The sequence below is a fragment of the Myodes glareolus genome, chromosome 10, assembly GCF_982192425.1.
Source record: "Myodes glareolus chromosome 10, mMyoGla1.1, whole genome shotgun sequence".
NCBI lineage: Eukaryota > Metazoa > Chordata > Mammalia > Rodentia > Cricetidae > Myodes > Myodes glareolus.
The window spans coordinates 47,020,389-47,091,425 of record NC_142035.1 but is presented as its reverse complement, the minus strand read 5'-3'; the positions used below and the strand labels follow the sequence as shown (position 1 = coordinate 47,091,425).

Sequence of the window (71,037 nt, the reverse complement as noted above, 5' to 3'; positions counted from 1 at the left end):
TTTCTGTGAAGCAGGAATTTTGAAGGACTTTCCTACCTCGTCTTGGCAAAGTTTGGCAGTTGCCTTTTTTGGTCCTGCTTGGACAGCATTCTGTCAGCAGGCAAGGCAAGAGCAGTTTCTTGCACAAATGGCTAACTTTGCCACAATAAAAGCAAACTTCATATGGAGGTTCTTCAAAGTCCATCATCCTTTTTTGAAGTAAATTAGTGTTGTCAGGAACAGACATGTCTGACTGTTGTGAAAAACTTTATATCATTAAAAAATTTTAAATGTCATATTTTGTAGGTCTTTGAAGTGTTTCAAGACCATCTATCTACTCAAAATATATCAGTTTAACCTTGAAAACATACCTGACATAATTATAAATTTGATTTTTATAGATAATTAACTACTAACCTGTGTTTCTTAACTATCCTAAATGGTTTATAGTAATAGCTTTTAAGGAGCGGAACTTTACCTTATATTTTTAAATGATCTGCATAGGCGTAATAACATATAGGCAGAAACTGTAGAAACATATAGACAATATAACAAATATAATCCTAAATTTGTGTTAACATATAAAAATCCATACCAATGTAAAATATTTGGAAATAGTGTTGTTTCAAAGTAGACTCAGCAATCCACCCTTTTATTTCATCATTTCTATTTCTCCCCTTTTCCCTTCAGAATGAGATCTCTCAACCTAATCTCATTTTTCAGCTTTTTTTCTGACCATGACCACCACCACCAACAACTTGTAAACAACCCCCATAAGTGATGATAAACATCCATAATCCATTTAATGGGAATGTGGGTGTTATATTCTCTACACTGCTTCCTGTTGTCTGGGCCAACAGCATCTTTAGAGGACCCTTGGACAATTGGAATAATGGTCAAATCCTGGTAGAGCTAGCCATATTATTTTCTGTTTAGTCTCTGTGTAATGGAAAAGATAGAGCTTATCTGACGTCTTGGCTGGGTAGTCTGTGAGGCTGGACCATCTCAGCTAGCAGCTTCAAAATTATTCTAGATGCAGAATTTTGTTGAAACTACAACAGAGAAGTTCTGAGAGGCTGGATCACCTGGGCTTTATTGGTGTCTGGTCCTTTTTTTCCTCCGAAAACACATAAACTTGTTTTTTATTTATTTTGAGACAGGGTTTCTCTGTAGCTTTAGAGCCTGTCCTGGCTCTATCTCCCGAGTGCTGGGATTAAAGGCATGCACCACCTCTGCCTGGCCTGAAAACACATAAACTTTTAAAGATAACTTATATATCTGTATTAACACAAGTATAGAAGAACATGCAGTGTGCACAAGTCAGCAAACTTTTTTTTGTTTTATGTTTGAGTAGGTAAAAGGAACCTGTCAACTTTATAAGTTTGTTTGTAGTGTATAACTAAGCTTCTGTCTATGCCACATGAAAAGGTGGCAGGTAATAACAAGTCATGAAGACTCTATAGCTAAAGGGATCAATCATGTCTCATCCAGTTTCAGAGCTATTCCCATGTAGAAGAATCTGCATACATGCCACCTGTCCTGTAGTCTTTCTTGATTTCTTCTTTTATGTCTATAGCCAAGATTTTCATGAAATCTCCCCCAATTAAATCTGATCTTCATTAATTTTGAAGAGAACAATAGCTTCCACAGGTTAAGCCTGTGGAAAAAAAGACATAACCTCTTCCTCAACTCAACATATTTTCTGACTTCCATTTTGAGTTAAAACATTCTTAAAATATGTAAATTGGTTTAAGTTAGTAGTTTCCATAATCCAATGTCTCTCAGCAGCTATTTATTTTTGCACATTAGCATTTAAAAATTCAAAGTCAACAAAGAACCATACAGGAACCAGAAACCCTGTGTATTTTCCATCTTTACATGGCTTATTCTTTTTTATATTACTTTAATTTTTTGAAGACTATTATTTTTTAAATGATTTTTCTATGACTGTCTATACCCATTTTCTTTAGTATCTAAGCACATTTTTAAACATAGTGTGCCTTTTTAGAGGCTTTGTGTGTCTGGACTGGGCTTTGCTAAGTGCCTACAGCATTTTCTGACTGCATGAGACAAATCTTAAACTGCCAGGTCAACTGTGGTGTGACTTAGCTTAGCACATGGTGCAGGTGCATGTCACTGGTGGCTGGCTCCAGACTGCAGGCAGCAGCCAGTAGCTGTGCCTCTGTATGCTGAGTACTGGCCTTCTTGGGAAACTGCAAAACTAGGAAGCCACATCTGGCTCCCTATCTAGAACTTCTCTTAGCTTTTTCAGGCCCTATGTTTGGATATTTGAGCCTCCACATTGGATGCTATATGTAGATGGATTTTACTTTGGGCCTCCAGCTTTCTCTCTCTCTCTCTCTCTCTCTCTCTCTCTCTCTCTCTCTCTCTCTCTCTCTCTCACACACACACACACACACACACACACACACACACACACACAAACCCAACAATAACTTTGAGACTTACTAATTATGAAATCTTGGCTTTTTTTTTAATATTTATTTATTTATTATGTATACAATATCCTGTCTACATGTATACCTGCAGGCCAGAAGAGGTCACCAGACCTCATTAGAGATGGTTGTGAGCCACCATGTGGTTGCTGGGAGTTGAACTCAGGACCTTTGGAAGAGCAGGTAATGCTCTTAACCTCTGAGCCATCTCTCCAGCCCCTCTTGGCTTGTTTTTAACTAGCTCTTATAACAAGTTAACCCATTTATACGAATCTACATCCTATCATGTGGTGTTACCTCTCTTCCATCTGTGCCTTCTCTTTCCTCTCTGTGTCTTCTGGCATCTCTACCCCACTTCTTCCCAGAGTCCTCTCTGTCTCCAGAAACCCTGCCTCAGTTCTTTGTACCTATTGACTATTCAGCTTTTTATTACACCAATCACAGCAATACATTTTCACACAGGGTACGAATATCCCACAACTCATCTTAGCTACAAAGGAGCCTGAAAAAGTGAGGTTCTGGCTTTGAAGTAGGGATGTGAAGAAGGATGTGTGGCTTGGGAAGTTCCTCAAACATAGACAAATATTCCTTATGCTTCAGTCCTCTGCTGGGGTTCTTATGTTTCACCCAGATAAAAATCATAGGCAAGCACTCCCACCTGTGATCTTTGGTAGCTTTGGATCCTCCAGTGTCTGACACTAATATTTGAAACCAGCAGCAGGTAGGAGCCACAGTAGGTGGCACTCTATAGTGTTAACAGTGTTCTTGTCAGCCTAGGACATTGGGGACCTTTCACCTTTTGAGTATTGTGATGTCTATTCTTGGTTGTCAACTTGACTGCATCTGAAATTAACTAAAACCCCAAAATGGAGGACAGAGCTGTGAGTATGAAATTTGAAGATCTTCTTCTAATCTGAATGTTTGAGGTGGGAAGGCACACCTTTAACCCATATCTAATCTGGGCCACACCTTCTGCTGGAAGTCTAAGTAAGGACAGGGAAGACGGAAGCTTTTGCTCTCTACCTGCTTGCTCTCCCTCTTGCTGGCAAGTCCATCCTTTCTCTGGCATTGGAGCCTGCTTCTTCTGGATTCCAGCATATACTGAAGACCAGCTGAGACGGTCAGCCTTGTGGACTGAGCAACTATTGATTTCTTGGGCTTTCTGTTCAAATCCAGCCATTGTTGGATTAGCTGGACTATAGCCTGTAAATCATTCCAGTAAATGCCATATGTATATTTGTGTTTGTGTGTGTGTGTGTGTGTGTGTGTGTGTGTGTGTGTGAGAGAGAGAGAGAGAGAGAGAGAGAGAGAAAGACAGAGACAGAGACAGAGAGAGTATTCATCCCCTAAGTTCTGTTACTCTACAGAAATATGACTAATACAAATCTCTCTCTCTCTCTCTCTCTCTCTCTCTCTCTCTCTCTCTCTCTCTTTATCTTGGGTAGGGCTAGGGAGTTAGGATTTCCTAGTCCTTGACAGCAGTCAGTGTTACAGCTTCTGAGCCTTGGGTATCTTAAACCCACTGGCTCTAAAGACCAGACAGCCCTCTAGAATTCTTTGGTGACCAGAGCTTGCAGTTTCTCTTCTGCTCCTACAGCCTTCTGGTTTCAGCTTCAGTTTTCCACTCTGTTTACTCCGATCATACCCCTTGTTCCTGTGCTGGCCATTTTTAAAAACTGTTAAGGTGCCTCTTCTTCAGCTGTCAAGCAACGAGCTGCTCGATCACTCTGCAGGTTGGCCCGATGATTGCTGAGTTGTTGCTGCCACCACCACTGCTATTCCAGGGTTTCTGCCATCATTGCCTCCTGCCATCTCTACTGCTTCTTTTGGCTCCATTAAAAGACAAAACCACTTGAGAGAAGCCTCTTATTGAGCTTAATGTTGCAGCGCCAGTGGAGGCAGCACAGGAGGGTGTCTCTTAGACGATGCATCAAGAACCAAATCTGTCTAGCTAGGAAACAAGCATTTGGACCAATCACAGCATATCTCATGTGCAAATGATGATTTGTGTTTGCACCAATGATAGCACACCTAGCATAACGAAACATGACTAATAAAATTCAGAGACAGAAATTGGGGCTCAACCTGAAGGTCAGAAAAGCAAAGCACTGGCTCTTACCTTGATCTCAGTCCAAAAATGGCAATCCAGCCTCCAGGAATCTTAGAATGAGACTGTGTCTGAGAACTGTCTCCTCCCATTTTATAGTCCTCTCCAGTCTCTAGTTCTTGGATTAAAGGCATTCAACGCCTAGTTCCTATGGTAACTAGTGTGACTACTGGTATTAAAGGTGTGTGTCACCACTGCCTGATCTGTAAGACTGATTAGGGTGACTGTTTTACTCTCTGATTAAAATACAAGTGAAATGCCACTACATTTCCTTTTTTGTCTAAAATAAAAAAGAAGACTATAACTAATATAAGAAAAACTATATATAATAAGTACAATAACTATATACAATATATACAGGCAATAAATATATCAACAATGTCTAGTCCATTTGCATTTGACAAATTCAGAGAAAATACTCTATTATCTCTTGGTGAGTCTACAGTTTTGTACCTAATTTACTTTTTATCATAACTTGCATTACCTCCCAAAAATATCTTTTGATATCACTCAACCTTATATACTTTACATTTTTTTAATGAATTTCTTTTCTGAGTCTCATAAACAAAGGAGACTATAACTATCTAGTCTTCAACTATCTCAGAGACCTAAGAAGGAAATGATATTAATTGAGTAAGCAGGAAGTGCAAGCAGGCGACTTCCAAAAGTTGTGAGCACTGGCAGAAACAGTTGGCTGCTAGGACAGTCACCCAAAGTTTCTCTGCAATGTTGGGGCATTCATCTTTGGCCTACAGGCCTAGCATATCCCACAGACTTTTCTGTAAAGCGGGATATTTTGTGTCCTGTTTATCTAATTAGGACAGCATACTGTCAGCAGTCAAGGCAGGGAGATTTTTTTTTGCCCAGTGGCTTACTTTTGCCACAAAGAAAGTAAACTCCATGTGGAGTTTCTTCGATGTTCATTATCTTCTCTGAAGTAGATTGGTGCTGCCAGGAGCAGACGTGTCTCATTGTCATAAAAAGGAACCTATGTTATTAAAGTATCTTAAATGCCATATAATTGTTTGATAATGACCTATCTATATAAAAATATATCTTTGTTTGACCTTGGAAACATACCTAATGTGACTACAAGTTCAACTATAACAGGTGACTAATTATTAACCTACACTTCCTTATTATCCTAAACAGCTGGTAATAATAATTTTCAAGGACTAGTAATTTGCATTACATTGTTAAATGAGTTGTATGAGTACACTACCTTGAACAAGAGTAGGAATGTATGTACAGTATGTTCTAACAAAATTAATCTTAATATACAAAATTTGTACACAATATACAAAAGTCCAATCCAATGTAAAAATTTTAAAACTCATAGTTGCCTTTTTAAAAGTAGACTCAAGAATCTACCTTTTTTATCTTATCATAGCTATATCCTCCCTCTTTTCTTTTCAGAGTAGATTGAATAATCTGAAATTTAATACCCTTTTATCCTATCATATCTATATTACCCATAATCCATTGAACGATCAAAACCCACCAATCCTACCTCTTGGAAATGTGGGTGTCATATTCTTAAATTTAGCTCCTTGTTTAGGGGATCCTGGAAGAAAAATTTGAGCTAATTGTTAAGTCCTGGGAGAAGTAGCTTTATCATTCAGTCTAAGTCTTAAGGGAAAGTACAGGGCTTGTCTCAAGTCCTGGCTAGAGTAGTCTGTGAGGCTGGATCCTCTCAGCTAGCCACCTTGAAATTGTTGTGAGCAGTTCATAGTCTAAATCCAATCTTTAAGTGGTGCTGTCAGCTAAATGGCATCATATGAACCAGGTGGAGCTGTTGTTATGGGGCCCCATCTTCTTCCTGGAGACTTCAGAGGTTACTGTAGAAAAACATATTGTTCACTGTGGAAAACTTAAACATTATTCATATTAAAATAGAAGGGTTAAATTTTGATAGGCATATATATTCAAAGAAATGTACCACGGAGACAAAAATAGGTATGGGGAGAAGTAGAATTTTTGAAAGCAGAGTTTGATAGCCTTAGTCCCTAGATTTTTATTTTCCTTCTGACCCACACCAGGTCCTGAATTCCTGAAATGAGACAGAAACTCTGAATTTTTCTTTTAACAACATGCTTGGATTTAGAGAAGGAGAGTCACTGTCCAACTTTGATTTTTAAGTGAGTTGCGACTACCATTATATTTGAACCCACAAACCTGAGATTAAAAGTCTCATACTCTGCCTGCTGAACTAGAAAAATGTGGCTTTTGCCAATATCTCTCCCATGAAGCTAGACTCTCAGGAAGCCGAGGAGTGGGGAGGATTCAGCCATCAAATATGCAGCCTTAATCCTAGCTTATTGCTTAGCAAGTTAAAGAGTCATGTGGCCAGAAAAAAAGAGATATATAATAAAGACATATTCAGACAAAAAAAAAACCCTCTAAATGGTTTTCAATGTGTTTAAAAATATACATAGGCTTGGGGGAGAAGAGAAAAAGGATAGAGAAAGTCCTTTTAAAAAAAGAAAAAAAAAAGAAATAAAGTAGTTAGGTGTGGTGGCACACACCTTTAATTCCAGCACTTGGGAGGCAGAGGCAGGGGCTTTGTGAGTTCAAGGCCAGTCTGGTCTACAGAGATCCAGGACAGTCAAAGAAAACAGAGAAACCTGTCTCAAAAAACCAAAAATTAAAAGTAAACATAAAAATAAAAAATAGAGTAAAAAAAAAGCCACATAGAAAATACACAGAGAATCTGGATACTGTATGTTATTGTGTTGTCTTCGAATTGCTTGACTGCTTAGGAGGGAGCAACAGCTGCTAAAAGACTTTTAACTATAAATGTCGCTGGATTAACCCAAACTATATATTTTGACAATGCCTTGATTTCAAAAATTTAAATCAAAAGATATGTTACTTTGGAGAGGTTTTGCTTTTGTTTCCACAGGAAATTCTCATTTCTGTGAGTTCATTCTGGGTTAAGAAAAATCTGGTTTGATCAAAGAAAACCCCCCCTGAAAAATCTCTGATAGGAGCAGATATACCAAATGATCCAATGTTTCAGAGCACCTCTGTTACAATTTCCTCTGAGTTCTATATCCAGAACAGCCTCAAGACTGCTGGCTGAGATGATCCAGCCTCAAAGAATATTCCAGTCACAACTTGACTGTAATCCTAAATTTTCTTTGGGCCCCCATGAGATTATCAGTGCTTCCACTTAGCAGGAAGTAGTCTAGAAAACTATTCCCACATTCTCCAAAAATGGATTATGGATGTTTGGCTTTGTTTAGAGTGTTGGTTACAAGTTGTTATGGTTGATAGTCAGGGGAAAAAAGAAAGGAGATTAGATTCATAGTTCTTGTTTTGAGAAGAAAAAAAGGGGAAGTGCTGTGGGATAATGCTCTTGTACCCTCTAAAGATCTGTCACTTGTATTGGTTTAATAAAATGCTGATTGGTCAGTAGCCAGGCAGTAAGTATAGGCAGGGTCACCAGACTAGGAGTATTCTGGGAAGAGAAAAGGCTCAGTCTGCAGCTACCAGCCAGATGCAAAGGAAGCAAGATGAGAATGCCTTACTGATTAAAGATACCAAGTCACATAGCTAAACATAGACAAGAATTATGGGTTAGTTTAAATTGTAAGAGCTAGTTAATAATAAGCCTGAGCTAATAGACTAACCAGTTTAAGTCTCTGTGTGTTTTGTTGGGACTAAACTACTGTGGGACCTGTGTGGGATAGAGAAACTTCCATCTACATACAAATGGATATTTGTGTTTACTAGTCTAGTATAGGTCATGACAGTCCCTTTGTTAGGCCACTAGGGGAAGTGTGTTTCCTCTGTCCTGGGTGGAGATGGTGGTGGGGATCATCTCAGTTCATTTGGGCTTCAGATAGCAAAGAGTCTGCTACAAACTGAAACAGTCTTGCCTGACTTTGTGCCTTCAGGAGCCAGAAAAACCAGGGCAATCTTTACGCCCATCACGTGCTCCAAACAGCTTCGACTGGTCCAAGGGTAGTTCAGTTGGATATTTGACTAGCAGTCTTTTACTCAAAGAAATCGAGGCAGACAGAATCCAATAGATATAGAATTCAATAGCTGCTAATTAGGGAGCAAAATCTTCCCATTCCCCAACATCTTTACTTATTGACAAGAATATAAAAATCAGCAGTACATTCAATAAGAACTTAAAAACCTACCATTAATAACATTTTGTTTTTTTTTTTTTAAGACAGGTTTTCTATGTGTATCCCTAGCTGTCTTGGAATTTGCTTTGTAAACCAGGCTAGTCTTGAACTCAGACATCTGTTTTCCTCTGCCTCCAGAGTGCTGGGATTAAAGGTATGTGCCACCATGCCCAGCTAGTAATAGCATTTTTTTTTTCCTCAAGGCTGGGTTTCTCTGTAGTTTTGGGGCCTATCCTGGAACTCACTCTGTAGACCAGGCTGGCCTCAAACTCACAGAGATCTGCCTGCCTTTGCCTCTCATGTGCTGGTAATAAAGGCATGCGCCACCACTACCTGGCTAGTAATAGCAATTTTTAAAGTTTTTAATAATTCTTAATACCTGTTCAATGCCTTAGGAATAGGGGGATCTTTCTTATCTGTCTCATTTGGAACATGCGTATCTTAAATAACTTTTGGAGGGGAATTTACTGCATCCTTGGCACACACAGCTCTGGGCCTGTTCCCTTTCTGGTAGTAAACAGGACCCTGTAATCCTTCTTCTTTACTCTGTCCGTGTCTTATGGACCGATTCCAGGCATCACCTCAGTGACCGTCTTGGGATGGATGACATATGAGCCAGTCAGAGCCAACTACTTTTACTGAAAAAAAAAAAAAAGAGGATGTGTTCTTTGAGTTGCTGACAACCTGTTCTCACTGTTCCTATCTCGGGTAGTGATAGGAAGATCAAGTCTGAATTTTTAATTAATTAATTAATTAATTTGTTTATTTTGAGCCTTTGCATACCTGACTCAGTTACACCACTGGTCTTTTCTGCTACACAAGAAACTAAACCCCCTGTTTATTTGCCCAAAAGCCATTTTACTAATTTCCAACCCGATGAGATCAGATTAATACTTTTACTTAATACAGCTCTTTGGAGCAAGCACTATTTATTACGTCCATTTTATCATTGAGGGAACTGAAACAAGACACTAAGTAACTTGCCTAAGACCAAGTAGCTACACAGGAGCAGAATTAGCCCAAGGGCTTGAGCCCTTAAAGTCTTCCTTAATTGGTCCGCTCTTTGGTGGAGGTGGAGGAGTCACAGAGGAGAGTAGGAAGTCTGAGGTCCACCCCAGGAGGACCTGGTGTTTAAAAGAGGAGTGGAAAGAGGCACTTCAAGCTTGGGCAATGACAAGATCTTTTTGAGTGAGAGGAAACTTCATGTGAATTGACTTGCCCCCGGTTGAGACTGATTCCTAGGTGGTTCCCTCTGGCAGGGAACATCAGAGCACATTTCTGCGGGGCCACATCTGCTCTCTGGGTCTCTTTTGAAAATTCAGTCCTGGGGACTGGACCCAGAGTCTTGGATATGTTAAAAAGTGCTGTTCTGATGAGCTATACCCCCACTCCTTGTTCCTTTGAGGCAGACTTTCATTGTGTAGCTTAGCCTGGCCTTGATGTTGGTAAGCAGCCAAGGTTAGCCTTGAACTCTGTAACCCTTCTGACTTGGCCTCCAGAAGCTGAGATCAGAAGTGTCATCACATCCAGTTTCTCTCCTGGCTGAACCTATAGTGACCTGTGCTCAGCATTGGCCTGTTCCAGGTTGAAGTCAGGGGAGGGTACCTGCCTGAGACACAGCCCAAAGTAGGGACTTGGATGCCACCAAAGGCTTGTATTCCCTTGGATCCAGTGCTGACCTGGTGTGTTACCAATAAAACATGGAAAACTGAATAGGGATGCAGAGATGGATAAACAAATCATTTTCTTTCTTTGGGGCTTGGGGGGAGGGAAGGTGGCTTCAAGACAGGGTTTCTCTGTGTAGCCCTGACTGGCTGTAGTCCTGGCTGGCCTTGAATTTAAAGATTCACCTGCTTCTACTTCCTGGGTACAGGGATTAAGTAGTGGTTCTCAACCTATGAGTTGTGACCCCAAAGGGGTCACATATCAGATAGCCTGCATATCAGATATTTACATTATGATTCATAATAGTAGCAAAATCACAGTTATTAAGTAAGTAGCAACGAAATAATCTTATGATTGGGGGTCACCACAACATGAGGAAATGTATTAAAGGGTCACAACATTAGGAAGTCTTGAGAACTGGATTAAAGGCATAAGACACCAATGCTCCGCTAACAAATAATTTCGAAGCAATTATTTTTTTTAAAGAAAAAAGTGTCACTTAATATCAACTTCAGCTTTTATTAAAAGTTTGGGGGTTTTATAAGGAAATACACTTTATAAAGAAGAGCCACTTCAGACCATGGGCTTGGCAGTGAGGGGACGGGTTGGTATGCCGGTGCTCTTTCCCTTTCACCTTAGGTTCCGGGTTGACGTGGACACCCAACCGAGACCTGGGTGAGGAGAGGCAGCCCAGGAGGAGAGGGGGCTCTCTTTCCTTTCGAAAGGGCGGCTCCTGAGTCTGGGTAAACTGAGGCGGGCGCGCTTTGACAGTGCCGGAAGACCTCGTTGGCTTTACAGGGCGGGGCAGCGCAGGGCTGGCTCTGTTCCTCGGCAGATGGATGGGTGAGGCGTCCCATTTGCGAAGATAGGGGATCGCAGGTGGCGGTGCCGCCGGCGGCTCCAGGCCGGGTGGCCTCGGACTCCCCGCCCCCGGTGGGCGGGCCCGGGGCGGAGCGCACAGGCGGGGTGGGCCGGGGACGCGAGGCGGAGCGGGGCCCCCGCACAGGCCGCGGCGGCTGGCTCGGCCCTACGGTCCCGGCGGCGGCTGCAGGAGGAAGCCCGGCGGCTGCGGAGGAGGGGAGGCGGAGAGGCCGAGGCCGCTCGCGAAGACGCTCCCCGGCTTCGCAGGGAAAGGTACGGCGCGGCCTCCCCGGCCCGGGCGCAGGCAGCCACGGCACCGCGCAGGCGAGGGGCTTCCCACGGAGGCCGGCGGCGGTCGGTGGGTTGTGGGCAGAGGCGGCTGTCCCGGGCGGTCGCGACTCCGGGGGCCGGGCCGCATCCCCGGGGCTCCCCGCGCGGCGGCGCAGACAAAGCCGGCTGGACACTCGAGCTGCCCGGAGGGTGCGCGCTGGGGAGCGGAGGGAGCGCAACTCGCGCCGGCGACCGGGGCCCGGCGTCCGCGGGTCTTTTTGGGACAGCGAGAGGAATGGGGAGCAGCTCTCCCGAGGGCCACCCGGAGACTCGCAGTCTACCCCAGGCTTGGCGGGAGCCAGGCTTCCGAAGGGTAGGGCGAGTTGGAGCAGTCGCTTCGCCGGGAAGGGGTGCGGAGGCCGGCTGTCGGCCTCGGGGTGGCGCGGCTGGGGAGCAGGTGAGTGGTCCACGGACCTCTCGGATCTTGCACAAGGAACAAGCACCGCACAGTGACTGGCCCTTCTTCCAGCCGTGCCCACAGGTTGTTGGAGGAACCTACTGGTAGTGGCACAGCGTGGTCCCACCTGGGGTCCACTTGGCGGAGCTTAGGGGAGAAACAGCGGGTGCTGAGTGGAGGTCCGCGGGGCTATGGGTAAATGGAGGGTCAAGAAGGTGTGTAAATGGCCCTCGTATTTGTATTCTGTTACCTCTTACAGAGGAAGGACTATTACAGGGCCCGAAGGATCGTTCTTCCTCGTAGGCTCCTGGGCCCTGTGACCATCTCCTTAAGTGTCCCCAGGGTTTCCTACCCAGCAGGTTGTGAGAACAGGCTTACGTCCTCTAATTCCACAGTCTCCCCTTTGGGCCTTGAACTTCACCCCCTTGAAGCCCAGGACCCAGTTCCAATTACAATGTATATTCCTCCAAAGTTCCGTCCTTAGCAGTGCTCCTAAGAGACACCCAGGGTCTCCAGTGACTCATCACTCTGGCAGGCATTGCCCACCTTGCAGGTCTCCTAAAAGCTCTGTCCCAGAGTTATAATCTTCCCGGGCTCTCTGGTTCCTCCCTCCTGCCTGTCTGTCTTAGCCTGCTTTCCTGCAAGGCTTCACTTAGCTGTTGGAGGGCTCCAGCGTTCTGTTCTCAGCACTGCCTTTCCTGACTCCCTTCTCAGCATCCCCTGTTCACTTTCTACCCCAGTTTTCATTCTTTCTTATGATTAAAAAAAAACTCTATTAATTTATGAACACAATAATCTCCTTTTTATTTATTTTATGTCTATTCGTATTTTGCCTGCATCTATGTCTGTGTGAGGGTGTTTGATCCCCTTGAACTGGAGTGACAGACAGTTGTGAGCTGCCATGTGGGTTCTGAGAACTGAACCCCAGGTCCTCTGGAAGAACAGCCAGTGCTCTTAACCGCTGAGCCGTCTCTCCAGTCCCGAACACAAAGATCTTAAGTGTTTCATGCTCATGACTTTGAATAGCAGATTTTGTCTCTGACTCCAGCTGGGTCCCACCACTCTTTCTGATTGTTTATCGTGTCCCGGTTGACAGGAAACTAATGTGGGTAAAGCAGGCTCCTGACAACACTGGGGACTGGAGCCTCTCAGGTCCTGCCATCTGAAAATGGCTGGTAATCTACCCATCTTTTAGGACAGGAAGCCTGGACTCCTTTCTGCATTCACAGCCAGTCCCAGAGCAAGGCCTTTTTGACTCTTTCCACAGGGTCTATCTAGGACCCATTCTTCCTGCTCTGATTCTGTTACTGTCACCTCAGGCCACTGCCCATTGCCAAGCCACCGTTTAACTCTTCCTCAATACCATAGTCTCCCTCTCCCAGTACCCTACTTATCTTCTTTGCATCTGTTTTTAGCAGAGCGGCAAGAATAGCATAGAACGTTTTGATCAGATCATTTGATTCCTTGAGGGCTTGTTAACAACTTGAACGCTGAACACTTGAGTAAAGTCACAAAACCTTCCCATGGCTTCTATCTGACCCTCTGTCATGTGGCCACTGATGACCTCTCAGCCTGATTTGAGTCTTGTCATCTTTACAGTCTCCCTGGCAGACAAATTGAGTCACTTCTGTCTCTTCAGCACCCTAAGCTTTTCCCTGACCCAGAGACTTTGCTTGTGATGTCTTCCTTGACTGAAAGGTTATTTTCCAGTGCTTTTTATTGGACATGCTTTGCTTATAGTTTTTAGCTCTAAATTTAAGTATACCTTCCCCAGATACCAGCCTAGCCTAGGTAGAAGACCCCTCCTCTACATGTGATTCATATTAAAACTTGCTTTAATGTCTTCATTTTCTATTTAAGGGTTGATAACCCCTTGTTACAGTTGTCTTGACTTTGTTTGGGCTTCTTAAGGGCTAGAACCTTGACTGGTTGGCTCACTGCAGGTCTTCTAAAAGCTCTGTCTGTTGACAAATTGTCCCATTGCTGTATCTGAAGCCTCTTGCTTAGTGTCCTGTAGGTACCCCTCAGGAAATCTTGACCCATTAAGGTGAGGTTGGGCTAGGCAGAAAGGCATGGGCCTTACAGTTAGCACAGGGAATTCCTGTAGTCTTAAGTGATCTGAAGAGTTTGTTTTGTTTCCACAAAAGCAGTTGTGCAAATTGCTGCAAGAATGTGAGCCAGCCAGTAGGATGTGAAAAGGGGAAGCTGGGAAGATATGGGTACCTTGAGGTCATTCCGGTCTATCATGGGGAGACCAAGCATGGGGAGATCACTGTCGTTTGCAGCCAAATGATTTCCTTTGCTTTCTTGGCTGGAAATCAAGGTGTACGTGTGTTTGAGAGAGTGGATATGTGGAATGTAGGAAGCAGGGTCTCTAATTCAGGACGTGGGGACAGCCTGGGATTTAGTTCAACCTACTCCCTTGGGCGGCTTCTGCATGTTCAAACCTAGGGGGCCAGGGAATTGAGAGGAAGAAGCAGCTGGGCTGGGAGTGTGTCTTTTCATGAACCCTCATCTTGCTGTCCATGGCTTTCCAGTTTGTAGAGAACAGTCAATCTAGTGTTGCATTGTGGAGTTAATACTCCAGAGTAGAGGGGTAGAGCCAGGGGACCCCTGATATGCAAGGAAGGGGAGCTGAGATCTTGACAGGGAACCCAGGACAGACCTAAAAGTCACCCTGTGAATCAAGTGCTGGAGTTAGGAGCTAACAGTTTTATATTTGGTGTGCAACAGGCATACCTAGGAAATGGCAGGAACTGGCATAGGTGGGAGCAAAGAGAGCATCCTGAGTAGAGGAAATCTGGTCAAGGGCAAGAACCTAGTGTGCTCAGTGGGTGCTAGGTATTGTTTAAGAACTCTTCAGATCGACACTGATGCTCTTAGCAACTTTTCTTCCATTTTGTTGAGGGCAGACTGGAGGTACAATACTACAGCTAATAGTGGCTCTGGAATCCTCTTAGATTTGGGCCAGTGGAGGGCTTCTTAACAAACAAGGGCATTTCCTGCCTTGCAGGGGTGCCTGATCCCCTTTAAAACTGGAGCCCTTGCTTGGGGTGGGCTGCCAAGATTTTTTGCTTCTGGCCCCACTTCCTTTCCTGGGATGAAATCCGACCCAGGTCAGGTAATTGGGGTTCATGCACACTGATATCAAGGTTCTGGGGTGGGGGCGACTTGTGCTTCTAGTCTAAACACTAGTTAGAATGTCACCTCTTGCTTCATGTCCCTGTCGCTGCTTCTTTGAATCCCCCTCTCTGGAGAGGCCAAAGCTCACTGGGGTCCACAGACAAGCTCGCCTCTTCATGATCCTGCCAAGAACAGCGGGGTGGTGCTTGCGGCCCAGCTCTTGGGAGCCCAGCTGGGGTCTGAGGTGGGCCAGGATAGGATGTGAGGGCAGAGCCGCAGGACTGAAAGTGGCTTGGCCTCTCTCTGCCTTTCTGTATAATGGGATGAGAGAGACTTTTTTCTTGGCCCCTGGAGGCGGTAGAGGTTGACAGTTCCGTGGGGGCTATGTTCTTATGAGGGGCTTTCTAAGGGGTGCCAGTTGTGGGACCCAGGCCAGGGCAGCTGTGCCAGTGAGCCTTTTCCAGTGACACCTCCGTGACCACCTTTAAGGCCCTGACTGGCTGAGGAGGGCTGCTGGCCACACGGGGGTGACGTTTATTACAAATTGTGAGTTCCAGAGTTTAGGGGATCTGTTCTTCCACTTCGGCAGACCCTCCATCTCCTCCCAAGAAGAGAAAGTAGAATCACTGGACCTTCTCTTCTGCATTTGGAGGAAACTGAGGCACACACCAAGCACATTGCTGTAGTTGTCAGGAGGTTCATGGAGGGAGGCCTGTCTTTGCCTGCTTCCTAGTTTGCTCAGTTGACTTGGAGACTCGTGCAGAGCCTGAGCTGGACACTGGGTCTCCTTAGATGTCATTGGCCCCTGGCATCTCTTGTGCCTAGCCTGGTGTCCCGAGGCAACAGGGACAAAGGGCTTGGTTCTCACTGTTCAGGAAATAAAAGGGGGCCAGCCTTGCCAGGTGTGCTTCGGAGAAGCTTCCTGGAAGAAGTGGTGCTCCAGTGTCCCCGAGCCTGTCAGAGGACTGGTGGCATTCCCGGGGTGGCAAAGGAGGTCAAGCTTGGGGAAGTGGGTGGAAGCCAGGCTGTGAAAAGCTTGATTACCCAGCTGCAGAATCTGGACCTTTACCAGGCCCAGGGAACCACTGGAGGTTAAGGGCACGGCTGTCACAGTATGGTTAGAGCTGTGGTTTTAAAGCTCGTTCCTCAGGCTTGAGCACAGATATGCACCTGTTCACTGTACCGAGACGCAGGCCAGCCCTGTCTGATTGCGTGGGTCCAGAGTGAGGCCTGGGAATCTGCATTTTCCCCCTTTCCCTTCTGTCTAGCCTTTCTTTCTTTCTTTCTTTCTTTCTTTCTTTCTTTCTTTCTTTCTTTCTTTCTTCCTTTCTTCCTTTCTTCCTTTCTTCCTTTCTTCCTTTCTTCCTTTCTTCCTTTCCCCCCTCCCTCTCTTTTCCTTCTTCCTCCCTCCCTCCCTCCCTCCCTCCCTCCTTCCTACTCTCCTTCCTTTCCTCCCTCCCCCTCCCTCTCTTTTCTTTCCCTTCCTCTTCCCCATCCTTACCTCCCTCCTTTCCTTCCTCTCCTCCCTCCCTCCTTCCCTCCTTCCCTTCTCTTTCTCTCTCTCCTTCCTTTCTCTCTCTCTCTTTTTCTTTTTTTTTGAGGTGATATCTCACTCTGTAGCAGTGCTAGAACTTGTCTATAGACCAAACTGACCTCCAGCTCACAGAGACCCTCCTGCCTCTGCCTCCAGAGTGCACCATGCCTAGTTGAGACTCTGCATTTTTAAGAGCATATAGGCTGTGCAGAATTGCTACTCCATTGGCCCCTGTCTGCGCAGTGAATTTAGACCTGTGTTCTATGTGACAGGCTCAGTTTATGGGACCTACAGGAGGTTCCCTCAGTCCCTTGTGGACTGTTTTGGCAGAGTTCAGGTAACAACCTCTGTGAGGACGGGAGCCAGGGGGTGGGGAGTACAGAAAGGAATGTAGAGATGCTTGTGGGGTGGCCTGCTTGGAAGTAGGGCTAGATGAGGGACCTGTGGGCACTTGGGTCTCAGATGCTGGAGTTCCAAGACCTCAGTGGGGTGTCTGGGGTGACTAGGTCTTAACACAGGGTGACTGTAGATGGCAGGCAGGGCACCTTATCTTTGCCTGCAGCCTAGTCTAGTGGAGAAGCCAATCTGGGGTGCGCACCCTTCCTCTAGCCAGGGCGGAGCGAGAGATTGGGGCTGCAGCTGGCTTCAGCTCCAGCACAGCTGTGACACTCCTGACAAGCTGTCTGTCTCCTTCCCCTTGGCCCTGTGGGAGTTCCTGTCGCTGCTGCTGCTGGTCACTTGAGCTGCGGCTGTGGTCTTACTCTGCCCTGGTCACCTCCCCAGTGTATTTGGGAGTCGGGGCCTGGGCCGAACCACTACAGGCAAGTGTCTGCTCCCTTTTGCCACCTCAGTTTCCTTGTCTGTAAACAGAGAGGTTCTGTTCCCCCATGGAGTGATGTCACAGGGTTTGTTGGGCGGGGCACTGTGTATTTCCAGAGCAGGAGTTTAATACACCTACGTTCTAGTTTCCCATTAAAAGCTGTGTGCTAATGCTGCAGCTGAGCGAGTGATTCGTGTGGAAAACTGTCTGGCTCGCCTTGGGCTCTCCCAAGGCTCCTTGCTCTCCTGGCTCAGCGCAGCTTAGAGTCAGTTGAGGTCCCATTGGATGCTGGCACCACTCTTCGGCCAAAGATGGTGCCTGAAGGTGAATGCCACCCCATGCCCAGAGGGGCTGGAAGGGCAGGGGTTGGCCTGCTTTTAGGCTGATCTCTACCAGCTCTTCAGAGGAGGGCACAGTCAAGCCTGTCTTGCCCCCCTTTCAGGCCTCCCTGAGGAGTGAGGGGTACCATTTCTAAAGGACTGCTGTAAGCCTTCTTAGGGATTAGGAGACAAATAAGAGAAGAAATTGGCAGGTCTACCCTGCCGTCCTGTTGGAGGAGGGTCATGCTGTGTTTATGAAACTTGGAGGTCCAGGCAAGTTATATAGGAAAGAAAGACGATCTCATGTTTCTAAAGCTGACTTGACTGAGGAAATATGTGTTTTTAAAGATTTCCTAAAACCTTACTGAGCAGGAAAATACCGTTTGAGAATGGCAGATGTGGAAGGATACTGCTCCCTGGAAGCCGCAAACATGGACGGTGGGTGGGCTCAGAAGTGGTTGGGAGGCACGGAGAGGTTGAAGACTCACTTCTTGAGAGAGGTAGGCTTGGTGGGACAGCCACACTTAGACAGTCGGTGGACACAGAGGGAGGGATAGGCTAGATGGATCCCAGGCCCAGAGTTGGTTTTGGGTTCTTGTGGTCACTGCTGTCTTCATTGGGTGAATGATTAAGGGACCCCGAAGGACTGATTGATGCCCAGTACCTGATGGTAGCAGGCGCGGACCTCCGGATTCTGGGAAGCCTGCTGCCGGTGTCACACTGTCCTGCCACTTCCCTCATGTACTCCTCTTCCATCCCCTCCTTCACAGGTTACCTGAGCAGGGTTATGATCTCCGGGCAAGAGGCTGAACCTTCTGTGACTCAGTTTCTTACTTATGTCATGGGGACAGTATTACCTTCTTTGAAGGACTGTGTGACATGGAGCACCAGCTTGACGTTTTCACCAGTGTGATTAACAAGTGGATGGAAGCCATGTCTCCAGGAAGGACCCAGAGAAGCGCCTGCCCTGGATAAGAGAGGCCGGGGTGGAGACCTGCTGGACCAGTGCAGTGCTTAGGAAAAGGAAGAGTGGGGGCTAGGGCAGCAGGGACTAGTGGCTTCTGGGGTAGGGGAACCCCCAGTATCTGTGCCCCTTCTTGGCTCAGAGTGTGGGGCGTGGTTGGGTTGCTAATGTGACCCCCTCAGAGTGGGTGTGGTCAGCACAGGACAGGGAGGAGGTATTGTTCTGGGGTGCGTGCCCCATACTTCCCTGTGACTGGTGGGGACAGTCCTCTGCACATCTGCAGTGTGAAGTCTCTTTGTTCAGCACTCAGGTGGGGAGACAGGGTGTGGCATCCCAGCAGCCCCAGAGGAGGGGCCAGGCTTTGCAGTCTCAGGTGCTGACAAGCTGGCGCTGCAGCCTTGGGCCCACTGTGGAATCTGGGAAGAGGATGCTTCGTGGGGCTTCCCATCAGCCTCAGCCCAGTCCTATGGCACTGTGTGTCACTGTGTCCTTCTCCCCTGCTCCTAGGCAGGCTGGAACCCTGGGCTCTCTGTCAGTCCAGGGTTTGAGGACCAAGGTTGGAGGTTGAAGAAAAGCATTTGCATTTGTGCATAGCTGGGTGGCCTGGTATGGGGTTTAATACCCTGCCATCCAGTCATCTGCCTTCTTAGGGAAGGGTGTTAAGGCCAGTGTGATTTAAGATCAAGAGAAGCCTCTCTTGGAAGCGAGTTGGGATTTATTAGAAAACAAATCAAAGAATCTAGCCACCCTGGCAGCTATGAGCTAGTTCTTGCCTCACCCTCCACCTCCGTGGGCTACTGTCTTGTTTCACAGAAAGGGGACACTGGTCAAACCCAGGTTCTGCTCCATTTGGCTTGATGCTCTTTCCACATCCAGTAACCCTCCTCAGAACCCTCACCCAAACCTTCAACTGTGCCCCATCCCTACTCTTCCTGTCTGCTTGCTGTCTTGATTCTGGGGCCAAGGATGTTGTCCCTGGAAGGCTGCCGAAACCCTAGGCTCCAGGTCAAACAGACTTTAGGATAATGCTGGCTGGAGACACCTAGGGTGGCCTGCAGGCAAATACTCTGAAGAAAGTGTAAAAAGAGCTTCCGTCACTCAGTACACAAGAGTCTCATTCTCCTTAACTTTAGCAAATGAACATAAAGCCATACATAATGCAAAACTTTGTGAGTTAGACCAGAAGGGTTTGGCGTTCGGAGAGTAACTTTGGGAAGGACCTTGAATATGACCCTGACCGAAAGGGAAGAGTGAGCACCAGGCGTTGTGCCTCATAGAATGACTTTACGACAAGGTCTCTGGACCTTGGCTCCCACCTCTGTAATAGGGAAGCGCTGCTGTGAGAACTGGACCTTCCGCAGGAAGGTGTCTAGCGCTACACTCTGTGCCTTCAGCTTTACTCAATAAAAAGTAGCGACAACAATGGCAGAATGCTTTGAGGGCCTTTAGACTTCAAAAGCAGGGAGTTCCTGTGTCTCTTTGAACTTAACAAAAAGACTTGAAGGGTATGTCTGTTGCATAAGCTCGGTGTCTTAGCTCCGCAGGTGTTTTATGGGATAAGTCACAGGCCCTGGACCCAGCTGTGGCCTTTGCTGGGAACACTGTTGGCTTTGCAGACTGCTGGCTTGTGTATGGGTTGTGCTTGTTGCATGGGTAGTATGAAGAGCCCTTCACTGGCTGATCTCCTGCACTGGTTAGCGCCCTAAAGTCACCAGGAGGGGGAAGTCTTGGGCTAGTGACTGACTAGTGAGAATCATGGATTGCCACTCTTGGAGTTCCCATTTGTCCCGGCAAAGCAACGCTGTCGTATCCCGGACCCTATTTATGCAGGGGAACCAAGGAGAAGGGTTGAGTCTGACAGTGTTTGCCTGGCCAGCCTAAGCTAGCCCTGGGACAGGGAGGCCAGAGTGCTCTATAGCCTACTTTGCCAAGTACCCAGGGCAAGAAGCAGGTAGCCTCCTAGTGATAGTCCAGGTTTTGGCTGTGTGACTGAGGTGAACTGCCAGGCTTTGAAGTGACTCTTCCCGGCCCCAAGTACCTGGCGTAATGTGTACAGTGTCAGTATATGGAGAGGGTAGGACAGGAGAAGTGCCAAGCCCCGGGCAACCCTTGAGATTGCTGCCCTGAGTAAAGATGGAGCACCCTGCTGTGGCCTCCACTGCTCTCTTCAGGCCTCTTAGCCTGTGTCTTCATCTGTACAATGGGCGGCAGGATGCTTGTGAGCACGAAGGATGCAGGGCATGGAAGCTTGGTATAGAATATGAAAATCAAGTAGCAGTCTGCCTGCCTGCTCAGGTGCTCATCTACTGTTGGATTGGGGGTTCTTTTGTTAGTGTGAATCTTTCTGTGGTCACATACCTCAGCTTTGTAATTTGTGCTATAAAGGGGGGTACCTTGGAGTGGTAGTTTTGCTGGAAAGGGGTTTATTGAAGACAAGGGCTCCCTCATCGCAACTGCTCCCCAGATCCAGCAGCCCTCAGACAGCCCTGCTGTTGTGAGGCTGAAGGGTTTCTTTGCATGCAAGGAACAGACTTTTCAAGCTGGGTGAAGTGGAGGCTCTGTGAGTCAGGAGAGAAGATAGGCTTGCTGGAGACCCCCCCCCCAATCTACTGTCAGGCACAGTCGGGCTTTGTGCAGAGTCACGAGGGCCCCTGACGGATGAGGGGGAGCTGAGTGGCTGAGGCTGTGTTCACAGCCTCAGTTCTTGCAAGTGGTTTTGAAAGAGTCAGCAGCTTCTGCTGACTGTGCTATTCTCCTTTGCCCCAGCGCTGCGGCCAGTGTGTGGGAAGGGAAAGGAAAGACGCCCATGAGAAAGCCACCCCTTCCTTCATCTGCCAGCTTACACCTCCCAGGTGCCCATCCTTCAATATCTACCAATGTAGATCTCTGTTGCATCTGACTCTGGGCATGATGACTCACATCCGGGGTGGATTGACCTGTGTCTGCAGGTGATGCTGGGCGCAATTGCCTCTGCTCTAGGTGGTGCCTAGTCAGTGCAGGTGATGCCCAGTGCAGTTCTGCTGTGTTTGGGGGTGTGTGTGCAAGGAGCTGTGAACTGCAGAAGCTTAGTCATCTCTGGTGATGACCCTGGCAGGAGAACAGAGCCCAGGCTTCACCCCTCAACCTGTTGGATCTGCATCATGGTATTTGGTCTTGGGTAGGTTTTGATCTTTCCCACACCCTAGACTTAACCACGAGGGGTAAAAGGGTCAGCTGGATGAGAAAGAAGTGGTCTGGGTTTATCCCAGCAGCATCATGACTAGTCACTGAGGTCACGCTGACCTGCCTTGCCTTGGCTCCACATCCTGCCTCTTTGTAAGTTCCGGAAGGTCCACACAGCATTCTCACTTCCTCTGAGCCAGTGCCTTCCCTGTCCCCTACCCCAACTTCTTTCTTTGTGGCTCTCGTAAGCTCTGACCTGTCGGGTTCTTAAGGGGCCAGTTTTAGCTTTTCTGTATTCCCACACAGTAGCGCTCTTTAAAACCTGCTCACTGAATAAAAGATTTGTCCCTACCACCTGGCTCGGGTTCAACATGGGTTTCTCCTCCACTTTGTGTGTGCTGTCTGGTCTCTTCAGATCTGCCCAGTCCAGGCCTAGAGTGCCCCTGTGATTTAATAAGAAACTCACCCCACCCCACCCACATGCCGTGCGCTCACCCGGACTCCACAGCCACTGGGACATGGCCTGTAGAGACCGTGTGCCTGCATGCTGTTGGTACGACTCTTTTCCTTTGGAGGGTAGGGGTGGAGAATGCTGTTCTTGGGGCATTCTGTCATCCAGTGGGTGGGCCTGGTCTCTCCCTAGGAATAGCACAGGGCTTGTCTGTGTGGCTGTCTCTGTGAGGCTTGTGGGTGTGGCTGAAGACCCTGAGGAGAAGGTGGGATACATCCTCCCCACTCCTGCTTGTAAGTTTGCTTCCCGGCCACCCAGACCCAAATAATCACACAGAAACTTTAATAATTACAATACTGTTTGACCAGTGATTTAGGCGTATTCCTGGCTAGCTCTTACATCTTAAATTAGCCCATTTCTATTAATCAGTATCACCATGAGGCTGTGGCTTATGGGTAAGATTCCAGAGGCGACTTTCTCCTTTGGCAGCTACATGATGTCTCCTGACTCCTTCTACTTTCGCTATATATCTCTTCCAGCCTGGCTATATTCTGTCCTGCCATAGGCCGAAGCAGCTTCTTTATTAACCAGTGATATTCACAGCATACAGAGGGGAATCCCACATCACCTGCTGAGATGTTCTATTCCCAACTCTTCAGGCCTGGAAGGAAGGTCAGGTGGATGCATCTGGGACCTGGGACTTCAGGGCTCAGCAGGAGACCTTTGGTAGAGTGGACAGGGGTGCCTTGGTCTCATGCGGAGAGTTATTCTCATCAGCAGCCTCTCTAAGCATCACAATCCAGGACCGGAGCTGACTCCTTCCCAGACTGTATTAGGTTCCCCAATCTGGATCCTAGCTGCCTCTCGTACCTTTGAGTTAACCAGCTGTGAGCCCCAGGGAAGCCCTGTCTCTATGATTTGATATTCTGCCCTCCACAGGGGGCAAATACAGTATAAGGCAAGGCTGAATCTTGTAGGAGACAAACTGTAAATACAGATTTCATTGAGTATTTCTGACCTAGGACCCAGACTAGGGCAAGTATGATGACTGTTGCCACTTCAGAGGCGAGCAGAGGCTTTTCAAGCTTGTCCAGGTTGACCCTAGCCCTGTGTCCTGGGGCCTCTCCTATAGGGGAAGAGCATCTTCAGAGGTTGCAGAGAAAGGGAGAAGATGTGGATGCGCGTGATGGCAGGGATGCTCATGGCTTGAGTGTGTCCAGGCTTGGGCTGCAGAAGACTTTGAAATCTAGGCAGTGACAACATAAAGGGGTACCTTGGCCATGATCTGGCCTCAGCCTTTTCAGCTCCCTTCTCTGATACGGCACCGGTTCCTGGAGTCTCTGCATCTGGAGACTTGGTATGAAATAGATGGCTTTACGGATGACCCTAAAATGACATCCTTGCTCGGGCTTCATTCCATGGAGTCTGACTTCCATGAGGTAGTGTGAGTGTAGGTGTTTGTAGACATCTCCCGGGGAATTGTAATGTTGCTGTCAGTGGGCCTGGTTTCTAGGTCTGCTTTTCAGAACAGAGGGGATGGAGCTCCTGAGTGACGGGGGTGTCACCTGGGGATCCCCTCCTCCTCAGGGCTTTCTGGATAGGAAACTAAAGATTATTCATTATCTATTTCTGGGCAGTAAGTCACCTCCACACTAGTAGGTTCTAAAGCAGTGGAATCATCACCTGTAGCTCATCTGTGAGTCAGGGCTGGGGATGCAGTTGAGCTGGGTGGCTCTGGTTCAGGGTCTCCCAGGAGGCTGCAGCCAACGGGAAGGCCGGGGCACTGGAGGATCTGTTTCCATTGTGGGTCATGCCTGTGTGGCCACTGTGTATTTTATAACCCAGTTTTAGATGTCACATTCTATCATTTCTACAGTATCCTCTTAGCTATACAGGTCGGCTGAAGAGGAGAGGGCGTGGATATGGGACGGGGGCTCTTGGAAGCCGGCATTCATGCACTCTGGCCTGGAAGGCCCAAGCTGCAGCAGCAGGTGGGATATGGGCTGACCCTTCTCTTCTAACGTGTTTTCTTCCTTACCACACCCAACGGGAATGTCTCTATGGAGTCGGTAGCTCTGTCCGGCTTCACATTCCTGCTTTGAAATTACTTCTGTGAGAGGGGGGCCCGTGGCCTTTCCTGGGTGGGCTTGCTTCCTCCAGGCTCCACACACATCTTTTCACCTGGTTCTGCCTTCTCTCTAGTGATTCCCGCTGTGTACAGGTGGGGGACTGCGGAAGACTAAGGACACATGGCTGCCATGTGCTGGGCTCTAGGCCTCTGCGCACATTCCCACACAACCCACTTTACTGATGAGGTCACCTGCCTTAGGTTTCTGTTGCTGCGATAAAAACTGACCAGAAATTAGCTTGCAGAAGAAAGGGTTGATTTGGCTCACATGTCCTGGTCACAGTCCATGGAAGAAAGCCAAGGCAGGAACTCTGAAAGAACTGAAGCAGAGGCCATTTATGAACGCGGCTTGCTCAGCCTACTTTCTTATAGAACCCAGGACCACTGGTCCAGGGATCGGACCCACCCACAATGGCCTTGGCCCTCCTCCTGCCCGTCATTAATTAAGAAAATGCCTTACTTGCCTATAGGCAGTCTGGTGGAGGCATTTTCTCAGGTGAGGTTCCTCTTCACAGATAACTCTAGCTTAAAAACCAAAAGCCAATTAACCTGTCACCTACCTAATACGTGGTGGAAATTCAGATTATTGACATTGGAAAGTTGGTGATCACATTTCAGAACATATGTGAAAATGTGGTGCTAAAGTTGTCCTGTAGGGAGGGGACTATTTGTGATCTTGTGTGTATGTGAGGGAGGGGGAGAGCGAGAGAGCGCTTGAGCACCCTTGGTGATCCCCCAGCTAGGCTTCCTACTGGGCCTGCCCATTCAGGGAGCTAAAAGTGTCTTATGCTTTGCAGTGTGGCAGGAAATTGAGTCTGCACCCCTCCCAGCGTACCTCCCACTTCTGCCCACTCCTTCCATGAGGGAGGTGTGTTCTTTCTCTCTGTGTGTGTCCTGCCAGTCAGTAGCTGCCAAAGAGTGCCTGGCTCCCCTCTTCTCTTTTGAAAGAGGGTTACAAGAAACTTTTTGAAGTTGTTTCTTTTTAGAACTACATTTTGAGGGAAGAGAGGTGCATAACAAAGGCACACAGTGCTGGGAGAGAAGCCAGGCACCAGGAGGAAGCTGGGGCCTTGGTTCTCATCAGCGCTGCTGCTGGCCTGTGAAATAAGGTCCCTCTACTGTTTCCCTGTTGTGAACTCGGAGTTGCCTAATGACCATTGAATCTGGGAAGGGTGGTCAGGGTTGAGGGGCTCAGACCCAGTTGGGCTTGAACTGGTAGTCAAGTTGTGGGTATTTGATTGACACCAAGGTCAAGGTCCTGTTGGGATGGGGCCAAGGCTGATGCTGCGCTCTGAGCTAAGACAAAACTTTGGGTTCCTTTACATGCAGTGGAGCTTTGGGATCTTGGAGAGGTGACTCCAATCTCTTATAACAGTCCTTAGGGGGACCTTCCTTGACCTTTCTTTGTGAGGTAGCACTTACAGGTGACCACACTTCTCTCCAGTGCCTGTTTCGTTCTCCCAGCAGTCCACAAGCAGGCAGGACTCCCCCACTTAACAGATAGAGAAGCTTGAAGCCTGTAGGTGTCCGATGGGTCCGAGACACGTGACTCCAGGAGGTGGGAGCATATGTGATATTCTTGTGGTGAGTTCAGGAGTGCTGGCCAAATGGGGCCCAGAGAAAGGCAGGCCTTAGCCAGAAAGTAGGATACAGAGTTGGACTGCCCTTCTGCCCGCTGTGCTCACCTCGCTCCTGCTATTCCTTTCCACTGGCCTGGCCCTTCTGGTTTGGTGGTGCTGTGCAGTATACTCATTGTGGCCTGGGCAGGAAGGCTGGGTAGGGTCTGGCTGGGAGGCTGGGGCAGCCTGCCCCAGACTGGAGGGTGGGAGGAGGCTTGTCCAGACACAGAGCCCCTTTGTTTGCCAGACCAGCAGGGCAGCTGGTGTGGGATTTCTGGGAGGTTTTCCCCCCCCCTTTCTTTCTTTTTTTACCTTAGAAGAATAATTGCATTGTCTAGGGGGTCTCAAGACTCCAAATCTCTCTGCAGAACTGCCGGGCAACCCAGAGATGTTCCCCTGGACCAGCCCCTTCTCCCTTTCCTCCTGCTAGAAGCCTGGGAAGAGCATCCCTATAGGGAAGGGGAAGCTGGCTACTGCTCTAGACTGCCAGTCCTACCTGTTGGGAGAGAGTCATGAAGTCCACAGGGCTGGCTGAGGAGGGTGCAGGCATTCTGCTTCCTGCAGCTGAGGACAGGCACCTTGAGTCCTGGGGATTCCTGGGTAGATCTCTCATGAGCAAACATCAGGCTTGAGGGAGGGAAAGGATGCTGGTTAGAAGCAGTGACCTGGTTTGGAGGGTTTCAGCTGGTGTGGTCCTAGACTCTAAAGGAGATGAAGTGAGGAGGGGGCTGGCCACCGGGGAGCCTTACTCTTCTGCAGGCAGCAGATGAAGAAATCCAGATTGAGGTGACTTGAGGAAAGAACAGCATCTCAGGCACCCTGGGGAGTAACTTGTGTTCAGGGATCCAGGATGGGTGGAATCTTTTGTGTCTTTGAAAGGTGTGGGAGGTGGTCACTGTGGCTTTGTATTTTCGGCAGTAAGCACGGCTAGGGAGCAGTGGCTTGTGAATGAGGGGGAAAGGCAAAGGTGGCCCCAGTGTCGGAACAAGCAGGGTGTCTATACTGGCGGCACTGCTAACCTGCAGAGTAGTGCTTGCTTCTCAGCCTGTGGCCATGCTCACTTGCTGGAGAGCTACCAGTCCAGCCTGGAGTTTGGCCTTGCTCAGCAATAGGGAGGCTGCATGCAGCCGCAGTCCTGAGACACTAGGTGGTAAGAGGTCCCTAGAGAGACACTTGTGTTCTGGGAGCAGTTTGTTAGCTATTGTACTTAAGAGCCAGTATGTGGAGCCTACAGTCCACAGTCGCCCTGGGGAATGATGGCACAGCTCCTAAGTCCCAATGAGGACTGTGCGGGTTAGAACCAGAGGCAGCTTCTTGGAAAATGTTTCCCTGGAGGCTTTAGATGGGCTGGGGAAGCCCAAGGCTTTCTGTTGTATGTGGAGGGGAGTATCTTGCAGAACTGAGGCCAGCATGGCCAGTGGATGAAGGATTTTCCCATGTTTGGTGTGGAGTAGATATTCAATGAATTGCTGGATTGTATTCTGTGGTCATATTACTGAGGCCTAGCCAGTTAGCCTTTAAATCAGTGGTTCTCAACCTGTGGGTTGTGACCCCCACGGTTGTTGAATGACCCTTTCACAGGGGTCACCTAAGTCAATCAGAAAATACAGATATTTACATTACAATTCATAATAGTAGCAAAATTACAATTATGAATTAGCAACAAAAATAATTTATGGTTGGGGGTCACCATGATACATGAAGAACTATATTAAAGGGTCACAGCATTAGGAAGGTTGAGAACCACTGCTTTAGAGGGTGGAGATTGGGACTGGGTGCAGGTGAGGTTCAAGAGAGGGAGGAAGCTGAAGGGTCCCTGAGAACACTGAGGCGGGGGCCATAGTGTTTGGACTGTAGGAATGATCGTGGCTTGTCCCCGTGGAGAAAGGGGATCTTCCAAGGACACCTACAGTTTTGACCCTGGGCTGTTGTTGGGATGAGTACAGGAAGATGCGTGTTGAGTTCTGGGCATTTCTGGGAGGGGCTCAGCAGGATCGTGCAGAGGTGGTGCTGGCCCTGGGCAGCAGTGGGCAGCTGTGGCCTGTGGCCAGGGAAGTGGTATCAGGAGTCAGTGGGGGATTTTCAAGTAGAGCACTTATGCTCTGGCTGACCCGGTTTCTTGAAGCTTTGGGACTTGGTCTGCTTGGGGACATGGATACTGGGCAGGAAGCCCTAGACCCCCACCCCAATTTACCATGGAGGCCAGAGCAAAAAGGCAAGTGTCTATTGTTCTGTGCCTCCCTCAGCTCCCCTCCTCCCTCCTCACCGCCTGGCTGAGCCAGCACTTTTTCTTCATTCCTTTATCTGTGGGCAAGTACAGGGCGTTCTGTTTCTCCTGTGCATACAGATCAGGGCAAGAGAGGGACAGGCATGCACCAAGGACCATTTAAACGATTCTTCTTCCTCAATAAGAACTCTCTCTCTCTCTCTCTCTCTCTCTCTCTCTCTCTCTCTCTCTCTCTCCCTCCCTCCCTCCTTCCCTTCCTCCCCTTTCCCTCACCCTCCCCTCTCCCTCCCTCTCTCCCAACAAAAACAAAACAAAGCAATACCTCCCCCCCCCAAAAAAATAATCCCAGAAGGGAAAATGATAAAAACTGACAGGAAACAACCTCGTGGATGGATGCAGGGTGATAGGGGGACATGGTGGACAGTCCTCTGTCCTCTGTGGCTGTGTGTGGGGGGCCCCTGACTTCTTGTGGGTAACAAGGGTGGATGGAGCTGGTTTGGGACAAGGCTTATGGAAGAACAGGACTGTGGGATTAGCTGTGAAGGTCAGTGGTGCAGAGGACCCACGTGGGCTCTGCTTTCCTGTATGACTTCCTTCTGATACCCATGTTCAAGGTCTCTTGAGATTTGGTGTTGGGGGCTGAGGGTTATTTCTGTGATCACCTTTAAGATGGCCTGTGGTCCGTTCTAGAATCCTTTCATAATGTACCGACAGCACCTGATACTTAAACTGTGAGGTCCTTAGATGCTGATAGCCTTGTGGTAGCCTTATTTGACTGTTACAGCCAGCCAAGCCTAGGGGAAGAAAGGTCAGCTAGACCTCTCTGGCTTTTAGAGAGGTGTCTTGGGATCCTGTGATAAGCAGGACACACCCCGTGGTTTTTTGTTTGTCTGTTTTTGTTTTTGTTTTTAGATTATGTCTTGCAATATAACCCAGGCTAGCTTGAACCTCATGATCTTCCTGCCTTAGCCTTCACAGTACTGGAATTACAGGTGTGTGTGGCCCCAGTCAGAGTGGGAACTCCAGTTTAATCCCTGTTACACCTGCTCAACCCAGTAGCATTTCAAGATGTGGCTCCACCAGTAAGCTTTACAAACACTGCTGCTATCCCACCCTTTATTGCAAAAATGAGTCTGCTGGGGTGTCCCTGGGGCAGGGGTGCTGGAAAGGGGAATCCCCACTCTTGTTCCAGAGGCTGGGTTGCGGCACGCAACCGTGACACGTCTCACCCGATGCCTGAGCACCCTGGCGTCATTACAGCTGACGCAGGCCCTTCGTGGCGCTCCGTGTATTTACTAGCTTGTCACGGCGTCGGCGGTGGCTGGCAGACTTCCGGTGGCATCGCTGCTGACCCTGCCAGCGCGTGCAGTCTGCCACATCCTCACCTCTATATTTAGTGCGCAAGAACCTGGGCGAGAGCAGAGGGGAAGGGAGGGAGAGCCCTGCTTGGCGTGTTCCTTGGAGGGTGGGGACCGAGGAGTAGGGGAAGAGGGCAGGGGAGGAGGAGGCAGGAAAGGCCTGCGCCCACCTACCGTTGGCCTCCTCTGGCAAAGCTAGGTTTGCCTCGGAGGGAGTCTGGGCCTCGAGCGCCACCTGCCTGCAGTCTAGGAAACCTACACTGCCTTGGCCAGTTTGAGTCTGGGAGTGGAGTAGGAGATGCAGCAGGGGAGGGAGTTTCTTTCTAGGCCCAGGCATCATATGAATGAGTTGAGGAGAAACAACTTCTTAGCCTGAGTATATTTAGGAAAAACAGAGCAAAAGAACAACAGAAAAAAAAAACAACACACTTACTTTGCTAAACTTCCAAGTGTTAGAGAACACTGTCCCAAGAGAAATGGAAAGCTCAGAGGGAAGTCAGCGTGTCTCGACGTGCTGTGGACCCCCATTCCTTCCGTCCCTTCTGTTCCACTGCAAGAAACTCACTTCTGCTCTTCTCACTCCCCTCCCCTCCCTTAATCCCTGTCCTCAACAGATTGCTTGCCTCTCCCTGAACTCTGTATAGATGGGGCTGTACAGTAGGGTGCTGCTGAGTGTCTGGCCTCTGGCTCAGTCTCATTTCCGTCCAGGGCACCGCAGCTTGGTTCTGTAGTTGCTGAGTATTGCGTGGAACGACACACCACACAGCTCACGCCTTTGGGCTGTTTCTGGATTTGGTCAGCAGGATAAAGCTGTAAATGTCTCTGACGTTGTCTGTGTGGTGGGCTGTGCTCTGCGTCTCTAGTGGGTTCTTAGTGGTGGATTGCTGTGTCTGGGGAAGGTCATGCTTGCTTTATGGGTGCGGGTGACAGGTTTTTATTTGCTTCTTGGTCGTAGCTTTCATCCACCTGCATTCATTTCTTTGCTGGGTCTTGGTACTATTAAATTCTGTAGCATCTGTGGCGCAAACCTTAGCCAAGACAACCGAACTCTTTAAGTTGCTTGAGTCAGGGAATGCAAGGGATTGGGGTATGAGCTTAGTGTCTCCTACATGGTGGTCCTCAGATACCTCCAAACCATCCTCCTCATTCTGGGACTAGAGGAACAGTGTATTCCAGCCTTGGGCCACCTCTTTTCCCTGCAGTACCAGAGCTCAAAGGCTGGCATCTTTAAGTAAGCTGGCAGACTATAACTGTCAATTTGATGTCTGGTCTCTGGTGCCATGGGTCCTCAGAGTTCACTGTTTCCTGGGTTCATTGCTGCTTTGTGGTGACTGTGGGGCCGGGTGGATGGTGAAAAGGACCTACCCAGAATAGCAAGGCTTGTTGGACACCAGCATTTTCTGGAGGAGTGGGGCGGTGAAGCCTTTGTCTTTCCTACCACATTGCCACCTCACCAAGACTCAGAAGGCCAACAGAAAGGCCAGGAGGAAAAAGGTATAAGGGGATAGAGAATACTAGGGAAGAGCCAGGTGAGAGAGCCCAGTGCCATGTGTACAAGTGTCCTGGGCTGGTGTGAGCATTATGGGGACTGTGCAAGTATCCTTCGTTTGTGTGATTATCCTGATATCTGTGTGAGCCGCCTGGGATTGGCACAAAGCAGCCATGCTGAGTTGAACAGAACTAACGTCAGGGTCAGTCCCCTGACTTTGGCCTTTTTCATCTTCTGTTCTCAGGCCATCTTTGTCTCCACTCTAGGACCTGTGGATAGGGAACAGGCAGAGCTTAAGAGATTTGAGGGTGGGGTTGATGGGGGTCTACCTTTTGCCTGTTGTTAGGGCCTAACCCATGTCTCCCTGCCTGGCTCTCCTTTCTCTTTGCCCCTTCCTGTCTCCCTTTTTGCATTTTTGGGAGGTGTCTCTTCCTGATCAGGTCTGGGGGTAGGGGGCAGCTGTGCTGTGACTATTCCTTGGGTCAGGTAAGCTGACCTCCACCCGCTCCCTATCATCGCAGGCTCCTAGAAGGTGAGCACGGACGGTATGCAAAGTTGTGAACCCAGTGGCGACAGCGCGGATGACCCTCTCAGTCGCGGCCTGCGGAGAAGGGGACAGCCTCGTGTGGTGGTGATCGGAGCTGGCCTGGCTGGCCTGGCCGCAGCTAGAGCACTTCTCGAGCAGGGCTTCACCGATGTCACTGTGCTTGAGGCTTCCAGACACATTGGGGGCCGCGTACAAAGCGTGAGACTTGGTAAGCATCACTCAGGATTAGCCACCTCTCTGGGCCATCTTTTGTCCCCCAGTACCCTGGTCCTGCCTGAAATCTTACTAATTTGGTCTTGGGATAAATGTTTGATCATGCAACCCATGTGGGTATTTTCCAGAAGCTTTCTTTGCCCCTTGCACCAACATTCCATTTTAAAGAATGCTGACTTGGTGCAAGACTTGGGATGGATGGTGTTTGTTGGAGAGGGCATACTCAGAGTCAAACTGTCTGAGGACTGTGGGGACTCGTTTCTAATGTCACAGGAGGGGAGGCTGTATAAGTTCTGATGAGTCATTAGTTTTTAGTATGAATTAGTGTATCATGACTGAAGTCCAGGCAACAGGAACTAAGGTTGGTGGAGTGGAAGAGGGATTTAGGCTTCCTTGTGAGTGATGTGCGGTCTTGGGATTGTCTCAGTCCAGGTTGTAAAGAATGAGGACCCTGGAGAAAGCAGCCGGATAAGAGACATGCCCCTGGGTAGGGAGACTTTGCCAGGGTTCTAGAGAGCAGAGATAGTTCCTGAAACAGAGCTGGTGATTAGGGCTTCCACAGCCATAGCCTGTGTGGGATGTTGTGGCCAGTGGTGGGTCAAGTGGGTTGGGATTGTGATGATGACCCAGTGAGGCCTCTTACTGTGACCTGGAGTGTATGAGTGACGTGATACTCTAGTGTGTGTGTATTTGGAGGCCAGAGAATAATATTGGGTGTCTCCCTCAATGGCTTTCTATCTTCTTCTTCTTATTTTTTGAGATGGGGGTCTCTGTTTCTCACTGAACCTGGAACTCAGTTATTCTGCTAGACTGACTGACAGACCGGCAAGCCCTAAGGGTCCTCCTGCTTCTACCAATTATGAGTGTGCACTATGGTTTTTTGACATGGATTTTGGGGGATCTAACTGAGGTCCTCATGTTTCTGTGGCAAGCACCTTACCAACTGGGCTGTCTCCCTAGCTTTGCCTTCTGTATGAGACAGGGTTTCATCCTCCAGTTCTCTGACTCCCGAGTACTGAAGTAGCAGGCGTGAGCCACCGCAGTTGCACCTCTAGAGGGTTCTGTATTTGCCGCACAGAGCCTGCGTGCTTGCTTGCTTGCTTAGATAGGTGGTCAGGCTGAGAATCCACGAACGTCAAGGACACCCTCGGGCCTTTTCCCTTCTTGTAGAGCAAGTGAGTACCTAAGTGTCTCCTCCTAGAGCCATTCCTGGAAGGCACATAGGAGGTTTTGTTTCCCCTTTTCATGCACAAACTAGGTTGTCTCTTGGCACTAAGAATGAAAGTGCCATCCAAGTGCTCATAAAGCTGGGGCAGCCAGCGAGCCCCAGTGCTTTACTCGCTGTTGATTGGCTGGCTGGCAGCCTCAGGAAAGAGCAGTCCCACTTGTGATTCTTGGGGCATATTCAGACTCTGATATACAAACAGAAGATGGGGAGATAGGTGGCCCAGTCCCTGAGGCAAGTGACAACCGAGTCTGTGTGGAGAAGGCTTGGGGGGGGGGCAGAATGCTTGATGGGAAGGCTTGCTGGGCAGAGAAGAAGGAGGGCACTGGTGGTGTGGAATGAGGAATGTGAAGGAGATAGGGGAGAGCTTGCTGCATGGGGTGTCTGTGTTGTACGCAGGTAGGCAGGCCCCAGGGCCCAGTGTGTAGATTGACATGCTTCAGCATGGCATAGTGGCCTTGCCCCTGTCAGCAGTGAGAACAGGGATCCTGAGCCAGAGACTCTGAGGACACCACATGCTATGAGGTGAGTGGGCATGGGCTGGCACCTGGTGCCCTTTGGAAGTACAGATGTGGTCAAGATGGAGTGGCAGAGACATCCTCAGCAGAAGCCTTATTCTGGTCCTCCCAGCTGCTGTCAAACCTTGGCCTGAATTCTCTCCCCACCTCTTCTCACATTTGAGTAACATTTGGAGAAGATAGGAAAGGTGTCTTCTTGCTTCTGACCTGCCCAGTCTCTGTGTGGCTTGGAACTTCCTACTGTGCCAGGGGGAGGGGTCAGTGTTTTCCCATTATCTCTGAACTACTGACTGTTAATTCCCTGGGAAAGGGAGACTACTGTGTTGAGTCATTTCCACTATGACCCCACCAGGCTCCAACAGTAGCTCTGAACCCATGGTCTTGGTTAGTGTCAGCGGGTCACAGAACGAAATGACTAGTCATGAATGTTAGAGAGGGGTTTGTGGGGGAGGGGAGAGTGGTTGGTACTGCATTGAGTACATTTGCAGAATGGTCTAAAAGCAAACTTCACTATTAATAACAGCGATAGCAATAACATCCCTCTTCTCCCTCTGCTCCCTTTGGGGGCTCAAACTAGAACAGACACTTCTGTTGCAAGGCCCTACCTAGACCTTCAGCTTTTGGCGGCCTGCAGTCTGCCTACCTGCCCTACACCTGGGGGCCTGTGCATGCATGCTCCTTTTAGAGACACAGACTGACTGTCCTTATCTTGCAAGCTGGAGCGTGAGGTTGTGCTTTTTCTAGTTTTAGGCACATTCATGTTACAGGGCTATTTTTAGTAACGGATGGTTTAATTAGAAACATCCCAAGAAAGGGAAGGCATGCAAATAAGGAGCGTATGCCCAATTCTTGGGGTGAGGGGCAGTTCTGCCATCTTTAGGCTGTATCAGAACAAGCTACCTCAGATGAAACAGCTTAAAAACGTCTTTTTATTTACTCACTTTTTATTTATTTATTTATTTGTGGGTTGGAAGTGGGGGCAGGACTCAGGTAGGTGGGTCTTTTTTGGGCTTTGCCTTGTTCCTGCATGTCCAGGGTCAGTTGGTTAGGCTCTCTAAGATGGCCTCATCCTCTTGTGTGGTAGGGGCATAGGCTTTGGTCTAGGCTTATGTTCCTAGCACAGTGATCCTGTGGTTTTTTCCATAGTTATCATTTTAGAAGTTGAGGGTAGAAGCCATGAAGCCCTGTGCTGGCTGCTTTTGTGTGAACTTGACACAAGCTGGAGTCATTTTGGAACTAACCCCTCTCCCCCACACCAAATTGGCCTGTGGTTCATCTTCTTGATTGATGATTGATGTGGAAGGGCCCAGTCCACTGTAGGTGACGCCACCGTGAGCAAATGGTCCTGGGTTCTATAAGAGAGCAGGCTGAGCAAGCATGAGGAACAAACCAGGAAGCAGTACCTTCCATGGCCTCTGCATCAACTCCTGCCTCCAGGTTCCTGCCCAGTTTGAGTGTCTGTCCTGGCTTCCCTCAGTGATGGACTATGAGGTAGAGCTGTAGGCTAAAACAAATCCCTTCCTCCCCAGGTTACTCTTAGTCATGGTGTGGTATGACAGCAATAGAAAGGCTAACTAAGGCAGGCCTCTGGAGGCCCCTGAAGCTGCAGGGTTTTTTTTTTTTTTATAGCCACATTCTCCTAATCAGAGCATGTCACAGCCTCATCCAAATTCAAGCTCTAGACCCTGCCTCTGGGGCGGTTTGGGGGGCATGCACAGTCATTTTGTCAGGGGATGTGCACACAAGGGTGGGAGAACTTACTGTGAAGTTGACAGGAAATGGACCATATGGATTTTTAGCCTGGCCTGCATAATCAAACACCACCAATTGTTTCTCTGTACCCTTAGGACCATGTTAACCTCTCTGGAAGCTAGGCAGGAAAAACCGCTTCAGAACTTTGTAACATCTGAAGAAGGAACTGAGGCTCAGGACTGAGGCAGTTGCCTCAGACCTGCTGGTTTGACTGGGGTTGAGAAAGGAGGATGGATTTCTAGGGCTCTTGCATCTTGGATCCAGGTTGCTCTTCAACTCTCCTCAACAGAATCTCAGGGTCTGCCTTCCTCCTTCTCTACCCTGTGAAAGGATTTCAGGGCTTAACATTCTCTAGAGATCTGGTTTGTATTCCTCACCCCTGGGGAAAATGCTCTAAATTGGAGTTGTCCTCTCTTTTCTGTCCTAGAAGTTTTAGAAGGGGGACATCTTCTGTCTGAGAGAAGGGGTCAGACTTCAGAGCCATGGGGTATTAAGGAGCTAGACTAATACGGGCGGATACCCACAGTAGTCCTCTTGAATGTGCAGGAGTCAGGGATCTGGGGTATAATATTGTCTTGGGAGGTGACTAGAAGGAGAAGTGTCTGGCTGATGGCATGAGGTGATGGTGGGACACATCCAAGGGTCACTGTGGGCAGGGCTGCTCCCTGCTGGTCACCTCATCTGACGTCAGGTGATGGTCCTCTGTATGTAGGCTTTATCTGTTTGTCAGGGCACGCTCCCAAGTCCTTTCCTGCCCTGTTGAGTATTTGTGGGTGGGGGTCCTCTTATGGGAAGGAAGGGAAGCAATCCTGTCCTTCTCTGAAGAAACTTCTACCCCTCTAAGGGTCTGTTATTGTCACCCAGGACACGCCACCTTTGAACTGGGAGCCACCTGGATCCATGGGTCCCATGGGAATCCTATCTACCATCTAGCAGAAGCTAATGGCCTTTTGGAAGAGACAACGGATGGGGAGCGCAGCGTGGGCCGCATCAGCCTCTACTCCAAGAATGGCGTGGCTTGCTACCTTACCAACCGTGGCCGCCGGATCCCCAAGGACGTGGTTGAGGAATTCAGCGATTTATACAACGAGGTAAAGGGAATGTCAGGACAGTTTGGGGATATGACGCAAAAGTGCTGGGGTAGGCAAGATGCTGATAGATTGCCCCCAAAAGGCCTTAAATATCATCTGCTAGACTTCGCTAGGTGTTTGGCTGTGACACTTGACACTATGGTTCTTTATGGACACTCAACATTTTTTAAAAGCATATCTTAGTTGTTCCTCATATGTAGCAATAGAACTAATTTTTGGGCATTGATTTCAATTCCCTGATGATTGTTATTTTAATTTAAATAACATATCTATTAATATATTAATTAGTATTCTAATAATATTTTTGAAATTATGTGTAGCCAACATTGTTCAGGAGAACTCTCTGCACGGATAGAAATGTGTGGACCGACCTGCCCTTTCCAGTGTGCTAGTTTCTATACTTGTGGCTCTCGAGTCGTTAAAATGTAGCTAGCGAGGCTATGCAGGAACTGGTATTGAATTCCCAATTGCTACAGTATCTAGTGGTTGCTATATTGAGAATCCATCCTCAGAGTAGTTATTATTATTACATTGGCTAGTATCACAGTCCAGTATTAGAAGTGGCAGTACTGTACATTATTGAAGCATCCATGCTTTAGGAAAGTGGCAGTATTCTCAGCGTCTCTCAGGAGTGCTGTAAGCTGCACTGAACAAATGAGGTAAAGTACAGGTCCGACTTTCTTATTGTCCTGTCACGGCCCAGTTCAGGTCAGTGCATGGACCACTGAGCACTTACTGAACACTTGCCAGTCTCTTGCTTGTGGAGGCCCCTGGCCCGTGGAGGATGTCCACGCTCTGTTTTGTGTGTGTGCACCAACAAGTGTAGAGGTCCCTGGCCCGTGGAGGATGTGCACGTCTGTTATGTGTGTGTGCACCAACAAGTGTAGAGGCCTCTGGCCCATGGAGGATGTGCACGTCTGTTTTGTGTGTGTGTGTGCACCAACAGTGACATGAGTGTAGCTCCATAGTTCATTTTCACTCACAGAGTGTAGACAACTAATGATCAGATAGTAACCTGGATGCTTCCAAGTGGCCTTCGCTGGCCTACACACTGGTTCTTGGCTATTGTAAGTGCTTTAAGCATGAATATTTATGTTTTTATCTTTTTATTTTTAAAAAATAGATATCATACAGCTCTGTCTGGCCTTAAACTTGCTATATAGCCAAGGCTGGCCTTAGAGTCCTGACTCTTTTTTTCCTACCTCTTGAGTACTGGGGTTACAGATGTGTGCCACCATGCCTGGCAATGTGGGTACCAAGTACTGGGGTTACAGATGTGTGCCACCATGCCTGGCAATGTGGGTACCAAGTACTGGGGTTACAGATGTGTGCCACCATGCCTGGCAATGTGGGTACCAAGTACTGGGGTTACAGATGTGTGCCACCATGCCTGGCAATGTGGGTACCAAGTACTGGGGTTACAGATGTTTGCCACCATGCCTGGCAATGTGGGTACCAAGTACTGGAGTTACAGATGTGTACCACCATGCCTGGCTATGTGGATACCTTCTGACAGTGACTCTTAGTGGTCCTGACTTGTTCTGCTTCCTGTTGGTCAGTTTCACTTCTGAACACCAAGAACGGTGGCTGTGGAAAATAAAATGGATACGGTGGCTGTCAAACTGCTGTGCTGCTTAGGGACTGGAGGAAGAGGGATGGGTCAGGATTTCCTTGTGTGGCTTTTAGTTAGGGTTGGCGACCTTTCTGAACAAAACCTGTGAAACTGTGTGTGTTTGTGTGTGTGTGTGTAGGTCAGAGTCAGCGTTGTTGGGTGTCTTCCTCTATTGCTCTCTACCTTACATTTTGAGACAGTCTCTCAGTGAATGTGAAACTCATGGTTTCAGCTGGACCGGCTGGCAGGTGAACCCCAGGATCTGCCTGGCTCTGACCTCTCAGGGATAGATGCGTGCTGGGGATTTGAACTCGGCTCCTCAGGCTTAAGCTCTTTACTCACTGAGCCATCTCTGTTTTTGCTTTTTCCTTTCTCAATGCTGGGGATCAAGCCCAGGGTCTTGCCTGTGATAGGCCCACTTGCAAGTGCTGTCCCTCTGAGCTATATCACCAGCCTTAGATGTAGAATATTGAGCCCTTAAGGTTTAGGGCCTCTCAGATCCCCAGTTTTCTCATCTGTAAAATGTCCACGGCTGTACCTACTACCCAGTGTTACAGGGTTTGTAACCCTAAGGAAAAGCACTTAAGTATTGGTGTAGTGGTCCGGGCCTGCCCCGTCCCGTACCCTCCTTTTATGTGTGGGAGGATACTGTACCCACATAACAGATCTATACCCTAGTTAGTGATGGTGACATTTGCTACTTCCGAGCTGGACTTTGTGGTCTCCAGTGACCGTGAGCTGAGTATTAGTTACCATGTTGCTTATCTGTTGGGGAAAACCGAGGGAGGAGAAGGAGAGGCCCCAGCTCAAGTCCTTGGTAGTAACCATGCAGGAGTTTGCTGAGGCTCCAGGTACTGCTGGCCATCTAGTGTCTTGTGGTTGTGGGCAGGACAGGCTGCACAGTTTCACCCATATTCTTCCCTGTAATTTATACTGCAGAGGCATCTTTATGCGCCTGTCTCATGTGGAGGCTTTCTCCCGAGAACAGTGCTGGTTAGAGGGAACCCTGCTGTGGCCCCACAGCTTGTGTTGGGGCTGCAGTGCAGAGCAGACCGCTTTTCCATGAAGGCATTCTGGCCAAATCCAGATGCTCTTTAAGGAGGGAGCTAACCACTAGTTAGCCTGGCCGCGAGGGGTCACAGCTGAGAAGCTCGCATTTGCTATAGACCCAGAAATGACAGAGGGGGTGGGGATCCTGCTGCTCTCCTCCTCACAGCGCTTCAGGGGTCCAGGGTTTGGCGCCCGGCTCCCTTTCCAAGGCCGTTTATTTCTTACGCTCTTCTCCATGTTGCCTTTTCACCCCCACGGTCCCTTCTCAGGTATCTCGATGGCCTCACCACCATCTTTGAGTGTGCAGATCCCTATGCCTGTAGCACTCTCATCTCTCGTAGCCAGTGCTGTGTCTCCTAATGAGTCGGGGTTGCCTGGGTTGACCTTAGCACTCCTGGGTTCCTTGTTATCAGTGCTATGTAGAAATCCCCTTAGAGTGTCTCGTCAGCTGGAGTATGGGCAGGGCTGAGGACTTTCTTTTCCTTAATGCATCTGGGGTGTGGAGCCCACAGAGGCATGTTGAGTGAATGTTAGGGCCCGTCTAGGAGTAGACTTGTTCAGTGTTTGTGGGAGATGGGGGGATTATGGGACAGGCTTTTAGGGGAGGCAGAAGGACCCAGTTTCAAGGGACTGATGGTCACCGTGGATAAGAAGTGGGTTGGTGTTTTGGCTGAGAAATGGCTGCCAGGTGGTTTCTGTCTCTTGCATTGCCGGAGCCTCCAGAGATGTTCCCTTCTGTGCTGCTGTCTTCCCTCTAACTTCGTGAACATCAGGCGAGGTGAAAGGGTTCTTACAGATCTGAGTGGTGCAGGGGTATCGGTAGGGGGTGAGTTTCCTGAAGATGGTTCTTGGAAAAAGTAACGTGTGCAGACCAAATTCTCCAGGGGAATGTGGGGCCCTTGCAGACATGCACACAGCCCATGAAGAGACAGCTCCTTCTCCCAGGTTGTACAGGTCCCAGATGTTTGCAGTTTGTTCTAAGGGTCCCTAAGAAAGCTATGGACCCATTGCACCTCTCTTATAGGCCTGGAGGTGAGGAGCTGGCTGACTGGGGCAGGTGCCCTGCTCAGTTTCATGCCGAAGCCACAGTTGCATCAGGGACACCTGGGAGCAGGTGGCTTTCTAGTTGGGCCCTGTTTGCTGTGAAGGTTGGTCAGAGTGCTCAGTCTCCAGGGCTCTCTCTGGCAGGTCTATAACATGACCCAGGAGTTCTTCCGGCATGGTAAACCAGTCAATGCTGAGAGTCAGAACAGCGTCGGGGTGTTCACCCGGGAGAAGGTGCGCAATCGCATCAGGGATGACCCTGACGACACAGAGGCCACCAAGCGCCTGAAGCTCGCCATGATCCAGCAGTACCTGAAGGTATCTTTGCTGCGGAGTTTAGATGCCAGAGTGATAAAGACCAGTTCTGGGGGAGTCTGGGTCCAAAGGGCCGTGCTACCCAGAGCTCTTGTTCTCCGGCCTAGCCCTGCCATCACCTGGCTTCTCTCTGGGTCTTTCCACAGGTGGAAAGCTGTGAGAGCAGTTCTCACAGCATAGATGAGGTGTCCCTGAGCGCCTTTGGAGAATGGACGGAGATCCCTGGCGCCCATCACATCATCCCCTCGGGCTTCATGCGAGTTGTGGAGCTGCTGGCTGAGGGAATTCCCCCACATGTCATTCAGCTGGGGAAACCTGTCCGCTGCATCCACTGGGACCAGGCTTCAGCTCGCCCCCGGGGTCCTGAGATCGAGCCCTGTGGTGAGGGTCACCACAATCACGACACTGGGGAGGGTGGCCAGAGTGGAGAGAGTCCCCAGCAGGGGCGGTGGGACAAGGATGAGCAGTGGCCGGTGGTCGTGGAGTGTGAGGATTGTGAGGTGATCCCAGCGGACCACGTGATTGTGACGGTTTCACTGGGCGTGCTCAAGCGGCAGTACACCAGTTTCTTTAGGCCATGTCTGCCCACGGAGAAGGTGGCTGCCATCCACCGCCTGGGCATCGGTACCACCGACAAGATCTTCCTTGAATTCGAGGAGCCCTTCTGGGGCCCTGAGTGCAACAGCCTGCAGTTTGTGTGGGAGGATGAGGCGGAGAGCTGTACCCTCACCTACCCACCTGAGCTGTGGTACCGCAAGATCTGTGGCTTCGACGTCCTGTACCCACCGGAGCGCTATGGCCACGTGCTGAGTGGCTGGATCTGTGGGGAGGAGGCTCTCGTCATGGAGAAGTGCGATGATGAGGCCGTGGCTGAGATCTGCACAGAGATGTTGCGGCAGTTCACAGGTGGGTCCTGTGTCCGTGCTGCTCCCTGGGCCTGGCTGCTTTCTCAACCCCTAGGTCTGTAGCAGGTCTATCCTTTCTAGATTGTGGTACTGAAGGGACTGTCCCATTGGGATCCATGTTTAGCCTGTCACCTCAGCTGCTGTCACTCCCATTTTGGAGTTTGAATGACTCAAAGTGATGACTCTTTCCACTAAGGACTTCATGGTGAAAAGGATGTGTGTCGCCATCACCATGAGATGGCTATTTCCTGTTGCATCACATCTTGTTCAGAGGTAGATTTGTTTTTCTCTGATAGAGTGATTTTTTTTTTTGAGACAGGGTTTTTCTTTTTCTTTTTTTCATTTTGTAACGCCCAGGCTTGCTATTGTATAGCCCAGGCTAGCCTAGAACTCACTGAGATGTAGCTGACTGGGTTTTGAATTCAAGATCCTCTTGTCTTGGCCTCCTGAGTGCTAGAACCAGTCATGCGCTGTCATATCCAGCATCTGTGGTTGTGTTAGTTGGTTATTTCCTGCCTGCTCTTGCAGGAGAACTTTCCAGGAACCCATGATAATAGAAAGAAAGGAAAATATGAGTATCTGAAATTGACCTAAATGCTGCTGGGAATCAATCCTAGGGCCTCATGAGTGCTAACCATGAGATATACCACTGAGGCACCTCCCACCTCCCGAATACTTTAAAGTAGGAAAACCAAGGCCTTGAGATAAGTAGTGTTTGTTTTCTGGGGGTCACCAGGAAGTAATGAGTTGGGAATACGGTTTGAGCCCGGTCCCCCTCATTTTTCGCAGTCTTTTATGCCTACCCCCTGGCTGCCTGAACCTTCTGGAGCCCAGGAGGGAGATAGATTGTCTGTCATGGAGTACCTTCTATATGTAGTCATTTCTTATGCTCCCTTGTCTTGGCTCTTCTGACTTCCCAACAGGGAACCCCAATATACCAAAACCTCGACGAATCCTGCGTTCGGCCTGGGGCAGCAACCCATACTTCCGAGGTTCCTATTCATACACACAGGTGGGCTCCAGTGGGGCAGATGTGGAGAAGTTGGCCAAGCCCCTACCCTACACAGAGAGCTCCAAGACAGCGGTGAGTGGGCTGTGAATGGTGAGGACAGGCCTTGTAAGGGGTATTTTGCATGTGTCTAGTCCCGGGGAGAAGGCTTGGGATCGTGTAGGGGTGCCATGGTGAAGAGTGGTGGGGGTGACTCCCACAGTGGAAGAGAAAATGAGATAACAGATGCTTAACATCTGGAAGAAAAAAGTAGAGTCACATAGAAAATTAATATTTTCTTGTGTTTCTGAAGCGTGAATCATTGCTTGCTGTGTTAGGCAATAAGCCTTCAGCCACAGTTAGATTGAATTAATTAAGTAGAATTTAAATTAATAAATTAAAGTTTTGGTTCCTTGGTTGTAATACTTACATTTCAGGTTCAACAGCCTCATGTACCTAATGGTTCCCACACTGGGTTATGTAGTACAAATGGTCTGTTGGACGGCAGTGCAGTATTTCCTTACTGTGTTTTAGAGGACAACATTGGGGTTGTAGCTCAGCTGGTAGAATACCTCCCTGGCATGTCTGAAGCCCTAGGTACTACCCCAGGCACCTCAGAAACCCTGTGTAGTGGTGCATATCCATAATTCTATAGCACTGGAGAAATAGAGAGGGAGATCAGAGATTTGAAGTTATCCTTGGCTACATAGGTCGAGGTGAGTCTGAGATACATAGACCCTGTCTTAAAGCAACGTAAAACTTAAGAATACTGCCCTCCTCCAAATTGGGCCAACTGTACTCTAAGAAGATCATAAATCTGAGGTCAGTAAGATGGCTTGGTGGGTAAGGGAGCCCATTGCTAAGCCTGGTGACTGACTTGAGTTCAGTCTCAGGACTCATGGAAAAGGTAGAGAACTGTTTCTTGCAGGTTGTTCTGATTTCCATTCTAACACGATTGTGTGTGTGCACGCGCACGCATACATGCACTGTTAAAAACTGAGAGAGATACACTCCTGATAGTAAATTCTGTCCACTATGTGTGCACATACATTAAATGTTAAAATGCAGCAATTATATTTAAAGCAATTCTTTGGAGTCCCTGATGGCAATTTCTGTCAGCTAAGGTGTGTCAGTCTAGCTGTTCTCAGAGTGGGCATTGTCCTACAAAGGAGAGTCCTGGTTGTGACAGAAACAGAGTAAAGCAGAAATAATGGACAACAATCTGCAGGCTAGTGGGACAGGCTAGTGGGAGGACCAAACATCGTGAACACCTGGCTGCAGTAGTCAGTCACCTTGGTCTAAGAGGGCTGCAAGAACAATGGCTCTTATGTCTTCGACCGACAACAGGAAGAAAAGTCCACGGACCAGAAAGGGGACTTCTTGGAGTTGAGCCAGCAGTACATCTGAAGATTATTGACTAAAATTTAGTTACATGATTACACATTGCTGACAGAGGCTGAGCCATGTCATCTTTGTTTTGAATGACTTTGAAACCAGTTAAGAACTAGACTTGAGCTGGGGGTGGTGGTGCACGCCTTAAATCCCAGCACTCAGAAGGTAGAGGCAGGTAGGAGTTCAGGCCAACCAGACCATGTCTCAAAACAAACAAACAAGTAAGCAAAGAAACATTAACCAAAAGAACCAGGGCTTGGGGGCTGGAGAGATGGCTCAGAGGTTAAGAGCCCTGGTCCCTCTTTCAGAGGATCCAGGTTCAATTCCCAGCACCCACATGGCAGCTCACAACTGTCTGTAACCCCAGTCCCAGGGAATCTGACACCTTCACACCAATGCACATGAAATAAAATTAAATAAGTTATTAAAAAAGAAAAAAAGAACCAGGGCGTAACTAAGGAGAGAAGAGAAAGTGGGTGAGCGTGGGAATGGGCAGCTTGTGCTTGGCCACAGCCCATCCCTCTTTCCATTTAACGGCCTCCCCGAGCTCCTTATTGGTGGGAACAGCTCACCTGGGAGCTCTTTAGGGACGCATGCTCTTGGTCTAGACTTAGAAGATTCAACACTGCATTCTTAGAGAAGTTCACATTCGAGTTTGGTGTGCAAGAAGCTGAACTGTCCTTGGACTCACTGAGATTCCTGCTTTCTTGAGATTGAGCCTTGGCTAATCCAGAGAACTCACTGTCTTCGGTGTGGTGGCTTTTCCCTCTGGCTGACTTCCCTTTGCCTGTTTACTCACCCAGCATCCTTTGAGAAGCAGTGCCAAGGTCCAGTCCTTCAGGAGGCTTTGTGGGGGTCTCCCAGACATTGAACCTCTTTTCTGGACTTCCAGCACCTCACCAAACACCTTTCATCACATACGACACTGTTTAGTAACTGGGTTTCGTGTCTGGCTTCCCCACCAGCATGGAAGCTCCACAAAGCAGCAGCCTGGTCACCTTTTCTCATCCAAGTGCCCAGAACAGTCCCTGGACCCTAGTAGGGGCTCCATGAAGGTTTGTTAAATCACCACCTGACTTTGCTGTTTACACTCTTCCATAAGTGCTTACACCATAGTTAAATCTTTACAGCCGGCCTCAGAAGTAGGTGGTATAAATCTGTTTGATAAGAAAATAAAGGCTCAGGAGGGCTATTCTTAAGAGGTAAATGGAGCCTTGGGGACTGTACAGCCAGGACTTCTCACAGCCTTAAGACAAAGGAACTGAGGCATGGGTGTATGGGGAAGGATTGGGAAGGAGGCGAGGTGGGTGGGTGAGCCTTCATCCTGTGGAAGATACCTGCATCCTGCTTACTCATGTCTGCCTTGTAAGAATAGGGGTTCCAGGGCAGTCGGGGAGCCCACTGCCTCTGCTGCTTCTCCACCCTCACTTCACTTCCTCCCACTTAGCCCATGCAGGTGTTGTTCTCCGGCGAGGCCACGCACCGCAAGTACTACTCCACCACCCATGGTGCTCTGCTCTCCGGCCAGCGTGAGGCCGCCCGTCTCATCGAGATGTACCGAGACCTCTTCCAGCAGGGGCCCTGAGGGTGTCCTCACTGCCAAATGTGTTCCTTAAAGAACCACTAACTTGTGACCGCTGGTCCTTTCCCTCGCCCGTGTACTCGTAATTGCCTAATTGTCTCTAGAATGAAATTTTATCTTTTGTAGTGGACAGTGGGCTGGCTTTGCAGACCTGGCCCTGTAGCTTTTCTTTTTCTCCAGGCTGGGTAATGACCAGGTGGATTTGGCTTCCTGCTCCTTCCCTTCTCCCTGCCCTCTCCATGTTATTGCAAGTGCCTTCAATACTTTGCATTTTGGGATAATAAAAGAAGTGACCCTTCCCGTGTTCCCAGCCTCTCTCCTCGGTTTAGAGCCTCTGTGTGCACATTTGTTTAATCTCGTCTCTGCTGACGGTTGGGGCAAACACTGTGGCTGTGCTCCTAAAAGGGACGGTGTACGTCCCTTTACACCTTCTGTTCCTGCCTGTTCCTTGAGATCCCCCTGAATACGTACTTCTCCCTGCCCAGTGCCCATTTCCTTAGGATGAGCCTGGTCTGACCACTTTGCCCTCTGGAAGCTTGGTTGGATGACAGGCCATGTTCAATGAAGGGATACCCCTGTTGTGGCTCCATGCCAGGATCTGATGAGTTCACTGCTGGCTACAGGGCAGTGAGTCTAAGTCAGGCTTTAAACTAACAATATGTATTGCATGTCTTTCGCAACAGAACTCAAACAATGTAACGTGGGCCCTCCTTTGATCCCTGCCAGCTGCCTTCTCCGTAGCCCAGGTTACTTTGTCGGAAGCCACCTTTACGTTCTATGAACTTGTGTTGGGAAATTCTGGCTAACTTCCATGGTCCCTGGATTTCTCCACCTGCTGCAGTGACCTACACAAAAGCAGCCACTTGACATAAAGTAGGAGGGAAGTAATTAATTACCAGGTGTCAGAGTCGTAAAGAACTTCATGGGGGAAGGAGGATCAAATGTTTATTTGGTGACTGCCTGTTGGGGACCTTTAGGGGTGTGTGTGTGTGTGTGTGTGTGTGAGAGAGAGAGAGAGAGAGAGAGAGAGAGAGAGAGAGAGAGAGAGAGAGAGACACACACACAGAGAACATTCAGCATCAACACCAATCACATGCTGACAAGGTAGCAATCATAACGGCACACCCACTGTTTTTGTTTTTTAAACTTTTATGTGTGTGTATGTGCTGCCTACACGAGTGTTTGTGCACACCTGGTGCCCACAGTCCGGAAGAGGATGTCAGATCTCCTGGAACTGGAGTTACAGATGTTTGCAACCTACCTACCATGTGGGTGCTGGGAATTGAACCTGAGTCCTCTGGAGAACAGTGGTGCTTCTAACCTCTGAGCCATCTCTCCAGCCCAGCACACCGTTTCTTGGTACAACGATGCCAGCCCTGGTTGGAAAGGATGATTTATTTCTGCAGGTAAGCAGAGCTTTAAAGTTAGTGTGTTTATCTCAGGTGGGCAGTGAAGTCTGCCTACACCATAGCCCAGACCACCTTTCAGGTTGTACTTGAGAAAATGAGGCTGCCACACTAAAATAATCTGAAGCCGTACCTGACGTCTGTATGGCAGATCCTGCTACCACTGGCCACATGCCTGCCAGCATTTCACTCCTGGTTTCTACCCAACAGAAATAAAAGTACGGATGCCCACTGAAGCGATGAATTCATAATTGCTAGAGACTGGAAATGACCAACGTGTACCCCGGCAGAAGAAAGAGTGAACTAGTGCATGCTATGTGAATATAGCAGATTGTTACACAGTGGTAGAATGAAACAAAGGGCCATTTGCCACACAGTGGATTTGTTTTTTTATCACAAATTCAAGAACTTGCAAAACGAATCTATAGTATCAGCAGTGAGAGATGGGGATGGTTGCCCTGAGCTGATAACATTTATATGTGGATTAAATGCATCACACTGTGCACTGAAGATTTCTGTACTTTACATGTGCCTCAGTTTAAAACAAGCTGTATTCGAAGGTGTCTTTCTTGCCCTCCTAACCCCAAATATGGTCATGTTGGCCCAGCTTGTTTCTTTCATGCAGCAGAAAGGACTGACAACATCTCGAGAGCAGATAAAGGGAGGACTCACACCCCAAATTCACCGCTGCTAAAACACCATGATCAAAGCAGATTACAGATGGAAGGGTTTAAAGGGCTTAGAGTTCTGGAGGGAAAAGAGTGGTTGATGGTGGATGTCTGCAGAAGGCAGCAGACATGGCGGCTGGAGCTGACACTGAGGGCTCACATCTTAGATTGCAAGCCAGAAGCAAAGCGAGTGAATTGAGACTGGTGAATAACTTTGAAACTTGAAAGCCCAGGTTTGGGAAGGCTGGAGAGATGGTCAGCGGCTAAGAGCACTGGCTGCTCTTCCAGAGGACTCCAGTTCAATTTCTAGTGCCTATGTGGTGACTCATAACCATCTGTAACAACTGCAGTTCTGGGGGATCCAGCACCCTCTCCTGGCTTCTGCAAGTACTACATGCACACTGTATATAGACATACAGGCAGGCAAAACAACCATAAACAAAATAATTAAAAGAAAAGAAACCTTAAAGCTGGATGATGTAGGTGGGTCTGCTGTATTTCTGTTGCTTTCATTGGTTAATTAATAAACTGCTTGGCCTGATAGGTCATAACATAGGTGGGTGGAGTGGACAGAACAGAATGCTGGGAAGAAGGCAATGAGGCAGACGCCATGCAGCCAGCCACCAGGTCAGACATGCTGAATCTTTCCTGGCAAGCCACCACCTCGTGGTGACATACAGGTTATTAGAAATGGGTTGAAGTCAAGATGTGAGAGTTAGCCAGTAAGAGGCTGGAGATAATGGGCCAGGCAGTGTTTAAAAGAATACAGTTTCCGTGTAATTATTTCGGGTGTAAACTAGCTGGGAGCCAGGCGAGAATGAGGCCCGCTGCTCCTATTCACTACAGCTGGATCCCAGTGACAGACTTCCCCAGCAAGGCTATGCCTCCCAAGTGTCCCCAAATAGCCCACCAACTGGGAACTAAATGCTTGAGTCTGTAGGGGACATTTCTCATTCAAACTATCACACAGCTGGCTTGGTAAGAAGGACTGACCCTGAGCTCAGACAATAGGTTATTGTTGTATTGGGTGTGTTGCTTGTCACCTTCACAGCCTCTGTATCTGCAGCTGTGTGAGGGAAGTGAGAGTCCATAGCAGAGGAAACCAAAGTTCTCAGAAAGGTAGCCCCACAGAAGCCCTTCTGAGAACCTGGGTTTCCTCCGCTATGGACAAGGAACAGAAAAACCCTGCAGAAGGAGACACTACCTCTAACAGAAACATGGGAAACTTCCCACATGCTGACCGAGTTTCCGAAAGCAGAAGTGGCATCCGGGCTCTGTCTAGTGTGCGACACTTCGGTCAACACTCACACCGTTGCTGCCTTGTGATTTCCGTTGCCTGGAAGTTTACTTGCAGAGAGTTCTTTCCTGCCGTCTGTGTCGTATCCTGGAGTCTGCCCTTAGTAGCATGGCGTCTTGTGTCATAGGCACTGGGGACCCCAGAGTTAAGGTTTTCAGCTGCCACTTTGTGGGAGTCTCAGACTCATTCCACAGGGGACTGGGGTACCTCTGCCATTGCTGCTGTCATCTGAATGATGATGACTTTTGGTTTGATGGCAGCTGCCTAGAGCATAGGGGAGGAGTGAAGTATCTAGGATCGAAGTCTCTGGGTTAGCTTTGTTGTTGAGACAAACTACTTGAGATAATTAACTTAAATCAAGGGACCAGTTGTCGGCTCGTGGTTTCGGCCTCTGTTGCGTCCAGCTAGTAGGCCATGGTAAAAGTGTGTGGTGGAGGACTGTCCATCTCATGGTGGCTGGGAAGCAAAGGAAGGGGCCAGGGTCCTGATATGCCCTTCCAGAGCATGCCCACAATGATCTGGATCACTCCCATAAGGCCCCGTCTCTTAAAGGTTACATTGTGTCTCAGTAATGCCACAGACCAAGTCTTAACACACTGGCCTTGGGAGAATGGTCTAAATCCAAACTGTAGCAGTAACTGCATTTTGCTTGGGTTTCTTGGGATGGGAAAAAGGGAATCTCCTAGGTGTAGTATAAGGTGGCCTGCTGGCTAGTTCGCCTGGCTAGCTCCCCTGTCTAATGCTGGCTAGTTCCCCTGTCTAATGCTGGCTAGTTCCCCTGTCTAATGCTGGCTAGTTCCCCTGTCTAATGCTGACTAGCTCCTCTGTCTAATTAACATCTTTTTTTCCCAAGTGAATGGTAGAGTGGCAGGAGGCTGGATTTTCTCTGGGTCCACCTGTTTACTGAGCCCCTTTCCCAGGCAGGAAGCGTCCTGCTAAAGTGACCGTGACCTTTAACCTCATGCTGTATATTTAATACTAGACAAGGAGGTTGGTCACTGCCCCATCCCATACAACTGAGTGGAGGTAGGTGGGTAAAGCTATTATCACATCCCTTTATTCGTGCCTCTTATTGCTGATGATAAACCGCACCCACAGCTGCTCTCAAGGAAAGCAAAGTGTTGGACGTTTTATTTTACACAGGTTTGGTGTACATGTGATTTGGGCCTGTTGGATTCGAGGTTCTCTTCATCTCACCCCTACTTGTTGTCTTGTATCGACTACTACCTCTGTCCCAGGGTGTGGTGCCGCAAGGGATCACACAGCTGTCTATACACCCAGGTCAAGGCCACGTCACCACATTGTTTTCTTGCTTGTGACTGACTTCAGTGACCTGTCTCACTGCATGGGCAGGCATGGGCAGGTAGCTGTCCTTTGCTTACGAGTTTGGGTTGGATTTCTCTCGTAGTATGTCCTGACCAGTTGTAAATGGCTCTGGGGTTGGGATTTTACCTCTGCCTATTTCTTCCCTTGGTCACTTCTCCTAAAACCAGTCAGCATAATTCAGTCCTGGACCACGCCATACAGCAGGAGGAGAAGCACTGTGCTCATTCACCAGAATGAAGCCGAGGAAGCAAACTCCACAGACATGCAGTGTTGTCTACACCGTCTCTCCATGGACGTAGCCGGACCCAAGCAGAACTCCCCCTCTCATGCCTTCACGTGCGATCCAGCTACATGCTTCTTTGTTTGAATGGTATTGCCGCCCTCTGACTTCAGGAGAACACCCACTCACCGTCCAATCCCTGCCTCTGAATCGCCACAGGCCGGTCTCATCAACCCTTCTAACATTCCCCGCTCCTGTATTTCTGCCTTGAATAGCGACAGCAGTCTTCTAAGTGGTGTTCCTCTGTAACCTCCTCTTTTAGCCCGCTGGCCACGCAGCCAGGTTGGCCAGTCCAGCCTCCCTGGTTTCCGGTGGCAACCCTCATATTGGAGAGCCAGGGTGCTGCTTGCAGGCACCAGTGAGATGTCTCAAGATCTACCTGCTGTGTCCTCCTTCCCTCAATCCTGGCTGCTCTCTGTCTGGAGTTCCATACCCTGCCTTGCTGCTTCTAGATTTCTACTCAGACACTTTTGGGGGACCCTACCCTGAGCATCCCTTTTCCTGGTTACCCACTCTGTCCCCTCCCTTGGCTTTTTCTTCACAACTTTTCTTTTCCCCTTTTGATTTTTGGTGTTAGTTTATCTATGTAGTTGCCTGTCCAACCCCTCTCCACTGTGGTGTAAATTCCATGTTCACCGCTGCGTATCTGGCGCATCTGAAACAATACCCAGTGTAATAGCAGGGTAACAGACAAAGTTTGCAGGATTGGTAAGGGAATGAGGATGCCATGCAAAAATGACGTCAACCTGGAGACCTACCCCAGTGCTGGTGACAGCCCTCTTTGGCCTCCCGTGTCAGGTTTTCCTCCTTAGATTCCTGAGACCCCTCTCTTTCCCACAACTCTGCTCTCTTGGCTGTCTCGGGCAATGGGCCAGTAAAAGCTCACAAGAGGTCACTTTCTCACCCAAACTGCAAGCTCTCCAGCCTCCCTGGGGGAATTCCCTCATGACAGAATGAGAGGGGTGGTGGCCCCGCCCCTGCTATGGTGACCTGTGTAGCCCACGCTCTAATGCAGGCCCCTTTATCCCAAAGTCCCAGTCTCCTGCTGTCCTCCTGCTGCCCTCGTCCTCCGCTCCTCTCCACCGGCAAGCAGCACATTCTGTTTTCTCTCCTGCGCTCCCTCCATCCCCCTGTGCCCACACCAGCAGTTGCTGGCTCCCCTGCTCACAGGCAGGCCTGCAGGGGTCCTCCTCTAGAAGAAAGGACAAGCCGTGGACCAAGTCCTGACCTCTGGTGCCACCCTCTGGCCATATGGGAACACAGCGCTTGCTGCATTGAGAGAATTTGTATTTGGATTCTCTGAGCCTTTCTGAATTCAAAAGAATGAACCAAACAAGTTGCCTTGGGACACACTCCCCCTTAATTAATACTGAACAAATACATATTATTATAATTGTAGCTCTTCCTACATTGCCACGGACTTCCCACTGACAATAAAAAGAGACACTACTGGTCCCTAATGAGGGATTTTTCTTTTGTTCATTTGTTCAGCCATCGTTTCTTTGGTTCATTGAGCAGATATTTAGTTGTTTCATTTATTATGCCAGACTCTGAGCTGAGAAATTCTAATTATGCTTCAAGAAATACATTTGCGACTGGGTGGTGGGGGCACACGTCTTTAATCCCAGTGCTCGGGAGGCAGAGACAGGTGGTGGTGTTCCCAGTTGCTAAGCCCCGAAATGATCACACAGAAACTATATTATTTAAATCACTGCTTGGCCCACTAGCTCTAGCTTCTTATTGACTAACTCTTACATATTAATTTAACCCATTTCTATTAATCAGTGTATCACCACAAGGCAGTGGCTTACTGGCAAAGTTCCGAGGTCTGTCTCTGGCAGGGCTACATGGCTTCTCCTCTCACTCTGCCTCTTTTCTCCCAGCATTCAGTTTAGTTTCCCCCCGCCCACCTACCTAAGTTCTGACCTATCAACAGGCCAAGGCAGTTTCTTTATTCACCAATGGAATTCACAGCATATAGAGGGGGAATCCCACATCAACTCCCCTTTTCTGTTTAAATAAAAAAGGCTTTATCTTTTACATAGTAAAATTAAATATAACAAAACAGGTATTAAGCAATAATTACAGTTAACAATATTTATATCTACTTTATCTTTTATCATAACTAAGGAAAACTATATTATTTCTATCTGTTCTTCAACTCCATCAAAGACTCCAGAAAGATATAATATTACCTAAGTAAACAGGAACTACATTGTAAACAACTTCCAAAACTCTAGAATTGACAGAGACATCTCACTGCCTGTACAGTCACCTAAAGTTCTTCTGTACCGTTGGGGCATCTATCTTTAGCCTGCAGGCCCATAGTATCCAGCAGACTTTTCTATGAAGCAGGAAATTTCAAAGACAGTTCTGCCTATATTGGTAGTTTGGCAGTAACTTTCTTCTGTGCCCTGCAGAATGTCTTGCAGACTCTTTCATAAAGCAGGAACTCCCAAGGATCATCTCCCCTTTAGGCAAGTTCAGTAATCATTTCTCTGTGGGTCCTGCATGTCCAGTTCATCAAGCAGTCCAGGAAAGAGCAATTTCTTGCCCAAATGGCTAGCCAACTCCATAAGGAGCCTCTTTGATGCCCATCATCCTCTTGAAGTAGATTGGTGCTACCAAGAACATATATATCTCATTGTCATGAAAAGTCCTAAGTTCTTAAAACATTTAAGATTAACATTAACATTAAAACAATTAACATTCAGACCATATTCTGAAGGTCTCTGAAAGATTTGAAGAATACCTATCTAAATGAAATATATCTCTATATATCTAGAAAATCTAACTAACATGACTACAAGCTTGACTGTTATAGATGACTTTTAACCTATATTTCTTAATTATACATTACATTTTAAAATGAACTACACAATCACAAAACCTTAATCAAGAGCAAAAATATACATATAAGAAGATTGACCCTAAATTTGTATCAATAGACCAAGATCCATACCAAAGCAAATATCTATAGTATATCCCCTTTATATGTAAACAAACATTTATAAACAACATTTGGGAATATGAGCGTAGTTTTATTCAGACTGCTTCCTGCTGTTTATTGGGCAAAGATTCACACCAAGGTGGATCTCCATGAGTTTGAGGTCAGCTTTGGCTACAGAGCGAGTTCCAGGATAGCCAGGCCTACACAGAGAAACCCCATCTGGAGAAAAAAAATGCATTTACTAAATTAATAAGAAGTGTGACTTTAGTTAACTGCTCTAGTGAAGCTAGCTGACACAGTTGTGCACACAATATGGATAGGTGTTAGTGCAAATGACACAAGTGTGAGAATAAGTATTAGGTATAAATTTATTTATGTGTCCCATTAAATCTGGCTACACCATGGGGACAAAATAAGGTTTCACTAAAAAGTAAACTTACTGAAATGTATTTGTGATTAGTTCTTTTTCTGTGACTGAGAATGTTGGACTCTAGTGTCCAAACCGAGAAGGAGTCACCCCCAGAGACCACCTCATATACCACAGCCGATGCAAAAGCATGAGGATTTTATTAATTCTGTCATGACAGGGTCCCTCAGCATTCGGGAATGCTTAGTTCCTTGACCATTATGATTGGCTTATTCGAAAAGGGCTAATACCAATAAGTGACTGGAGAACTATTGTCAGATCAGATGAGGTAAGAGGTCATTTTGACCCCGTTTCCCAGGGGACTGAGTCAAAACAAAGTGTATGGGTAATTAATTGTTCAGGAACTGAGTACGTGCATGTGTAGCTGTTAGGTCCTTGGTTCCCAGGGGAGGAGGGGAAGCACTAAGGCACGGAGGCTGAGAGGGTTTGGAATTGTCAGAAATGGCTTCAGAATTGTCTAAAGTCTTACATTCCCTCCTCTTATTTGGTCAAATATCTCAATCTTGAGATATTAGTAAATTTGGGGGACTAATTGGATCTGTACACAGAAATTAACAAACCAGTGTTGTAGACTCATCATAGATCAATAGAAGACCTCAGATCCTGTCGTCCTAGGATTTGGGAGAGTTAGGTTTGTCCCCAATTGCAGGACATATAAGAGCTGATATGGTTGAAACTGCCAGATGAGGCTATTTCCTCGTAATAGGGATGTCCTACTGACAGGCATAACCAGCAAAATTATGTCAAGCTGGGGTCAGTACTATTTAGCAAAGAAAAGGCTCCCATTATTAGACTAAACAGTCACTGGCCTGTATTAGAGGTTGCCAGCAATGAAACAGGTTGCAGAAGGGTTCTTAGCACTAGGATTGGGGCCCAGGGCCCTGGCAAAGGGGGCTACCTCAGCAGGGGCTAGTTGGCCCTAGTCAGGTAATACTGGGTTGGACTTTAGTACTATGGTCATGGAAGGTGTTAGAACAACTTGCAGGGTGAACAGAATTCCTATGTCTTTTCTTCCTGGATCATACAACTGTTAACCCCAAGTATTGCCTGTTAACCATTTTGTGCTTTTTGCTAACCCCCAACCAGGAGACATTGACATTGGTTTTACATCATCAGACAGCATAACAAAATATTTTAGGCCCCCCTGTACTACAGAGTTTGCTTTTTCCCCCAGACAAATATATCATTTAGAATATTTGCATGTAGGACAAGAGTTTCTGGGGATTTGCTCAGTATCCTCCCAAGAGTCTTTTGCTAAAACACATAGGTCAAAAGTTAGCTGGGGGAACCAGGTATCCAGGGGATGAACTCCAGTGGCTAGTCTTAAGGCTTGCCCAGTCTCAAAGTTAGTCAGGGTCCAGGTTAAGTCCTAAGGTATAAACATCAGGGCAAAGATCAGCAAGCCTGGCAGAATCAGGCCTCCTTGAGAGGATTTCGGGAACTCTGAAGCTTTCATTTGGAAGGTCCTGGGTCGTCCTGTGGAGGTGCAGGCTTGATGTGAGATGCGTGGATCCAGGCTGCAATATCGTCCACTTTGAGGGCAGAAGGTGTCTTAAGAAGCATGGTGTAGGGTCCCTTCCAGCGAGGTTCAAGATTCTGGGACTGGTGTCTCCAAACGTACACAGAATCGCCAACCTGGAACGGGTGTGAGATTTCCAGGTGCCTGGGCTGGCGTTGGGAGGTTCTGACAGAGATGTAGGGAGAGTAGCTTAGTCCAGCGGGCAGCAGCAGGACTAATTAGGGCCTCTTGGGGGGGGGGGTCTAATCTGGCCGGCAGCAGCAGGCTCTGGTCAGATAGTACTTGGTTTTAAATATCATCTCATGTCCCAAGTCCTTCCCAACACCCATGGAGACAGTCCCATTGCTGGCCCCTGGGAGACAAGTGGGGGAGATGTCATATGTCCCTGTGCTCCACATGGAGCATTGTCAGGCATCACAGTATAAAAATCTAGCTTTCCCAAGTGGCATCTGTGTTTTGGACCCCCCGCACCCGAATATTTCCTCCAGGGGAAAATCTTCTGCCAGCCTCCAGGGGCAGCTGTGGGGGATATGCATCTTGGATATCCCAGGAGGCTGGCCCTGCTACTAGTTGACAGAAATCAGGGGTGAGGGCATGGGTATCAAAGCAAGGGCTTGAGGAGATATGGATTGCAGGTATGAGTGGGCGGCTGCTGTTCTGGCTGTGGGCTGCTGTGCTTTTTTCATGTCCCTCTGGATACATCCCAGGCAGAAGATACATAGAGAGCAGAAGCAGGAAGAATGTCCCCATGCTCATGAAGCCACTGTTGGCAGCAACAACAAACTCAAACTTGTCTCCATCAGTGCAAGCGAGTTGTATGATCCGAGGGAAGTCACAGTAAAAGCTGTCTACTTTGTTAGGACCACAAAAAGGCAGGCTTATAACAAAAGAGAACTGGGACAGGGCATGAATCACACCTGTGACCCAGGCAGCAATTACAAATGAAATGCATATTTTAGGACTCATGATGCTCAGGTAGTGCAGAGGCTTACAGATGGCTGTGTACCTGTCAAATGCCATGGCTATGAGCAGCACCATCTCCCCTGCTCCCATAGTGTGGATAAAACAGATCTGAGCCATGCAATTGTAGAAAGAAATTACTTTACGTTCTTTCAGAAGATCTGAGATCATCTTCGGAACAGTGGTTGAGGAAACCCACACATCATTCAAAGACAGGTTGGCCAACAGGAAGTACATCGGTGAATGTAAATGTGAGTCAGAAATTACCAAAACAACAATGAAGAGATTTCCCACAATGATTCCTAAGTAGAGTGTAGAGAAATTCAGCATGAGAAAAGCTTTAGTTTCCCAAGAACTAGAGAGTCCTAAAAGCACAAACTCAGAAACCATGGAGTCATTTAGTTGATCCATTGGCGTGGGCAGTTTCAAATCACTTGTTGTTAGGAAATGATGAAAATTTGTAGCTTAGATACTAAGGCATATGTTCAACTTACAAAACGTCTTGATTCTCTAAATATCAAAATCAAGAGAAAAAACTCTGAGTTGGATAGCAAAAGAATAAGCAACTGAAAAATAATAAAACTTTCACGATAGTGCCTTTAAGAAAACACAAGCATAAATATGGTAAAGGAAAGCAAATAGGGTTTCTCCTACGTATTCTACAATCAGATATTCTGTTATAGTAAGTTTGTTTTGCAGAATTTCTAAATATGTTCCCTGAACTGTTTTCTAAGTGTTTTGAGTGTCTATTCATTTCAGATGACAGAAAATATCCATAGAATGTGTTCTTGTACTATTTTGTAAATTATTTTTTCATGAACTCTTTTACTGATGGAATGGAGCTTTTTAGATGCAAAGCTATTTTTATACACATTTAATTTGTTCATTTCAGTCTTTTTAGTCTCCCATTTTGTCATTCCCAAATCTTTATTGATTACTCATCTACAGTCTTACTTTTTCTTTGACATCTTCCACCAATGATGAGAAGTTGGACATGTTTCTCTCTCTGACAGTTCCTTTAAAACAGTGCCTTGCGCTTTTTCCATCATGCTGCAAACGACACAATTCCTTTCTTTGTATGACTAATATTTAATTATATTTTTGTTATTTCTGTGTGTAAGCCTTTGTAAATAGCACAGTCATAAATATGTAAAATCATGAATCTCTTTGGTATGCTGAATTTGTTTGCATAATATACAACTCAAGGTAAAATAATGGATAAATATTGCAGCCCTATTTTAACTTTTCGAAATGTCTATGATTCAATACAGTTGCTACATGAACATTCTCATCACAAGTACACAAAAGTGGACTTTTACCCTATTCTTAATTCTCACTGAATTTTTTTTGATTTGATAGTAGCTTTTCTAGTAGATGATACTGTGATTTCATTGTAGTTTTGATTTCTGTTTCACTTGTGGCTTATGGTATTAGCAGAGAATTTTAAGTATTTATTTTCTTGCTTTTATGGACTATTTTGTCTGCAAATCAATATGTGTTCCATGTATGTGCAATTCACATTGACGTTAGAAGAGGGCATTTGATCCTCTGGGACCTGAGTTATTACAGTCTACGAGTAACTTTCTGGGTGATGGGAATTTAACATGAGTTCTCTATAATAACAGCAAATGGTCTTTTCTATTGAAGAATCTCAACATCCCCAATAACGAATATTTTTCTATATGTCATTTGGGCATCTGTATTTATTTTCTTCTGAAGTGATATTCATTCTCATTGCCCTGTGACTTTCAAATTGAATTGCTTATTTTTTCAGAGGATGATTTAGCATTTTGACTTTCCTAATATTACTGGTATTACTGATGAATGTTCATATTATCCTATTGTTATTCATTTCTTTTGGTTAGTTTTTTTGTTTTGTTATTTAGATCTGTTTTATTTTTGTTTTCACTGCAGTGTAGTTTTGAAATCCTATCTGAATGTATGCCTATACCAATGGGATAAGTTGCATTACTGTTTTTTGTTTTTTAAATAATTCATATCTTACATGTGTATGTTTTCCTTTTTCTACATAATTTATCATGGATATTACCTACTCAAATTGAGATGATTTTTTTAAAAAAATATTTGGCTTGTGACACTTTTATCATTGTCCTGCTTAGACATCAACATTCAGTGACTGTAAAAGTAAATGTGTTATTAGTTATAAAATTATATATCAATGCATAACATTTATTATGTACTTCTTTTGTGCAGATAAGGTTAGCAAGTACATTAAATCTTATACCATGTAGAATTTTGTATACATTCTCTGTTCTTGATCTAGATTTGTGTGTTAAAAAATGAATCTCCACATTTACAGAAGAATAAAGTGTCAGGTTCAGGACTTACATTTAGAAATTTGGAAAACATATTTCTTTTGACTACAGAACTATGCTATTATGATTTTTACTTTGAAATATACTCCAAACATCTTCCAATCAAACAACCTCCAGCTTATGTATCCTATAGCTTTTATAAACTCATTAACATAAAAATCTCTGAAGTGGTGTCCATTGTAACTACTCTTCTCTATTGCCAGACATTCCTCAGCAATCCCTAGTGTTCAGTCAGTCAGTCCTACCATCCAATGGCCTTGGACACTGTGTTCTTTGAGAGAAACTATTCTGAATATTTTCTATAGCAATCAATTTTCACTTACTGTTTTACTGCATTTCTCTACGGGATTTAGTTCTAATTTTATTAATTTGCTTTTGTATGTTTCTAAAGCTTTGCCTTCTTGGCTTCATGAAGCTCTTATAACCACTTGTTCTCCTGTCCTTTAATGATCTCCAACCCAATTTATTAAGGATTACAGCTTTATCTCACATCAGGAATATGAAATCTGGGTTTATTTTTTTAACATGTAGTGATATTTCTATTTTTCATTGAAATTTGGGCATATAATACCAAATCAGTAATTTTCCAGAAAGTCATTACCTCTAAATAGGGAAAAACACCTTCCTATGGACAAAGTGTATTTTTGATCCTCATTTAATTTGTGTAGTTAATGCTATTGTTATTTTTAAGAACACAGCAGCTATGATGCATAAAGCCCACGTCTTGCATGCAGCACAGTGGAAACTTGAACAAAGCCCAGCACTCTGCGTTCATGTTTGTAGCACGAGAGGCCGGCTTGTTTGGGTTTCTGACTTGCCCAGTACCCCAACAAGCCAGCAAGCCCCAAGGAAAATTACACGGAGTCTACATTAGGTTATAAGCTGATTGGCCCATTAGGTCAGGCTACTTATTAGCTCTTATAACTTATGTTACCCCATTATTCTGATATATGTTAGCCACATGGCTTGGTACCTTTTTCAGCTGTCAGCTTACATGTTGCCTCTTCGGTGGTCTGCGCAGGAGTGGCTGAGAGAGCTTCTGTTTCCAGAATACTCCCAGTCTCTTTGCTCCACCCCTACTTCCTGTCTGACTTTCCCGCCTATACTGCCTGCCTGGCCAATCAGCGTTTTATTAAAATATGATTGACAGAATACAGACAATTCTCTCACACCACATGTTGACCAACTTCACCAAAGCCATCAGTTCTTTTTCCAGATTTCTTCTAGTCATGTGGGAAAACTGAACTCTACTCTTTATGATCCATTGCAAACAAGGCTTTCTGATGACTGCAGCTACATTCAGTCTGGCATTTTTCTCAACCAGTTTTCTGAAAAATTGCATGTAACCTTTCTCCATGTTTTTATTTTTGTAAAGTGATGGTTTCTCCTATTTCAACCCTTAATAATTTGGTGTGATTCACTCATCCTAGACTTGTCCTGCTTTGCTTCTTTCAGCACCATGATACTCAGTTTAATTAGTATCTTACTATTAAATTATTTACCTTTAGTTTTAATTTTGAATCAAGAGTCCACTGTCCAAAGATAAATATGTCATATTTGTAAAGAAGACTTTCTAGAGCTAAGTTAATCTATAAAACCTGAATTTGTAATCACATAGGCTAATCAAATCTGTTAATTTGTATTATTACCATTCTCCCAGACAAATAGAATAGTCACACCACAGACTGCTTCTGCTCTTGACATATACTTTCCAGGTTCACAGGTTTTACTAATAAGCAATTTCAGTGTTTCACATTTTGTACCTGTTGATGATGCTTTTGGTTTCCTTTCTTCATATTTTCTCACATCAAAAATGTAAAGTGACTGCATTGTTTTCCTCCATGTTCTGCTGTTTCTAATCAGCATCAGATAGCTCTGCTTACCTCTCCAATTGAGAGTCTTGATTAATTAGGTCACAGAACACTGAAAAGACATAAGCAATTAAACAATTAAGAATATTTCTGAATGAATTAAATACATACAATTTTATAGTCATTAGAAAGTAATTTAAGAATTTCCTTAACTCGTTTATCTGTTCAACTAATAGATCAGAATGGAGGACAAGGCAGACATAATTTTGGATCTTTGTTTAGAACTTTTTTCTGAAGCCAATAATAAGTTTCTAAAGTTTAATAAACAGTACCTTTATCATAATTAATACTTTCAAATGGTCATATACAAAAATAGAAAGGACATCATGTAATCTGTCCTAGCACAGCGGAGAAATATATGGTGTTAGAGAGTGGATGAATTATTCATACCAAAATGTAAGAAATAAAACGTGCAAGCCATATTTGCTTTCTATCATAAATGTTAGTTGACTTCAATTGATCATTTCCATATTAAACAGAAAAAAGGCTGCTGGGATAACTCACTGAGTAAGGTGCTTGCTCTGCATGCATGAGGACCTAAGTTCAAATATTTAGCACTCGTTTAAAAGGCGAGTGCAGTGGTACATATTTATATCAGTGAAGGAAACAGCATGTCCTGGGGGTACCATCCTCCAGTTTACCTGGAACAGTAAGATGAAGATTCAGTGAATCAGCATGTTGCAAAACAAGGGCTAACTGAATATCTTGTATCTGAATTCCCCACTTTACAGACACGAGCACATTCTCCTCTAGCCTCTTTATTACGGTCATTTTCACAACATCACTTACTTCATACCTGGCTCCTTGCATTAAGATGCTCTAGGAATGAACTTAAAACAATAAATTAAAATAAATGATGACATGCTCAGAGTGACTTGAGTCAGTCAGGTTGGGCGCACTGTTCTTTATAAACATCTTGTAAGTACCAAAATCAAAGGGAAACACTGCAAAGATGAGGCAAGGAGCCCCTCCTATATGGGCACAGGTGGAGAATTTATATTGTAAATACCAGATGGAATAGAGCAGGACTGAACAGGGACACTAGAACACTGTGCTCAGCTGGAGGAGACGTCTTTTGTAAAGGACCTATAATCAAAACGCTAAGGGAATTAAATGCTATCTATAAGTTCAAGATATTGATATTCTGTAATACAAAATATACATATTCAGTATGTTTTATTGTATGGATGATTAAAACCCATGGTTTAAGTTTTAAAAAATGAAACTCTAATAGAGTTTTCACAAAATGGTTTATTTCTTATCTTTCTTGTTTATACCTTCCAAGTGTTTGCATTTTCTAACTGATGATATTGTATACATAAGTATAAAAATATAGTCATCATTTATTCAGAATATAAACACTCATAATATTGTTAACATGTTGCCAAGTAAAGTGTCTGATTGGAAAAATAGTACCACTTGCATAGAAATCTCACAATGAGATTAACACACACAGTTAACAAGTTAAATAGTTCCCCATATCTATCACTAGTCATAATCTTACTGTTTTGCCAATCAATATGGGGAGAAAATGAGAGATTTGTAAAGGAAAAAGAGATGGATGAGCAAAAGAGCCTCAACATTTTTAAGGCTGTAAATAAATTCTAATTTTGTACATTGCATTTGTACTATAAATTGATATTTATAAGATTTTAACATGTAGCTATTATTACAAGACTGAATATTAAATATGTGACAAATATATTCACACATAGACTATAGTTTAAAATTGTAAATAATGAATTATTAATTTCAGAAAATACATACAATGAAATATTATACTTTAAAAATCACCAGAATAGATTTATACAGGCTACTCTATGAAGATTTATACTTACCTGAAAAACAAGAGAGTAATAAAACCAGTAATATGACTATTTGTGAACATTTCAAGCTTAGACATTCTTTAAGAAGAAACACCAAATAACACCAGCGATGGTGTGGGCTAATAGGTAGAATTCTAAGTGGTTTTCCCTGCCTAAATTCTATATTCTTGTGTTGTTTAAACAATTTAAAAGATTCTTATATCAACATTAACCAAAGGTGGGTTTGTAAATACAAAATTCTAGATTAAGGAAGAACAGATGTGCAAAGTCAGTGGAGAGATTTCAGATTTATCCAACGTAGCATTTAATGTTATAATAATGATTTAAAGTAGGAGAAAAATTGTTTTCTCCTAAATATATGTCACTCTACAAGAATTTTCTCAATACCAGACTCATCAGCAATAAAAAACTCACATGTAGGAGCAGTTCATTGCTAGTTATTTTTAACACAGATCAGCTATTTGATTGATGCTAAAGGAGAAGGGACATGGACCAAAAAAGATAATAGTAGAGAAGGTAGAAAAAAATAAAATATATAGGTTACAATGGAAGTAATTAGAGTAAAATTTAGAGCCTCAGTTTTTTGCTGTGTTCAAACTGTCCTACTACTAAGACTATGACAGAAGGACCAAGCTCAAACACACAACAAGCAAAACAAAAAAAATCAAATGTAGACCATAAATGGAATATTTCCTGAGTCTTCTAATACCTATCCTCTGTTTGAAACCCCTAACAGCCACCATGTTCATAATTTCTCTGTGTGTGTGTAAGATGGTCAAGTACTTAGAATAATTGCATTGGCCCTTTTCCTGCTTTCATCTTGTCTGTCTTGATAAAACTATTTTCAACATTTTCTTGTTATAACTCAGACCCCCAATTTGTTCCAAAAATTGAAATGAAACCTAGGGTTATACAATACAACTTCTAAATTTGTTTTGGGAAACAGCATGAATGGATGCTCAACAAATATGTCTGAAAGAAAAATAGTATTGAAGATGGGGCCCTCTGCTTGTTATAGAAATGCTGTGCGTTAGTTGTACAAGGAAAGTTACTGCTAATGCAGTATGGTGTTGATGTCTACTTACCAGGTGTCCTCAAATACTAGAAAGCAGTATTTCCACTATTACTTTATCTTTTAGAAAGTGTCTTCTTCTTAGATACTGCGTGTTTAATACTTCTTATCAATGTTCTAACTACCTACAACCTGACAACAGCATTTGGTGACCAACTGATGGCTGGTGACCTAAATCTCCAGGTCATTTACCATGGGAATTGTACTTCATAATCCCATTGCATCAAAGAGAGAAATACTAGCTGTTTCAGTAAGTATTTGATGAGGAATTAGAGGAAACCAAAGTAAAATATTTTAAAAGATAAACAACACTTGATATTTTATTACACAGTACAATGTATATATCATTTTGACCAATGTTACTGAAAACCATGTAGTTGCTAACGAATTCATTGAGTATCATTTAAATTTAAATTATTTATGTTAACATATTAATTGCATAAAACAATGGATTAAATTATGACAATGCCATATACTTATATATCTTATAATATTAAACACCTCTATTAAACTCTATCACCCACTTCCCATTCAAACTTTCCCATTTCCACACCACACATCCCATATTGTCCCTTTTTGCTTTCATGTTATTTTATATAAGCTCAGACCTCACTTATGAGGCAAAGTCTTGTGTTTGTGAGTTGTGTTTATGTCTTCTGACATTATGATAGCCAGTACAACTACACAAATATTCAAGAAATATTGTATGGAACATGTGATATCAATAAATTAATGCAATTAGTGTTTACATTTAAAGTCATCAATATTGCTTAACATTTATATTCTATATATAGCTACACATTTCAAATATAGACAAAGATTATCAAGGTAATATTATCTAATATTCAAATACAGTTGCTTCATGACAGTCCATTTTTCTTTTGTATCATTGCTATATATAGTATGTAAATATAAATTTATGCCCATTTTAATTTTTCTCAGCTCATATATATCTATTTTATTTTTGTATTAAAATTTTGATATAATTGTGTAATATTTTTATTAAGTGACTAGATAAGAATACAATTCATCTTCAAATAATTGAGTTAGATTTCTTGTTTCTAATGAAGAATTCAGGCAAATCGTCTTTATTTATTTGTTAATGCTAGGCTTGCTAAATGCTACACATCTTTCAGAAAACAAAAAACGTGTAAACAAAACTAACACTACACATCGATAGTCACAAATGCTAAGCAATGTGTATTATATACAATATACTGTTTACTATTTCAAATTTACTCCATTGTAACCTAAATAACAGCTAATGTGAATGGTTTAAAATTAATATTCAGTGTATTAATTATAAAGTTTTGAATCCAAGCAGAGTTTTACAGAGTATTGCATTAACATAAAGGAAAAGATAAACATGTCTAAAGAAAAATTATACACTTATTCTTAGGCAAAAAGACAAGAATCCATAGTCAAAAACTCATTTTGAAAAATGCTGTTTGAATCCAAACTGAATGGCTATAATGCCATAATGTACCTAATATATTCTCATTTACCTTTCTCAAGAAATTTTGTAATAAAAATTGAATTTAGTTCCTCATGGAGTTTAGAGGCTTAGTTCTTTATTTTTTTAAAAATTCAATATATGTTGTTTAATTTGTATGTGTATATGTATGCATGAGTTAATGTGAATGATGTGTGTGCAAATGTTCTTCACCTAGGGATGGGGATTGTGAGATGCCTCTAGTCCAGACTGGCCATCATATATGTCTTTTTAGATGACCATATTGTTGGGATTTATTGCTAATAGATTCCTTGATATATATAGAAGACATTACTTATAGCAGGATTCCTCGTTGTTTGGTTCTTTTCTTAAAAAATATTTATTTATTTATTATGTGTACAATATTCTGCCTGTGTGTCTGCCTGCAGGCCAGAAGAGGGCTCCAGACCCCTTTACAGATGGTTTGAACCACCATGTGGTTGCTGGGAATTGAACTCAGGACCTCTGGAAGAACAAGCAAAGCTCTTAACCTCTGAGCCATCTCTCCAGCCCCAAAGTGTCACACAGCGAAGAGCTGTTCGTTGTTTGGTTCTTAAAACTTTTCTGCCCACTCTTCCTTGACTTCATCTGAGCTTTTGGTGTAGGAATGGTTTTGCGTCCCTCCGGTGTGTTGTTCTTTATTTTGAACAGCGGTTGGTGTCTGTAATACTCTTTATCTGCCTCAAAAAAAGGCGCTTATTTGATGAGGGGTAAGAGTTAAAAATATCTCTAGACAAAAGGATGAGTATCTAAAGTGAAATTAGAAATCACACTGAATTTGGAATATGTTAATATTAGGTGTCTTGTCAAGGATCCAGGACCACACTGGTAATATATGTGCCAGCCATGAATTTCATCCTATATTCTGCTTTCTCTAATTACCTCAGGCTATATATTCATTCCTAATCATAGATTCATTAAAAAATAATAAAAAACACATAGTGTTAATAAGAATCAGAAATAATAAAATTTAAAACATATTATTTTGTTTGTCTGTCATTAGATGGGCATGGCGAGGTGATTGCTCTTATATATAAAAATATCATTCATTAACAATATTCTTATTAATGTTATTTAGGATAATCTTAATAATTTATTATCCTAAATAGAATTAATATTAATAATGATTTAGTTGTTCTTTTTATACCTATTTTAGTGGTGCACGTACTAAAACAAGTGGTTTAGTGTTGATCTTTATAAGCAGCACACAGAGATTTTTAAAACTGGATATGTTGCACACAGAAATTGTTTTTATTAACACAGAAATATTTGAGATAGGAATAGTATTTTGTTCCTCTCTATTTTTTTATGCAAGCATGACTGAACTGATGATAAGTTAAATGGATCAGTCTGCAAAGATAATCATCTGCTCCTTTTGATAAAAGTCATGTAGCATCTTTAGAGAAATAACACTTCAGTCTGTTAATATATTAGCTCTAGAAACAACAAAGAAGGAAAGTCATGCTTAACCATTGCTGTCTAAAGCTTTGCTTCATACCTGCACTCTACTTTTCTTAACGTTAACAACAGATAGATGCATTGCCTGATGATGTTCTCAATTCTGAACCTCCAAGGCCAAAGGAATAAGATATAGATAGTAGCCATGAGGCTACTCTGCACTAAATATAAGGCTTAAACATTTCCATGAACCTTTGACACAGCAGAAAATGATTGTTTTACCTTACTCTGCTACAGTTTTGGAGTCCTATTGTGACTAAGAACAGTGTCTTATCATGTAAAATTAATTGTTCGGGTATTTTGTCTCTCTGATATTTCTATGCACAGTAGTTTATTTCCATACAATATTTCTATACACAGTTGTTTATTTCTTCTTAATCCTCTTCTCTACAATATTTAAGATACTTCTTCAATATTTTAATCCATTTTACAACACATATTAATAGGGAGGATTTTGAACTCTCACAGAGATTTCAGAAGTATCAAAATTTTTGTCAAACTGTCTTGAAATGTATGATATTTATAAGCATCAAGAAGAATATTTTGCTTTAGGTAAGGCTATCTTTTGGGTGATTTATTTGAAGACTCAATGATTGTGAACCACCGGGATTCATAGTTTTCTCAGAGTAAGGTATTTCTTGCAGGCACAGAGGTGAGTATAATAAGAAATTTTCAGATAATTAACAATTGATTATTAATATATAGGAGAGAGAGGGAGATAAACAGAGAGAGAGAGAGGAGAGAGAGAGAGAGAGAGAGAGAGAGAGAGAGAGAGAGAATAGGGAAGAAAATTTTGATTGTGGAAATAACTCAAGAAATTGGGTAAAATCACAGAAGCAAATGGGATAATGTTAAAGAATACATGCTATGCAGGCTGGCACATTCCTGATGTGATAATTAGGCACACACTTGCTAAAAGTAACAGGAATATATAAGTCAGAGAGGTTGACAGGGACACAGAGTTAATCCTCATATGATTCTGAAAGAAGCAATTTTAATTTATGAATATGTTCTGATAAGACAATGATTTTTTCATTTGGATTTTCCTGGTTTGATTCTTTTTATCAAGCTCAATTTTATGCCTTTAGTGTTTAGAAGTGTGTTCTTTTGGAATAAAGATTTACCTTTGCTACATTGGACATGCTTGAAAGTCAACTACAAGGAACCTAATGAACTTGTATATATCATTTACCCTGAGTAGCCAAAAATAACTTCCATTAGTGAACATAGGGGACAGAAAACCTCTTTTAAAAGTTATAATTTTTCAGTCTAAGGAATTTGAAAGTCAGTAAAAAATTACAAACACATAGAAATGATGGAGACATTGTTCTCTGGAACAGAGTAGAGAGGTTGCTGCAGTTTCAGATACTTAGGGTCTACTAACTTGGAAGTAACTTGACACCTGTTCAGCCCCTGCTTTTTTTTATATTTAAATTCAAAGTTTATTAAATTATAAAAGTTTCCATTTCCGCCCCTCCTCCCAACACCCTCCCACTCCCCCCACTCCCCCTCCTCCTCCCTCTCCATCCCTAAGAGCAGTCAGGGCTTCCTGCCCTGTGGGAAGTTCAAGTTCCTCCCCCCTCCCTCCAGGTCCAGGAAGGTGAGTATCCAATCAGACTGGATCCCCAAAATCCAGTATATGCAGAGGAAACAAGTCCCAGTGTCATTGTCAATGACTTTTCAGAAAGACTCCTGGCCAACCACGTTCAGAGAATCCGGCCACATTCAGAGAATCTGGTTGGATCACGTGCTCGTTTAGTCCCAGTCCAACTGATCTTGGTGAACTCTCATTAGATCAGTCCCCTTGTATCAGTGGGTGATCGCACACCTCGCGGTCCTGATTTCCTTTTTCATGTCCTTCCTCCTTCTGCTCCTCATTTGGACCTTGGGGGGCTCAGTCCGGTGCTCCAATGTGGGTCTCTGTCTGTATCGTCATCCACTGTCGGATGAAGGTTCCCTATGGTCTTGCCTTCTTTGCTCACGTTCTCTTTCCTTCTGCTTCTCGTTTGGACCTAGGGAGTTAAGTCCAATGTTCCAATGTGGGTCTCTGTCTATCTCCATCCATCGCCAGATGAAGGTTCTATGGTGATAAGCAAAATATTCATCAGTATGGTTATAGGCCAAGGCCGGTTCAGGCACCCTCTCCTCTGTCCAGAGAACAATATAGGGGATCTCTCGTTGGACCTGGGATCCCATTTATAATCAAGTCTCATGTAAACCCTAAAATGACTCCCTTAGTTGAGATATATTCTTCCCTGATCCCATATCCATCCTTCCTCCCTCCCCCCATTCCAGTCCCCCGAGTTTTCCCCATTCCTCCCCTACTCCCTTCTCTATAACCTTCTCCCCTTCCAACAACCCTCCCACCCCCCCCCCCCCATGCACCCAAGGTTACCTGGGACTCTTGTCTATTGCCAATCTCCAGGAGAATAAGTACATGATTTTCTTCAGGTTCACCTTCTTATTTAGCTTCTCTAGGATCTCGAATAATAGGCTCAAAGACCTTTAATTATGGCTAGAATCCACTTATGAGTGAATACATACCGTGTTCCTCTTTTTGGGTGTGGCTTACCTCACTCAGTAAAGCGTTTTCTATGTCCATCCATTTGCATGCAAAATTCAAGATGTCATTGTTTTTTACCGCTGAGTAAAACTCTAGAGTATATATGTTCCACACCTTTTTAAACCATTCTTCTATTGAGGGGCACCTAGGTTCTTTCCAGGTTCTGGCTATTACAAATAGTGCTGCTATGAACATAGTTGAACAAATGCTTTTGTAGTATGATAGGGCATCTCTTGGGTATATTCCCAAGAGTGGAATTGCTGGGTCCTGAGGGAGGTTGACTTCCAGTTTCCTGAGAAACTGCCACACTGATTTCCACAGTGGCTGCATAAGTTTGCATTCCCACCAACAATGGATGAGAGTTCCCCTCTCTCCACATCCTCTCCAGCATAGGCTATCATTGGTGTTTTTGACTTTAGCTAATCTGACCGGTGTAAAATGGTATCTCTTAGTTGTTTTGATTTGCATTTCCCTGATTGCTAAGGATGTTGAGCATGACCTTAAGTGTCATTGGCCATTCAGAGTTCTTCTGTTGAGAATTCTCTGTTCAGATCAGCACCCCACTTTTTAATTGGGTTAATTAAAGTTTTATTGTCTAGTTTCTTGAGTTCTTTGTATATTTTGGAGATCAGGCCTTTATCTGATGAGGGGTTGGTGAAGATCTTCTCCCAGTCCAAAGGTAGCCTTTTTGTCTTACTGACGGTGTCCTTTGCTTTACAGAAGGTTGTCAGTTTCAGGAGGTCCCATTTATTCATTGATTCTCTTATTGTCTGCGCTCCTGGGGTTCTACCTAGGAAGTGGTCTCCTGTGCCTATGTCTTGTAGACTACTTCACACTTTCTCTTCTATCTGGTTCAAAGTGGTCAGATTAATGTTGAGGTCTTTAATCCATTTGGACTTGATTTTTGTGCATGGTGATAGATATGGATCTACTTTCATTCTTCTACAGGTTGACATCCAGTTATGCCAGCACCATTTGTTAAAGATGCTTTCCTTCTTCCATTGCATACCTTTAGCCCCCTTGTCGAAAATCTAGTGTTCATAGGTTTGTGGGTTAATATCTGGGTCTTCTATTCGATTCCATAGGTCAACTTCTCTGTTCTTATGCCAGTACCAAGCTGTTTTCAATACTGTAGCTGTGTAATAGAGTTTGAAGTCAGGGATGGTAATGCCTCCAGAAGTTCCTTTATTGTATAAGATTGTTTTGGCTATCCTGGGTTTTTTGTTTTGCCCCTGCTTTTTACCCAAGTTTTTTTGCATTTAACTCTATGTTGACTTGCAGATTTCAGTTTCTAATAGGCTATTTTCTTTTCAGTAGAAATTTAATATTAAATTGTGTATACTCTGTCTAAATTACGTTTGCTTAAATGATTATAAGCTGTCATGTGGGTTCTGAAAATTTAACTCAGGTCCTCTTTTCTGGAAGATCAGCCAGGGCTTTTAACTACTAAGCCATCTCTCCAACTCCCAAATAAGCTTTCTGAATACTAGGCTTCCTGATACACTGTAATTGGGTATCCTTTATGTTTTTCAGCACTTTTGTACAGAGTCCAGAAGCTTTGAAATTCATGATCAGAGAACATTTCTTTCCATAGTCATGACTTTATCTCAGGTAGCTAAATATCTTACTTTTCAACTTTCATAAGCAATTAACTATTGTCATTGTGAAACAATGTTGACAATTTTATCAACTAGTACTACTACTCTAATTATTACTAAATTATTTATTCATGCATTCATTAATCATATAATATTTAAGATTAACTAAAGAGCTATTCTAGCATTTTAAATTTATATAGGACTTTATTTTCCTACCATGTAACTACCATATTCTTTTTCAAAAATTCACATTTAGGACTGGAGATGGAGGAGAAGGGGAAATGGGGGGAGAGTGAGGTAAATGGGAGGAGGTGGAAATTTTTAATAAAAAAAATAAATAAATAAAATAAAACAAAAATTCACATTTATTTCACATATACAGTATCAAATTGATTAGGTTTCCTCATTTGGAGTCTCCTTTACGACTCGTATCTGTTTACTTAATAAAAGTATGACACATATAGGATATGATAAATTCAAGAAAGAAGATTAAGATTATTTTATTATGCTTATGTGCTCAGTTTCATATCTACTTTTGACAGCACCTGACTTTGTTATTTTTCTCTTTAGATTTCCTTATTGTTTTATATATAATTTATCACAACTTTACAAAGTACAGTTGTTT

At 45.4% G+C, this 71,037-nt stretch overlaps 2 protein-coding genes across 6 annotated transcripts; one reads left to right on the top strand and one right to left on the bottom strand.

The window, feature by feature from the left end:
* The first annotated feature begins 11,323 nt into the window (after positions 1–11,323).
* On the top strand, positions 11,324–45,661 carry Smox (spermine oxidase). Of its 5 annotated transcripts, none has more exons than XM_085696308.2 (8): positions 11,324–11,480; positions 31,651–31,884; positions 36,249–36,475; positions 40,326–40,499; positions 40,643–41,402; positions 42,325–42,485; positions 44,747–44,836; positions 45,229–45,661. In XM_085696308.2, exons 2-8 carry the CDS (start codon positions 31,677–31,679, stop codon positions 45,364–45,366), a joined length of 1,758 nt encoding a protein of 585 aa, XP_085552434.1. In that variant the 5' UTR covers positions 11,324–11,480; positions 31,651–31,676; the 3' UTR covers positions 45,367–45,661. The 5 variants fall into 5 exon arrangements, with proteins under 5 accessions (XP_085552434.1, XP_085552436.1, XP_085552435.1 ...); XM_087911186.1 differs by lacking the exon at positions 11,324–11,480 and adding an exon at positions 17,282–17,412; XM_085696310.2 differs by lacking the exon at positions 40,326–40,499.
* Positions 45,662–55,169: 9,508 nt separating this feature from the next.
* Positions 55,170–56,607, bottom strand: LOC148120629 (olfactory receptor 4F21-like). The gene is made up of 2 exons (XM_087910867.1): positions 55,708–56,607; positions 55,170–55,352 (listed from the first exon to the last, which is right to left on the bottom strand). The coding sequence occupies exons 1-2, from the start codon at positions 56,605–56,607 to the stop codon at positions 55,170–55,172; spliced, it is 1,083 nt and encodes a 360-aa protein (XP_087766993.1).
* Between the last annotated feature and the right edge of the window lie 14,430 nt (positions 56,608–71,037).

What these genes read in the sequence shown, in the direction of transcription:
- Smox (XM_085696308.2), top strand. Translation starts at nt 31,677, where the DNA reads ATGCAAAGTTGTGAACCCAGTGGCGACAGCGCGGATGACCCTCTCAGT. An exon ending in GATGTTGCGGCAGTTCACAG is followed by an intron (nt 41,403 to 42,324) that starts GTGGGTCCTGTG and finishes ACTTCCCAACAG; the next exon opens with GGAACCCCAATATACCAAAA. An exon ending in CTAGTAGGGGCTCCATGAAG is followed by an intron (nt 44,837 to 45,228) that starts GTTTGTTAAATC and finishes CCTCCCACTTAG; the next exon opens with CCCATGCAGGTGTTGTTCTC.
- LOC148120629 (XM_087910867.1), bottom strand. Translation starts at nt 56,607, where the DNA reads ATGGATCAACTAAATGACTCCATGGTTTCTGAGTTTGTGCTTTTAGGA. An exon ending in CCCCTGGAGGAAATATTCGG is followed by an intron (nt 55,353 to 55,707) that starts GTGCGGGGGGTC and finishes CACCCGTTCCAG; the next exon opens with GTTGGCGATTCTGTGTACGT.